The sequence below is a fragment of the Lepidochelys kempii genome, chromosome 1, assembly GCF_965140285.1.
Source record: "Lepidochelys kempii isolate rLepKem1 chromosome 1, rLepKem1.hap1, whole genome shotgun sequence".
NCBI classification, from domain to species: Eukaryota; Metazoa; Chordata; order Testudines; family Cheloniidae; genus Lepidochelys; species Lepidochelys kempii.
Window position 1 is genome coordinate 110,624,561 of NC_136380.1, and position 72,089 is coordinate 110,696,649.

Below are 72,089 nucleotides of genomic sequence, written 5' to 3' on the forward strand. Positions count from 1 at the left end.
CTTTTCTCTTGTTGGGATTTTCTCTGTAACTTCTTTTAGGGTGGAAATGAATTTGCATGACACAAAGCCATGTATGCATAATCCCCAAGAAGGATGACAATAATGAGTCACATGCAAAAACTCAAGAAAAACTTTAGTGGAAACTGTTTTTAAAACAGTTCTGTGGACCGATCAATACTAAAATAAAAACAGTGTCAAAAATTCCCCTTTCTTTTGATGTTACTGGTTTATTCCCTCTTCACTGTGGATATTTGTTCAGAGTATCCGTAGCACTGAAGAGCAGTACCAATAGCTGAACACAGTTTCTGACCATCAATTTCTGTTTTGTATTGGAAAATAAGATTGTTTGTTCTAAATGAGGATGGGATTTTGCTCCTCTAGGGCAGTGTACTGGAAGTATAACAAATGTGAGGACTGGGATTATTGTTAGAAATTATTTTACTGAGAATCCCTCCTCTAACACAGTCAATTTACACAACACTTTCTAAACACGGATCAGACCCATCCCCTGTCCCACACTGCTCACAGTCTAGCTAGTGTTCCAACAAGGCTTGTGATAATCTGTTGCAATTTCTTCCCTATCTCATTCTGTCACCCTGCAGATGGGCTCCTGGCTCTCTGCCCCGGCTTGTTGTAACCCAGAATAGACTAGCTGAACCTAGGGCTCTCAGTACGTTCTCCCGGGAACACTCACAACCCTCCTTCCATCTGACTACTTCATCAGCCTCCTAGCTCCTTTTCAAATCCTTCTCTCTTTACTGGTAAATTTTTACAATCCAAGAGGAGGGGTCCTCTCTGCTGGACCCCAAAACAATTCAACATCACATCAGCATATAATACACGTTATGCACAAACAGAGTGATGTAAGGGACCATCAGAAAGGCTTTAAGACAGGGGTCTCAAACTCAAATGACCACGAGGGCCACATGAGGACTAGTACATTGGCCCGAGGGCTGCATTACTGACACCCCCCCACCGCCCTCGGCTCCACCTTCACTCCACCCCTTTCTTTGAGGCCCCGTCCCTGCCCCACCTCTTCCCACCCCTTCTTTGTCTCCATTCCAACCCCTTTCCTGAAATCCCCACCCCAACTGCACCCCCTCCCTGCCCCCAGGGGATGCAGGAGGGGTGAGGGATGCAGCAGAGGGTCAGGGTGCAGGGTGCGGCAGGGGGCTCAGAGCAGGGGGTCAGGGTGCGGAGTGTGGCAGGGGGTTCAGGGCAGGGGGTTGGGGTGCAGGGTGCAACAGGGGTCTCAGGGCAGGGGGTTTGGGTGCAGGAGGGGGTGGGATGTGGCAGGGGCTCAGGACAGGAGGTTCAGCTGCAGGAAGGGTTCAGGGGGGCGGGCTCTGGCCTGGTGCACACCAGGGGCAGGGCAGGCTCCCTGCCCACCCACTCTGCCCCTGCACCACTCCAGGAAGCAGCCGGAACCTGAGGGGGGGGCACAGGGGTCTGTGTGTTGCTGTGGCTTCCAGGCACCATCCCCAGCAGTTCCCATTGGCCGGAAACGGGGAACCGCGGCCAATGGGAGCTTCGGGGGAGGTACCTGGAGGAGCAGCCAGGGCAACACACAGACCCCTGGGCCCCCACCACCCTCTCCCAGGTCCTGGCCACTTCCCAGAGCGGTGCGGGGGCAGGGCAGGCAGGGAGCCTGCCCTGCCCCCGGTGCGCACCGGGCCAGAGCCACTCTAGGTAAGCACGCAGGGAGGCTGCGGGGAGCTGGTGGGCCACAGGAAATAGCACTGAGGGCCATGTGTTTGAGACCCCTGCTCTAAGAGCTGCTGGCTATGGGCTAGCAGGAAGCAGCATAATATGGAAAAGTTTCTTTCTACAAAAGAAAAATGGAAAAGCTTCCATTTTGTAATTCATGATAATGAGAGATCAGTTCACTGGGTCTCCCAATGCTCCAATGGGTCAGGAGAAATGATAGAGAGAAAACCTTTCGATTCCCTGTGGTTAACATCATATTGCCCCTCGTAACACTCCCATTCCTCTGTTGGTCTCCGACTACAATTTTACCACCAGCATGGAGATTAGTATAGAAACCTGAACACTCAAACTGGGTTACAAGCTATCAGACTTCAGAAGGTTCTTCAGCACATTCTCCAAAATGAATAGTGTCTCTCCCTAAAGGACCTTTAGAGGTGAATCTTGATGAACCATTGGTGAAAATGGTTTTTGAATGGTGTAGCATCCTGGACACATCAGGGAATTGCATTCTGGGAGCTCGACAAGCAAAGTGTAATCATTACTAGAGTCTTTAAGGACACAAACTCCATAATTAAAGTGGAGATCAAGGAAGTTCAGTTGAGTCTGAAGGAAACAATTGTGGCTTTGGAGATTTTCAAAACACTTGTCTATAGAATTATAAAACTGAGGATAATAATTGTTACAAAGTGTTTTTGTGTATAGTTCTCAAATATCTAATTCTCTCATATATGGAAAGTTTCAGCAAACAAAATAATGATGCCTTGTTTTAAAACAAATCATTGTCTAAAAGTGCCGAAGAATGAGAGCTGATGGAACAGTAGGAAAAAATGTACCCTAAATACAGCAAATTAGTAACCAAATTTTCAGTTTACTATGTTCTGTGGCATGTTTATTTGCAAACATTCTTGTGTTCAAAATTTTGTTTGTAAAATATTCACACATAAAATAAGAAATTTGACCCATGATTTAAATTTGTTTAATGATTAACTTGTTTTGGGCAGAAGTAGAGGTAGTATATTGGGCAACTAAAGTAAAGTCCATACTTCTTCCCAGAGAGCCATTATAGCAACAGGTCTTCCACCTCTGACTCTTTTCAGAGTAGCAGCCGTGTTAGTCTGTAGTCGCAAAAAGAAAAGGAGTACTTGTGGCACCTTAGAGACTAACAAATAAAACCCCTGACTCTCTACTCCATCTCAATCAACATCTATGAGAAGCTGATGGAGGAGACTATGAGGTAATATGGCCTCAAATGGCACCAATATTTAGTTGACCCACAGCTCTACATCTCCTTTATACTTGAAAGACAAAGAGCACCCTCCCCAGTCCACTCCACTGGCTGGAAGACATTGGCACCTGGATACAGGGCAGTTTGCTGAAGTTGAATTCAGACAAAGCAGAGGACCAAAATCCTAAAATGAAAAGGCTCCATAGGGATCACAATATTGCAGCCTGCCTACTTAGCGACATAGGCCACCAAGTACATACTGCATGCCTCTTACAGCCTCCTGCCTGAACACAGAGTCAAATGCAAAGTCATTTACTTGATTCTCATATTCAAAGCTCCACAGGGGACTGCCCCAGAATACCTAAAAGCCTGCCTCTTTTTCTACAACGGAGATCTCCCTATGTCCCTTGTGAATGACAGAAACAACAGCTTTGGGAGCATGGGACATAAATTTCTCTCAGCTGCTGGCCCAGGAGTATGGACCTTGCTTCTGTAAGAGATTAGAATGAAAATCAACCTCACCACATTTGGAACAAAATGCAAAGGTCACTTGTTGACTTAGCAAATAAAACTGAGGATGGAAGGGAAAGAATCAGAGATAATCTCTGTTCACTTTTAAGGCATGTGGAGATTCCAGTGATAAATACCCAGGCAAACAGAGACCGGGCTCTACAGATGGATGTTGCGCATCTGAATGGAACAAAACATGGTAATGACCCTACATACAAGTTTCAATGAAGGGCCATTAGATTGAAGATGGCACATTGTGTGAACATGTCATGTATTTGGAGGAGAAATATGAGTCACTCCAAATCTGGTTTGAGCAGGTGATGTAAGGAATTGGCTGGGAAAATGATGTCGTTTTGGAGAGACAAAGGCCCTGCTTTGTGAAAAGCACTGAGTCACCTCTTAGGAGAAAGACAGAAAAACTGGATAAAGCTACACTGAATGAGAATTGTGAGCATGGCTGAGCAAGAGACAGACTTGTTTAAGGGGAAAAACACGTACATAGACCCAGGGCTTCATCGTACAGAGGCTTTTAAGATAGTATCCTGTAATACTTTGCAACTGAAAGTCTGCCTGGCAATACTTTTACAAAGGGGGCCAGTCCCTCCAACAGCAGCTTCCCCAAAAGCAAACATCTCTATGAAATTTCACAGTTCATCCCAGAGTAGAGCTTTTTTTTGGAAGTTTGGTGGGGGAAAAATCATACATGGAGTTTTAAAAATAAGAAGCTTGATTCTCCACTGCACAAAACCAGTTTCATGCCAGTCTAGCACCATTGATTTCAAGGTGTTGCACTGTTGTAGAATTGGTGTGATGCAATAGGAAGTCAGCCCCATCGCCTTCCCAAAGTTTCTCTGTCCTGCTTGGCAATATTACAAGTTACTCAATGCCGGGGTTACTGGGTGAAATTCTATGGCTGGAGTTATACAGGTGGTCAGACTAGATGACCTAAGGGTCCCTGCTGGCCTTAAAAATCAATGAATATTAATTGGCCATTATACCTCATATACCTGCATTTAATTAACATAATTTACTTTGTGGACTTTTATGGTGAAGTTAATCACTGCCACACATTCATGAGAGAGAAAAAGCCTGATGAGGCTGAGTGGGAATAAGTGTACTGGATCAAAGGTGAAGGAACAAACAGGACACTCCAAAATGTTACTGTAACTAACACCCTTGCAAGATATTGAGGGCACCAGATACCGATGTTAGAAGTGGATTTGGAAATCCTACTTTCTGGGCTAGAGAGCCCTGGAAGATATACTAGAGAACTTCACTCTTTAGCACAGTGCTAGATGTATGTATCAGAGTCCTACAGTGCAGTTCTGATATCTCCTTTGGAAGCTGCTTTACCTGGTAAGCTGCAAGTGTTGATGTGGCAGGCAGCAGAACAAAAGTAGAACAGAAGTAGAATATTAATGGAGCGTGGGGATGGAGGAATTGAATCATTCACGTTAAAGAATACCACAAGAAAACACTATTCCAGCATCAGCTACATCAGATATGTGCTTAATTTTCACTCTTATTAATTAGTCAGGCTCTATAGTCCCAAATCCCTGCTTCTCTTTCGTAACATTTCAGATGGCCCTCAAAAGAGCATTCTCCCTGACATGGCTTAGCTTTGCCTTGGCGAATGCAACTTTTATGTCTTCTGTGAAAAAGCTGTAAGTGAGAAAAGAATGTGGTCCTTGATGTACATATTTGTTTCACACTTCACTTTTCAAAAGGAAATACATGAGATATTCTTGTTTACAAGTTCATCCCACTCAATGAGATTAAATGCACTCTGAGTTCTGAGGTAAATTTGGCCCAGATTTGTAAAGATATTTAGGCATTGCTGTGCTCAGCTTTGCAACACCTAACAGATTCTATCAACTGCTGATGAAATTTAGACTCCTACCTGCCTACATCCATTTGAGAATGAGATTTTTTACTCTCCTAAATCAGTTAGGCGTTATGACACTGAACGCAGCAATGCTTAAATAGCTTTAAAAATCTGGGCCAATGAGTATTTTCTTTGAGATTCCACAAATGACATTTTAAACCTTTTGGAATAACTTGGCCAAAGTTCAGGATGAAAGTTATACACAAAGTTATTAATAATTAAGAACCCCACTAAATTTTTTTTTAAAGAAAAGGGAAAAAAACAACCCTTTTCATAGTGTCTGTTCATTATACAAAATAAATCCAGAGTGAAGGGAAGGGGGCAAGAAGATGGCACACTGCCTGATAAGTGTACCCTTAAATCTATAATTAAAACCAAAGGCAAGCTCCAGATATAGCCCCGATTCAGTTATATAAAATCTTACAAAAGCTTCACACTGTTTTCTAGTTTTTGCTTTATTATTGTTCCCTCTCCTTGGAGTTCATTTGAGGTCAGTAACGGATGAGCTCTTGTAATCAGGTTTTATGGCAAGATAGAATCTAACAGTGCCCTTCTTGTAAAGATATGCAAGTGTGCACCCAAAGGGGAAAAATAAGTACAGGCTCAACTTAAAAGAGAAGAAGTTAACAGTCACTTTGGAGCCCAGCTCAGATCTTCCCCAGCCCCAGAAATGACTTGCCAGCTAGTTAGAAGTTATTTTTAACAGTATCCTATGGTTCCATAAAATCCCGTCGCTGCCACTCAGAAAAATATGATAAAATTACATAGCCAAGACATTAAGCTAGATATAGTAGCAATAATTTAGACCACAATGAAACAAAGGAGTAAACTGGTACCATAAAGCCTGTAGCAACTATACATTTCCACACACGTACGAAAAGCAAAGTATAGGATTATATGAAAACAGCTGAATTTCACATGGTTGCTGCTTATACCTAAAAACAGAAAACAAGATTTGTTTAGTTAATAACTCTAGCAAATTTATTAACCCCTTAACTATTGTGCCCTGCTACAGTCTATGCAGCATTGGAAGACAGTGGTGTTCCATTGAAGCACTGACATTACTTTGAAATTAAGCAGTTTAACATATACAAAAGCAATAAAATTACATGTCAACACATATAAACAACAAGCAATATTATGCAGACCGCCAAACAGAGCTGAGGTACCAGATTTAGGAAGGCTGAGAAAGGTAAGCAGACTGAAAGTGCAAGAAGCAAGAGAAAGAATTGCCCCTTTCATCTGTGGTCCCTCTAAGATTAGGTTACTATATGTTGGGACAGCAGGATTGGACAACCCTTGACCCAGTCAACCAGCACCTTGTACCAGGCGCTCAGATCCCACTGTGATAGGCAACCTCATTGAAACTTACACAGACCAACCAGTGATTGCTGGGTAAAGCATCTGAAACATCAGAACCAGACAATCACAGATCTAATTATTCAAGTGAATATTTAGATTGATTAGTGTTTTAAATGTAGAGCTGATCAGAAAATGGGAAATCTTTTCCAAAAAAGTTTCACAGCAAAATCATCCCTTTTTTCCCCTGTCCAAATCCCAGTTTCAATTTTTTTGATTAGCTCTGTAGCGGTTTGTAAAATGGGATGCATTTTTTTGCAAAATGCTTTTAAAAACATTTATCCCTCTGTGACCCTAAGGGCATCCTAAGGCCAGTTGGCACACCATTGTCGTGATATCTACCTAAAACATAGCATGTAATGTATCACTGAAAAAATAATAATTCATTGGTCATTAATAGTCTTGTGTGACTTACCACGGTAAACCTACAAATAATTTTATAATATGTGCTGGAAATATGTTCTGAAAATGTATTTGGCAAGCAATGCCTAAGTCATGTCTGTTCCAGACACAGGAACGTGATTCCGCTTGTTTGAATGGTGTCTCTGATGGAAATTAAGCAAGATGTGACCAACGCCAAAGCCAAGCACATTTACATGCAAGGGAAACAAAGCTATTAGGAGGGTAAATGGGGAAAGGTGACCACTTAATAATCTCACTGCGGGGTGGAGCCTGCACCCCCAGGAAGCCTTTCTGCCCCTTGAAGCAGGGTTAATGAACTGTGGGAAGATAAAAGGAGGGAGGAAAAGCCATTCTGACATCCTTCACCTGTGGAGACAAAGGAACCGAGCACTTTGAGTTCGGTGAAGGGTCCTGGCCAGAGAGTCTGGTCAGCCAGGTTGGCAAAAGAGACTTAGTGAGAAACATTTCTTTGAACAAGAGACTCTAGTTTGTTAAATCAGGTTTTAATCTTCAAAGTGTATTTTTACTTTTGTTTGCTTGTTACCCTTTCTAGCTTTACACCTTATACGTGGTATTACTTAAACCAATGACTCCTTGTTTAACAAACTTGTTTTACTTTTACTATAAGTTCAGTGCTTTGATTAAAATAGAGTGATTGTTAACCCTAGTTATGATAAGAAGCTGCAATGTACTGTCTCTTTAAAGGAGTAGCGAATGTAATAACTTCTGTAAGTGTTCAATGAGAAGTCTGGACACCACAGAGCAAGTGGTTTGGGGGAAATCCAGGACAGGGAGGGTTTTGGGGACTCTCTGCAAAAAGGATCTGGGTGGTGGAAGCCAGAGTGTGAGCTACATGTCTGACTGTTGGTTATTGGTGTCTGGGCGGTGAGCCCCAGCAGCATAGCATTTAAGGCACCTAGAATCTCAGGGCAGGTTCTGACACAACCCCTTACTGGTCTGGGTTGAACCCCAAAGTGTCACAACCTCTTTTAATTTAAATTTGAAACATCAATGAAAAGTTTCATTGAAAAAAATAAAAATGTGGCCAGCTCTTTTTACAAAGGCTTGTTTTAGTTACTTACGTTCTATTGTCTCAGTTTCTGACTTTTCAGCAGATAGCTCCTTATTTATAATTATCATAGGAAAAGTACAGTGAAAAATACCATAGCTAGAATTGTTTGTAGATGCAGTTTAATACAATATTTTATTCTCTCACATTTCACATATGATCTCTTTGCAAGACTTTGCAATTAATATCTATCAATTGTAGGCACTAGAGTGGTCACATCAATCCAGTTGTTTTAATTCCCTTAGTTAGATTTTCATAAATTCTAAGGCCAGAAGGGACCGTTTTGATCATCTAGTCTTACCTCCTGTAGAACACCAGCCATAGGACTTCCCCTGAATAATTCCTAGAGCCGATCTTTTAGAAAAACATCCAATCTTGATTTAAAATTTGTCAGCGATGGAGACTCCACCACAACCCTTGGTAAGTTGCTCCAAAGGTTAATTACCCTCATTGTTAAAACCATTAAGGTCTCAGTTGTGCACTGCCCTATGTAGGAGTGAACTGGGAAGAAGAGTGCCCCTTCCTCTTGTGACTCTGCCAGGACTGGTCACAACTGCAGTCCTTGCACTATGGGTAGGGATGAGGTTTCAACCCTGTAATGACAGTAGTAGTAGCTTCGTCAAAGGCTTAGCCACATGCCCTCAGCAGGACGGCCTCTCACCCCTCTTAACTAGCCAGTAGAATTGATGCTACATAAAATGAATGCCTGCTGTACCTCTTCTAAGAGCTTTACACTGGCTGTTCCCCTGGAGGCACCATGACTCTAGAGACTACTGCTGGCAGAGTATGTCTCCTTACTTCATAAAGCCAATAGCTTCAAGGAATTCACTGAAGTTATGCCAGATAGACAAAAGCGCCACTGAGTGGAGAATTTGGCTCATAAAGTTTGGTCAGAATCTGCTCTCAGTTTAGGCTATGCCTGTTGGTTCCATGTTAGCAGACATCACATCAAGAAGAAATTACCTTCTGAAAAGGCAGATGTTGCTCTAGGAAAGGAGGAGCGTGTCACTAGAAGGTGAAGCCTCAAAACATTCATTCATTTGGATGAATCTCCTTCACAGCAGCCTGCTATAATGCTATTCTTGTCTGACAGAAGTCAGCAATTATACAAGTTTCTGTTACCCAGGAAATTTCCAAGAATTCTGTGATTTTACATTTAGCACCAGTCTAGAAATAATTAGCCAATGAGAGTATATATTTAGCTACATTTAATTGTATGGGTTTCCCCTCTATGAAAATGCCAATAAAAATGTCGTTGGTTAATATCAAACTGAACTGGATATTAGTTGCTGGATGGTGCACTCAGAAACAATTAGATCCTGATTTAGGGAAGTAGAGAAAGGTGGAGAATATGCTGCACAGGCACCAGATCATATTCATGGAAAAGGCTACTGGCTTCCTCTGGAGTGTGCCAAAGAATGGCTGATGAGGGCCTTTGTGGGCAGAAAAAGGGGTATATGACCTGAGTATGAAGTGACAATTACAAGTTCCCTTCCCACAAACTCTTCTCTCTAATCTGTTATTCTAGATTTTTAAACAGCCTCCAGCTAAGTATCTAAACATCCTTCCAAACGCCCTTACTGAGATAGAAGCTCATGGAAGAAAGCACAGATCTCCACTTCCTGCTAATCTATTCTGATAAAGGATGGCAGAGACATAGAAGCTTTTTTTGTCCAGTTCTCTTGAAGAGGGACCAAAGGAAGCAAAGATTCAATTATGTACCTCAATGCACCATTGCATCTCCATGATCAGCTCAATCTCACTGAGAGCAATACGGAAAAATCAGACAATGAAGTCTCGGAAGCATTTTCTTTAATTCTGAAAGCTAACCAAGCTTTAGTTCTAAAAGCTAGTCAAATTCTGTGTGGCATTAGAGATGACATAGCCTTCATCACGGATTTGTAACTTGAACATTATTTGATACGCAACGCAGTCTCTCAGCTGCCAAAAACCACCTAATTGTGTCATTCCCAGTGTGGTTCAACCAACCACTTCCCATAATCCAGGATATCCTAACAGACTTTTTATTATATGTACTTCTCTGTGAACTAATTCATGGTGTCCTACCATACCTCCTCCAATCTTTCGTTCATCCACTTTCTTCTAGCTTATATTTCTATTAACAGCACTATCTTGGCACTCCATTCTCTTTTTCATTATATTGTATATCATAAGACAACACGATTGATTTTGAAAACACAATTGGGTATTTATGTATATTACAGACCTTAGCTACAGCATCAGAGTTGAATGTTACTCCATGTCTACCTGGGGTACAGTGAAATAAGTCCCTTACAGTTGACTCCTTTGTGCTATAATGGTCCCTTCCTCTCTAGAGCTGTACAACAACACATCCTTCATGTTCATACCACTTACGTTTTCTCTGCTGATTCCCTAATGCCTGGTATATCCACTTCCAGGACTCTGATGTTAGAGAGACACATTGACATGTGACATACCAAATGGAGTTTAATCTTTCATGCCTGATTTATATATTTGCTAGATACTTTTAATTTATCATTAAATAGTTCGTTTTTGCACAAAAGCTCAAGACTAGAATTCTTTAATTTTTTAAAATTTTGGAATATCAGAAAATCTGGAGAGCAGTATGGATAAATATGGAAAATAAAATACAGAACCCATTCCTGTTTCTCTTCTTTCCTTTTTTTCCCTTCTTTTCTAAATTTTGCATGTTATAGGAAGAGGTCTCCATTGTTTTCAAGGCCTTTTCCCTCCACTCTCCAGATTCAATTTTTGTTTCCAATAAGGAACCTGGCTTACTTTGCAGAATTCCCATCAGAAAGGTTTTACTGTACTTCTGAACTCTCTGCTCCAAAAGCTTAACTTCGTTCATAAGAGACTTGGTTTTCCCAAAGAGATATGGTTCTAGACGTCTTATCTCAGCTGAACCTAGTACAAATAAATTGGTCAAAGTAAATAGGGAACTCCCTCTCTTACATAACCCTTTCTTCAAGTGATGTGAAAGTCTCTCTCTCTCACTGCAGGAAGATCTTCCTGTAATAGATAGCTGGGAACTTTTTCAGAAAGTACTTCCCCAGACTATACTTCAGATGTTCCATTTCCATGGACTTGTATTTAATAACAACTGAGGATGGCTCTGAACAAAATACTTCTGTAACTATCAGCTACCACACTTTCATTAGAGATCTGATTCCTCCCGCTCATTATTTACTTTCCTGAAACATGTCAGACAGAGAAGTGAGATTAAGGCTGCCTCTGCTCTTAGCTCACTTCAATCTCTGAAGCGAGGGCAATGGTAGAGAGAGAGAAATCATCTATGTTCTTCCTGTCACCTTCTCCCCAGGAGGATTGCTGAAGCTGAGGCCTGTCATATTTGGTAGACACAGGAGAAGTTTTTCTCCATGGTCTATGGTGATCCAGTGTTAGTGTTTGTGGCAAAACAGAAAAAACACCCTTTATCATGTATAGATATATTGCAAAAAAAGTGAACATCATTCTGGGATATTTTAACAGGAGTGTGGTAAGCGAGACAGGAGAAGTAATTCTTCTGCTCTACTCTGTGCTGATTAGACCTCAACTGGAATATTGTGTCCAGTTCTGGGCACCACATTTCAGGAAAGATGTGGACAAATTGGAGAAAGTCCAGAGAAGAACAACAAAAATTATTAAAGGTCTAGAAAATATGACCTATGAAGGAAGATTGAAAAAATTGAATATGTTTAGTCTGGAAAAAAGAAGACAGAGGGAACATGATAACAGTTTTCAAGTACTTAAAAGGTTGTTACAAGGAGGAGGGAGAAAAATTGTTCTTCTTAACCTCTGAGGATAGGACAAGAAGCCATGGGCTTAAATTGCAGCAAGAGAGGTTTAAATTGGACATTAGAAAAAACTTCCTAACTGTCAGAGTGGTTAAGTACTGGAATAAATTGCCTAGGGAGGTTGTGGAATCTCCATCATTGGAGATTTTTCAGAGTAGGTTAGACAAACACCTGTCAGGGATGGTCTAGATAATACTTAGTCCTGCCATGAGGGCAGGGGACTGGACTAGAAGAATTCTTGAGGTTCCTTCCAGTTTTATGGTTCTCTATGATAAACACAAAGTCTAAAAACGGGGAATGAAAAGAAGACAAAGCACCATAAGATTAGCAGGTGGATGTTTTCCTCTTTCAGGTAGAGAAGGGACTCCATATTCATCTTAAGAACATACCTGTGTGTGTTTCATACCACGTGTTTCCTCTGCCAGAGATAAGAAACTCCTTCTATGCAGTACTTATTAGATCAAGCAGGTACTAGGAACAAGAGCATATCTCTCTCCTTTGATCATTTTGTCCATGGGGAGAGAATTTATCAACCACCTGAACACTGGAGAGGGAATCACGTGTTTTTTTTGTCAGATCAAATACATGAGGTTGTATGCAGGGGGAAGATGCTGTTTTCCAGAATCCGTTCTAGAGTATTTCATGTCTTAGATCAAAAGGGTATGGCTTTTGTAGCCCCTTGGTCAGTAGGCATACATATATTTTTGACAGTCCCTGCAACTGTTCTCCTGGCTTAGTCCAAATTAAAAAGAATTGTGCCAGGGTCCAGAAAATAATAGCTAGTTAGGCTCCTTTGGGGAAGGCAGGGGTGGGGGGGGGGGAGAAGAGCTCTTCAGATCCACAATCAACAGGCAGCAATTTTCACATTATTCCAGACAGTCTCCCATTCCTCAGCTGACAGCTCCATTTTCAAGTCCTATTTCCATTTCTGCTTAATCTCTGCAGCTGCAGGGTAGACTATAGAATTTAACTGTTTGCATCCGCTAGCCGGTGTTGTTTCTACTGCCAAATTGTTTCAGGAAGTCTTCTAATGAGAAGCATGGGGCCAGTGTCCCAGGGCCATCTGACTTTACTATGCATTGCACAGAGCATGAGAAAGATAGGAAAGACCGGGGGTGACTAATGACTTTTCACTCATAGGAAGTTGATCTTCTGAGATGCACCCACCACACCCTATCTGATGATGCTACGGAGTATTAAGTAGGGACAGGGGGAGACGAACGGGGGAACACCCTGCTAATATAAGGTCAAGGAAAATTGCATCTCAGCCACAAACTGGGGAGCAATTTAATGGTGCACATGTGAGCAATTCTCTTTATGGGCCTTCTAAGTAACACAAATATAACAGATTATGAAAATTACTTGTTCTTACAACCCATGATTTTATTAATTGCAATGATCTCCTATACCCAAAAATATCTACATATGACCATTTAATCAGTTTTCAGTTTTACCCAGGGAATGTAAATTTGGGGGGAAACAGAAAGGAAGGGAGAGCAAATTTCAAAGTTATTAATATTTAGAGTTATTAATGTTATTAGTTATCAATATTTAGAGAGTTATGTAGCATGTTCCAAGTGCTACTAAAATGGTTTTTCTATAGACCAGTGGGAGTTTTTCTATATATTGGAAGGCTGCTAGAAAACTAAAGGAAGATGCTAAGTTTCTGTCACTGAGAATAAATCCCAGTTCCCAATAGTCATAGCATGGATTTTGTTGTGATTCTCTCAATTTTAGCCCTGATAGCTATGCTATACGATGATAGGATATATACCATTACACCAAGCCAATTACCATCTCTGGCTGAATTGCCCTCTCCAGACACAATATAGATTATTCATAGATTCTAGGATTCTTGCCACTCCTCAAGGCAGCTAAATTGTAGGAGAGCTTCCTATTTTCATTCCAGTAAAAATCCTACCACTTGTATTTACAGTCTACAGTAGTGTGTGAAGTGAAACTGATATGGTTTAGGTGTCTGTGGATCTGTCAGTGGAATCTGCTTGGCTAAAGTTAGTTTTCAAAGCATCAGTTCTGAATTACCATATGCAAAGCACTGTAACATGAGAGAACAAAGTGCGTGCATCCTCCTTTAGTAAATTGGCTTGTCTCCTCTGGCCAAGTGCTTCAGCTGCTAGATTAAGGCCAGCTCCACACATGGAAGTTAAACTGACCCAGCTATGTCATTCAGAAGTGTGAAAAATCCCCCCACCCCGTAACAATGTAATTAAGCTGACCTAACCCCTAGTGTAGATAGTGCTACTTCAACAGAAGATTTCTTCCTTCAACCTAGCAACCGCCTCTCTGGGAAATGAATTAACTACAGCAATGGGAGAACCTCTCCCATCCCTGTAATGAGCATCTACAACTGAAGTGCTATAGCAGCACAGCTGCATCTGTGCCACTATAGTGTTTCAAGTGTAGACAAGCCCTACGTTTCCATGCCTGACTATGTGTCAAACAGGAAAAGCCTAAATCAGACATTCAATCAAAGTCAGGGGATATTCAATTGGTGATGATTCAGTCACCAATACAGATACAATGCTCCCTGTGTGACATTGAAAAGAGACTCAAAAGTAGGAACAGGAGGAAAGTAGCAGAGCATCTGCTCACTTTTCCTTTATTTCTTACTCTTAAAGGCCTCTGGCAAACATACTAGTGGAACAAATAAAGAGTATGGGCTAAATTCAGACAAGGTGCAAGTAACTGCAACTTTTCTGTACCCAGTGGAGTTACAACTCACTTCCATCACCTTCTGGAAAAGTCCTGTGGAACTTAAGGATGAAATCATTGGAGATCTACAGAAATTAAGGTAGTGGAGCAATCACTCAAAATATCCATAGGACTTATTCGAGAATTATGCCCTTCCCACTGAATTTTTAAACAGTTTTACCTCTTTTAATAGAGAAATATGATCCCTGCTCGAGAATTCTACAGGTTAGTTTAAAAATTCCACAGGACTCTCACTCAGTTAAATTCTCCACAATGGCCAGGCCCAAATTTGGCTCCATGCTTCTCTGCTGGGAAAGTCACACAGCTGGCAAGTACATACCTTTTCACCTTTCCTACCCCAAAAACTGAAGTATCCCTGGCTAACACTGAAAAGAAAGAGAATCAGAAGTAGGAACAAGAGGAAAGTGGCACCGTATCTGCTCGCTCTTCCTTTGTTTCTTATTCCCGAAGGTCCCTGGCAAGCAGAGAAAGAGAGCACGGACTTGTGGTGGGCTGCTTGCTGACTCACAAACAGGGTGCACTGCAGCAAGAGCTTTTCCAAAATTCAGCAGTTTGGGATTTCAGGGATTTAACGCAAAACTTTTTTCGTCTCCGCTTCTGTGGGTTCACACATGCTGAGTTTTGCTTTGTAGGGTGAACAAACTCAAACCTCCGAACTTAGCCAAGTTTGGGCTTGGGAACAACTGCTATTGATTGTGTTAGGACTGAGATTGGCCCATTGAGTCCCTTCTTGGAACTGGCTGAATTATTCATTACGAACAATTTGTCAGATCTGGCCCTTCTGCCTGTGAATTGTCCTCAGCCTGATCATTAGCTTTACAAATATATTGCTCATAATTGTTTGATAAATAAATAAATTTGATAAATAAATAGCTGTAAAAGATATTTATTTGTGCTGATGAGGTTTTGAAGATTGCTCACAGCAGTGTTTTTAGTATTCAATATGCAGAAATCACTGTTCGAGTTGTGTAATTAGTTACATAAGCCACTCTTTGTGCCTCAGTTTTGCCACCTCCAAAATGGCACTTGCCTACCCCATGGGGTTATTGCAGAAATAAATCGTTTTCTGTAAAGTACTTTCAGATCCTCAGAAAGAAGTCAGAGGGGAGTAGAATGCTATTGTGCTACATGGCTTGAGAAAGGTGACACTGCAAGGAAAATGATCATTGACAAGCAAGTTTCAGATATGGTTTGCAATTCTTTTAAACATCGCTATACCATGGTTTGAGAAATCAACGATGAATATGTCAAAGATCTTCAAGGAGACAAACCATTCATGAGGATGTAAAGTTGGAGGAATTTCAAGTCTTTATGCAGTCAAGATGGGACATATGGTTTTGCTGAAGGGAAGAATTTGGTAGTGCTAAACTACAGGAACAGACGGATCCTGAAGTAATTCTGAATGCTACAAGTGGATTATAAATATCGAGGAGGGAAGGCTTAAATCGAGTCTTTCTGAAAATCTCACCAAATATCAAACATCTTATCCTCATAAGGGTTTCAACTAGGGCTGTCGATTAGTTGCAGTTAACTCATGTGATCAACTCCAAAAAATTAATTGCGATTAATCACAGTTTTAATCACACTGTTAAACAATAGAATACCAATTGAAATGTATGAAATATTTTTGGATGTTTTTCTACATTTTCAAATATATTGATTTCAAATACAATATAAAGTGTACAGTGCTCATTTTGTATTATTTTTATTACAAATATTTGCACTATAAAAATGATAAACAGAAGAAATAGTATTTTTCAGTTAATCTCATACAAGTACTGTAGTGCAATCTCTATTGTGAAAATGCAACTTACAAATGTAGATTTTTTTTTTGTTACATAACTGCACTCAAAAACAAAACATTGTAAACTTTAGAGCCTACAAGTCCACTTGGTCCTACTTCTTGTTCAACCAATCACAAAGACAAACAAGTTTGTTTACATTTATGGGAGATAATGTTGCCCACTTCTTCTTTACAATGTCACAATAAAGTGAGAACATGCATTTGCATGGGACTTTTGTAGCCACATTTCCAAGGTACTTATGTGCCAGATATGCTAAACATTCATATGTCCCTTCATGCTTTGGCCACCATTCCAGAGGACATGCTTCCATACTGATGACACTCATTAAAAAAATAATGGGTTTAATTAAATTTGTGACTGAACCCCTGTGGGGAGAATTGTACGTCCCTGGCTCAGTTTTACCCACTTTCTGCCATATATTTCATGTTATAGGCAGTCTTAGATGATGACTCAGAACACGTTGTTCATTTTAAGAACACTTTCGCTGCAGATTTGGCAAAACACAATGAAGGTACAAATGTGAGATTTCTAAAGCTGGCTACAACACTCGACCCAAGGTTTCAGAGTCTGAAGTGCCTTCCAAAATCTGAGAGGGATGAGGTGGGGAGCATGCTTTCAGTAGTCTTAAAAGAGCAACACTCCAATGTGGAAACCATCAATTCCGAACCACCAAAAGAGAAAATCTTCTGTTGGTGGCATCTGACTCAGAGAATGAAAATGAACATGCATCAGTCTGCACTGCTTTGGATTCTTATCGAGCAGAAGCTGTCATCAGCATGGATGCATGCCCCCTGGAATGCTGGTTGAAGCATGAAGGGACATATGAATCTGTAGGGCATCTCGCATGTAAATATCTTGTGACACCGGCTATAATAATGCCAAGAGAAAGCCTGTAATCAATTTCAGATGACATTGTGAACAAGAAGTGGGCAGCATTATCTCCTGCAAATGTAAACAAACTTGTTTGTTTAAGTGATTGGTTGAATAAGAAATAGGACCGAGTGGACTTGTAGGCTCTAAAGTTTTACATTGTTTTATTTTTGAATGCAGTTATGTTTTTGTACATAATTCTACATTTGCAAGTTCAATTTTCATCATAAAGAGATGCACTACAGTACTTGTATTAGGTGAATTGAAAAATACTATTTATTTTGTTTTTTACAGTGCAAATATTTGTAATAAAAATAAATATAAGGTGAGCACTGTACACTTTGTATTCTGTGTTGTAATTGAAATCAATACATTTGAAACTGTAGAAAACATCCAAAAATATTTAAATAAATGGTATTCTATTATTGTTTAATAGTGCTATTAATCACGTGATTAATCGTGATTAATTTTTTTAATTGCTTGACAGCCCTCGATTCAACATTATGAACTATTACACAACTTGTGAAAGGAGTGCAAAGAACTGTGCAGAGACATTGATCACTAATTCGGTTTTCCTAGGTAAGCATGAATAACTGACATACATTCTAGCACATTCAAAAATAGCTCTCCCAAACTGGCCAAAGAAGATGGGCGGGGATCATTCAATTTAGCAATTTCTGAAATATCCAGTGAAATTTATGTGGGAAATGTCCATTATGTTCATACAACTTTAGAAGAAAGAAAAAGTTTACTAATAATGATAACTTGTAGGAATAAAGCTTAAATCAGAAAGGAATTAAGAGGAACACCCTTACACAGATCAAAAGGCAAAATGAGCTTCCTAATTTACCACCACTGTAGAGAGCGAGTTGTTGGCCCCGTTGTTGTTGGCCCCCTGCAAACCCTTACCTATGTGAGTAGTCTTGTGACTTCAACAGATCTACTCACATGAGAAAAGATCAGCAGATTAAAGTGAGAATCAGTGGGCACAAAGAGACTCAAACTCACCGCATCATAAAACAAACGCATTTTCTTTCTTAATGAGGAAATCCTGTCCCATCTTCCACAGTCATGGAGGCTCTCTTGGCAGTGAAACTGCTCTGGTTTCATTGAACAAGGGAAGGCAGCGGGATTCGGGAAGACATCTGAGTGTGAGGACCCCTTATGGGATACAGACCTCAGCTCCACTGGGTTCTCCTGCTTGGCAGGTGCCAACGGAATGTGGCAGCATAGCCAAGGCAGGCTGAGAAAAGCAGAAATTCAGGGTTATCATTCTTGTTTGATCCCTCCTGTTGTTCTCCCCAGCATGGAATGAGGTTACAAGGGGCTACATCAGCCACCATAGTTCTGCAGCAGCTCACATCTAATGTCACCTTATCCAACTGCATCCCTCTGGCCAGAGGGAGCTGACTACAAGTTCTCAGATACTTGGAAAAACTTAGACTTCAAAATTCACCTAAGGAGGGTTGTTGTTTTGTTTTGTTTTTAATTTAAAAATTTTACCCAAAACCTGCGACTGAGAATCTCAAAAAGGCCCACGGGTTTGTGTACTTTTTTGGTGGGGGACAGGGAGAATAGGACTGAATATTACCCTTACTTGATTTCATTTGTATTCTTATCTAAAAGGTGGACACAAAATCCGACAACAATGTTATGATGTGCTACTTGATACTGAGCTCTGTTAAATATCTAATGTGCTTTGGATATACTTGATATGAACATCCCCAAATAAGGTATTTACCTCACAACATACCTACATCCCTGGGGGAGAGACCTCACATCACTATAAGAAGGCGGTATTTACACAGGCAAACAATTTTCCTGTAGGAATGTACAATATTAAATCTGGAGAAAAGCACACACAAAAGTAGGCAATCACACTCTCCATGTGACTGTACGGTATATCAAAGAATTTCTGCCTGCATATATATGCACATGCAACACTCATACATTTTACTAGCCTCTCAATTCACCACATGACCAATTAGTCCACCTTTAGCAAATGAGCATATTTTCCTTGAATATGCACACAATACATGGGAAAAACTTAATTGCAGGCACTATTGAAAATGCAGCCCTATTTGAATAGCCAAGGAGAATACAATATATTGAATGATAGAGTCTCCCCCATTCCCCTTGAAGCTTTGGGTCCAAATCGGTTTAGGAGATGGATGTAGGTTCAGTGAGTGCAAAGAGTCTTTCCAGGCTCTAATTGCCAGGAGGAGGTTCAGAAGCTTTCCCTCATCACTGTTGTTTGTTTTTTGGTTTTGCTTTAAGTGGAGATTCTCTCGCTTGAAGAAAATATCAAAACAAGTTACCCTAAGGTTCTTTTCATATTTATATATATATATTTTATCCCCCACAAAATGGTAACTGCAGGACTTGATAATGATGTGTGATAGGTTGATGTTGATTTATTTATTCAAGGCTATTATGTGCTGTAATGAAGCATCTTTCTTCTCTCCCTCCCCCTCTCTTGCTAATAGGATTAGAAGGTGGATGCTTCTTCTGTAAGAAGAATTGATGATGGTGCACTCTATTATTGTTCCCATAATACGTTAGGGATGAGGTCTCCTTTAAAGGTGCTATCAATCTAAAATGCTCCAGAATTTTCAACACTTATTTCACCAAACTTAATGTGATATATTATTTTTAATCCCTGAGTAAGGTAATAAAAAAATGCACTTGTTAGTAAAGTAATGTACATGTTATGGCATGAAATAAATTACTATGGCAAAGATTTTAAAAATACCCAAATCTTAGACTGTTAGCAATTTCCAAGGATTAGTCCCCATTATTCTTTGGTCCTGGCTCTGTTTCTCCTTTCACCTTTAAAGGAATCAGTATCACATTTTTTCCTCTGGCTTCCATTAAATAAACTCTCTTTCTACTAGGTTTTCCCTTTTTCCTCTCTCTTTCTAGTAGGTTCTCTCACTCTCTCCCCTCTCTTGCTTTCAGGATCTCATCTTTACTACTTCATGCCCAATCGCTCCCTTTCAGCCTAGTCTCCTTTTCGCTCTATCCACCAACCCCCCCCCCACACACACACACATCCCCGCCCCTTCATCTGTGCCTCGCTTTAAAAAGAAAACTCACAACTGTTCTCCAAGCACATTTTCATTTAACCCTAAACTACACACTGAAGAATAACCTTCTGAGCTTTGACCATGTCTCAGTTTAAGAAGTTTTCTATGTTAACCTGTTTGTTGTCTGGTGTACGATTTAGGATTTTGTTGTTTTATAAACAAAGATTTTATAGAAAACCCAAAGGAAAAAAAACTTACAATTCTGTTTAACGCAAGTTATAGCAAAATGTTTGTGACATTAAATGGGCTCCTAAAATTGCACCCAATTTTACTGATCATAATGAGTTTTACTAACTGCTATATCAGAGCAAATGTGAAAGTTAGATTGTTCACTTGCAATAGAAATGCTATGATACAAGTCTTCAGTACTTAGCTTTCAGACACTTTTTTCCCCCTCACTGCTTACCTAATGTCACACACAAACTCCCTCCCCTCTCTCCTTACATGCATATTCAATGGACCATATGCTTGATCTCAAATATCTCCAGGCATTATAGATCCTATTCACCAAGAAGTGGCTTGTACACACATGAGGTGGGGAAGGGGGGGGCTCAAAGAGTATTCAAGAGTTTTCTGAGAAAGTAATCCAAGTACACAGTGACCTGTATGTACTAGGACACAGTCCACTTTAAAACTAGCCCACACATTTCTGCAGAAAACACACACGGGCATTGGGAAATTCTCATTATTTCACCATAAAGGGGCCTGTAGAGAGATCTCATGAGGGATTTAAGCAGGAGCTTATTGACAAATTTAAAAAAGAGACCAATTCCTTGGCATCCAAGGAAGAGTCAAAAGAAAGCAGTTTGCAGGGTGACAAGGCAGCCCATCATCAGCCCAAAATACATGACAAAGGCAGCAGCAGCTCCAAAGCCAACACACCAACTGCCTTCAGAATCTGCCACGGGGCCAGATGCTGTGTTGGGAATTGCTCCCTGACAGCATGGCATATGGGCTCTGCATGGCCAGCTGAAGAGAGATAGATGGCCTGGAACAATCAGGAGTGGGTGGGTAGAGGTGACACATCAGCCCACCGCTATATTTTTGTTGTTGGTTAGTTATATTATGTGCAAACATGTCATTGGCTTTACGATTATTAAAAATCTTGTGCTAAACACTTCCCTGGTATAACTCTATTGACTTCAAAGAAGTTCAAGCAGGAATTAATTTGCCCCCTTGTCTTTTAAATAAATTCAAATATTTTTTCATGATCAACATGTAGGATCAATGTAGAACTGAATTCAGATACATTTATTGTCACTGTACAATGTTGCTTGTTTCTTAAAGCTGCAGTAATCTGTTCACACTCTGACGAACAAGTCTCTGCAACTTCACAATTTATTTAAGCCCTGCACCAGGAAAGCACTTAAACATATGTACAACTTTAAATGGGACTATTCCCATACTTAAAGTCATTTGAACTTTTTGTGCACTTAAAGTTACACATGTACTTAAGTGTCTTCAGAAAGCTGGCAGACTACACGGCATTGGCTCTTCTTCCTTGTTTCCGATGTTTCCTTGGACATCCAGGTTCTTCACTGTAAAAAGCCTGGATTTCCTTAAAAGAAGTTGGTGTCAAAAGAGGCAATAAGGCTGCCTCAACTAAAATCTGCTGCTACCCAGGAGAAGGAGAAGAAGGAGATGGGGCCACCAGTAGGAGCTGACAATGGTCCTGACAGTGGGAGAAGATGATGAGGCATGAAGGCAGCATGTACAGAGAAGGGAACCAGATTGCAAGAAAGCATGTGGAAAGAAGAAAGGAATCAGACAGCAGGGAAGCATGGGCATGGGAGTAGTGGGAGGGAGAGGAACAGGAATATAAATAGCACTGCAGAATGTTTGAGTGCATTTTTCGTAGATTTAAAATTGCACAGTAATTTTGTTTAAAAATAAGTATGTTCTTGAGACGGGTGTTTGAAAGCCCTAGCAGGGCTCATTTTTGTTCCACTGATAAACCTTTGTTTAAATACTGTCAATGTATCTCTGCAATGACTTTCATGAAGGAAGTGTCCTATTCCTTACTCATTTTTTACATCCCATAATTTTATGGAATAACGGCTGCTTTGTGCTATTGTGCAACTTATTCTCCTGCCTAGAATTCATTGGGAAGGTTTTGAAACTTGCTGGAGGCATCAAACAATGTGCCAGTGCGCAAAATGAAGGAGGGGAAGCCAAGAACTGCCTTAGTCAAGTGCTATATACTAAGTCTTTCCTCTAGTACCTGTGAAATTCTTGAAAATATTGTATAGAAATCTAAACCTCCTGAAGAAGAGTGTTGACTTGCAGAAGCAAGAAAGCAGCAACTTAGCATATCACTGCATAAGACAAGAGGTACTTTTGGTGAAAGGTACAACAGTCCCAACAATTGAAGAAAAGCCTAACTTTTACCCACTCTCCTCTCCACACAGGCCCCCAAGACTTAGAGAGTGTCTACACTCCCAGGTTTGATTGTATCATGGCAGGCATACCTACACTAGCTTTCACCTGTTGCATGGGTGACAATAGTAGTGTAGACATGGCAGCATGAGCTTGAGCACGGACCAGCCACCCCAATACAAGTCCTCTGGGGACCCTGGGTATGTATTTGGGTTGCTATTGTTACCTGTGCTAGCTAACTTAAAGCTATCTTGCGTACACCTACCTGTGCTATAATCGCACCTTCACTTGCAGTGTAGATATACTCAAAGTCTTCTTGGTAACTCATATAACACCCTCCTTCTCCCAGGATCTTGAGACACTGGGAGACCATTCACTCACACAAACTATTCCTAATAATGTTCATACAAAATATAATGTTCAATTCAATACTATCTGTGCATTCAACTAGAACTGATCATGAACGTGCTGTCCCTTTCCCGCCCAGCCAGCTCCAGATTCAGTGTTTAAATATGACACTTGTAAATCCCAAGAAAGGGTTTTCTTCCATAACAGTTTCAGGGGGCTAGCAAGAACAAATGAAGAGGAGAGAAAGGTAAACAGAAAAATAAAGTAGAGAGAGCAGGCTATATTTTACAGCCTCTATATGTGGTTCAACAACCTAAAAGACCTGCACAGATGGAGTGTAATTTTAGCTGTTCCTTCATTTATGTCTTATCCCAATTTCCCACCCTTGGTTGTAGCACATCTAATTAGACAATAAGCTCTTCAGGGCAGGTACCATCTCTTCCTGCTCTACGTGACTGATCCTACCGACAGATCTATGTGGGCAAACTCATAGGTGGCGGGTAGCTACAACTAGAGGGGGCTCAGCCCCCACCCTCACAAGCTGTGAGCCACTCTGCTACCTGCACACATGTGAAACCCAGTTCAGCAGGCAAAGCCTCACCTCCAGTGATGCCAGGGCCTGCCTGGCACTGAGCCGTCTGCCTGGCACTGAGCTATCTGTCTACCCAGCAGCAAGACAAGCCAGGAGAGTCCCCACAGCCCAGTGGCAAGGGGAGTCCACGGGGCCCCGGTATGGTGCTGTGGGCAGCGTCTGTTCTAAGTGTGGCCAGCGCCCAGCAAGCCAACTCCATCCTTGGTGCAGCAGCGGTGCCTCCCAGTGCCACAGAGCAGAGCTGGGGCCGGTGACAGAGAGGGAGGGAGAGAGGGAGGGAGCGAGTGAGACACCACCGCTTATCCCCCCATACTCCTTCTGCTGCCCCCCACACCCAAGTCCATCCACCCTACAGATGAGCCCCCAGCTCCTGGCTGAACCAACCCCACCTCTCCCTTCTTCAATTGCTCCTGTCCCCTTAGGCTCACACAGGAACTCCCCACAGGCTCCTCACCCCTGGCATCAGCATCCCATCTTCCCTATGGAGTGTTATGCAGAGCTGGTCACTTTTTCCCCTCCTCTCCCTGTGTTCTTGGAATGGTCAGATGGCTGCCTCCTCTCCTTCAGAGGAGCCCAACATAGCAAATCTGTGAGCAGCAAGAGCCAATAGGCCAGAGCAGGGCGAGGTGGGCCCAACTCCCTGGGACAGAAGCTGCTGCTGTGCGGTGAATGCAGGGTGGACTCACTCTCCAAACCACCCTCCCAGGGCTTCCCCTCTGCATTGGGCCAGGATGAAGACAACAGTCCTCAGAGACACACACACACACACGAGTGGGGCCTCACAGTTTTACTCAGCTCCTCCAAAGAATATTTTCATCAGCTGTTTATGGGCAAACTCTTGAAGTCAGCGGGACTATGGTCCACCAGCCTGAACCAAGGTCTATGCTTGTTCCAGTCCTGACTGGAGTCTTTGGATTCTACTACCATAATAAAACAATACCATAATACATTTAATCAACAAAACTTATGTATTTATTATGACCAGTGCAAAGAAAATCCCACCCTTCCTCTGTAGCATCACAGCACAGTGATGGAGGTCATCCTCCTTTAGTTACATACTCATGGCATAAAAAAATCGTGCTAAAGTATCCAATGCATTACTAAAAGCTGTAGTGGTTATTCTTTCTCTGTAAGAGTAAATCTTCGGTTATGTTTTCCTTCTAAGAGTAAGTCCTTGTTACAGGGTATTTAAAATGGATTAGCCTTATCTTAAAATATGAGATCTAAAGATAACTTCTTGAGTGCGCAACAGCAGTGTGAGATATAGCAGGCCTACTGTAATAAGAACCTGGCATGTAGTTGTCTGGCATGAAATATCAGGATTTGCAGCATGTACAGCATGAAAATAACAACACTTTGCAATAATATGGAGGCAAATGTTTCAGAAGAGCTCAGATCTCAGTCAGGCACGGAAATAAGGGCAGATTTTCAGAAGCGCTCACTACCCAGTGTGCTGAGCTCTTTTGTAATACTGGGTCATAGTGTCTTTCACCCAAGGTTTTCAAACTGCTTTATGAAAGTTGGAAGATAAAGTTTATTTATCTGCATTTCACAGACAAGAAAACTGAGGCAGAGAGAGATTAAATGGGAAATTTTCCAGAAGTATCTTTTATAGGTGTAAATTATGCCCACAGCATCTGCACCTTCAGCTTTTGAGTACAGAATTGAATTGTGGACATAAATATGAGGACTTGCACCTCTAACCATCCAACTGTCGACCCACATCAGGGAGTTAGAAACACAAGTCTCACATTTGTACCTTCGTTTCATCTGGGAGGCACAACATGCGGGCTCAAATCATACTCAATAAAAGAGAAGCAGGGTCTCTGGCCAGCTGACTGTACACCTCTGCATGATGCACCCAAGATCAGTGAGTCAGCAGCAGCTCGGGGAGACAATCTTGTTGGCCTGCCTTTGCTACCAACCCATCCTTCCCCCCTGACAGCTGAGTGTTTCGGATGGACATTGCTATCACTCAGGTTATGAGCATTTCTATTATAAAATCACTCTCTTTAGGCAGTAAGCCATAAAAAGCTTTTCTACTGGCTGAAACTTGGCATATAGCTTAAGTTATGGAGCAGAAGTTACACAGAATTTGAAAGAGTAAATTGTTCAGCCGTTGTAGGAGGATGGTTGGTTTGTTGGTTTTTTTAGGGGGGTGTGGTGGCCAAGGGGAGATTAAAAAAAGAACTGTTTTTTCCCCTTGTAAGTATCAGGCCCATTAGATTATAATTTAGAAATTGTGTTCATGACTCGTGGCACACACTTTTTTAAAAAAATTAAAATATCGTGATGATTTTTAGCACATTAACTTAGTGTTTGAGAGCAGCAGCTGGACTGACAACATACAAAGGAGCCGTTTCAGTTTTACAGTTCAAGAATTCACAAACTTAGAAACTTGTACATGATCGATTACAAACCAGACCCAAATTAAGAGCTAGTGTAACTGTATTGTCTTCAACAGATTTACATCAGGAATGAATTTGTTCCACTGAGTCCAAAGGAGTCATTGGGTTATCAGGTAAAAATACACATCTACATAATTAATACACAATTAAAGCTTTGTTCTGAACTCATAGCACCCCGCTTTGTTCCTACCACCCAGAGTTTTTTCTTTTCAGCACAAGTTTTTTTAAAAATCAGACAATTAACTTTTACTGTGGCCTTCAAGTTCTTGTTAGTTTGTGCCACAGCTTTAACAGATAATTATACTTGGATAAAGCTTAAGGCTTATATGCTGAGTGACTACCATTGAAGAGAAAGCAGCACTGAAACTGATGCTGCTGCTAACAACACACAAAACTTGCACCCCTGTATAGGAAAATGAATACTTGCAAAAATCACCCGTGTGGCTTGTCACACAAGGAATGTCGGATTAAGCCCAGTATACTGACTATGGAACCAGTCCTGTAGTACTTACTCAGGCAACGTTGGCGGACACTGACTTCATGAGGAGTTTTACCAGTGAAAGGACTGCCTGTTTGCAAGCAGGGTTTGGCCCAAAGGGCTGAGCAGACATGGACCTAGATCCTGCTCCATTTGACGTCAATGGGAGTTTTACCATTTACCCTTATGAAAACAGAATCAGGTCTCAAATCTCACTTTGAGCTCTGTCAATAGAAGTTTAGCAGCTGACTTCAACAACAGCAAGGCCAAGCCCCTAACCGGTGATCTGCACTTCTGGGAGAGGTGGCAAAGGGGCCAGTCCTCCCTGTGTGGATTATTCCTACGTAGGGGCCAGACAACTAAGTGAGCTTTCACTCACAGCATTTCCGCCTCCTCACTCTTCCCTCAGCGGGGTGGCACATTTGTCCCCCTCGTAGAAGTGGCAAGGGAATTACCCCTGAACTCACAGATGCCCAATGAGCTATGCAGATTTCAGAGAGCCCCCTGACTTCACACAACCACCAACCTCCATCCTAGGCCCTTGGTAGCATTGCTTCAATGGACCCATGGGGCCATTGTACTTTGTGGCAGCTCCTGTTCATGGAGCCCATTTCAGGGTGGGTGGGGGGTGGGAAGGGTTGCATAAAATGGAGAGGGAAACCTGCCTGACAGCCTACATTTAGCTGGGGTTGGCCCACAGGGTGGGTGGGGACCAGTGCTCAAAACAGTTGCACACCCCCCAGAATATCCACAGAGGTAGTGGAGAGGACACTGGTGGAGAGGGCACTGATGGAAAGGCTCCACTTTCCAAGGTCCACTGGGTTCTCTTATTCTTCTCCCTGGAAGCAGAAGGTGGCCTGCAGGGTACGTTTTGTATGGCGACCTTGATAAGCTGATTTTGACATTATAGTTTGTTTTTCCCAGAGAGTGGATAAAATTTTGAGCACAAACTCTACTGAAAAAAAAAAAAATCAAACCCCAGAAGAATCTGAACAAAAATATCCTAGGTCCCTCCCTACGTTACTACTGCACACTGGTAACTACAGCTTCCCCAGCCAAGCGGAACAATACTCCGGATTTCCAAACATGTATGCTTGAAAATTTATCCAAAATTTCCAGTGCTGTATTTTAACTTTGCTTTGTACTGAATTATTAGGTTTTGATTTCTTTAAAAGCAGATTCTGTTTATTTCTCTTCTTTTACAAATGTCATTTTCCCGCCCAGAATTCATGGTGAAGATCAATTTTAACTGGCTTAAAATAACTGCATATAAATCTGTGGAAAAGCTCATATTTGAGGTGATTGCCCTATCAACAAAATAATCAAGTGGAATTACCTCTGGAGACACTGTCCATCCCCAGCTGCAATGTATGTCTAATTATTTCAGAGCATTCATTCAGTATATTTGGAACAGACAACAATTAAGTGTAATTGTGAGGGGGGGAAACAATTCTACTTTATGAATATTTTTAAAAATAAATAATTGCATAGTTACATTCAATTTCACACCATAAGTGCTATAAATATATATTTAGTGTCCCACTGTCGTTAATGCATATTTAATTAGCTGACGTGTAACATCAGTATTTTATAAAGTTATTAGTCAACATTTATTCTGTCTCCCCATGGTGATCTAGCACAGAAATACAAAACATTCTATGACACAATGATGAGCCATTTAAAACACTCCTATCCTTCTCATTGTACATCCCTCGTACTGAAATCTTATTCTTTTTTCTTTTGCTCTTCCCTTTCCCACCCCCATTCTTTCTTCCCCTAACAATGTGCTCTATCGAAATACCTAGCAGATTTCTGAATTAGTTGTATTTATCATGTCTCCTCCTAAAATACATATCCTCTCAGCTAAGGGAAAGGAAAAGTGGAAAGCAAAAGTCTATTTTTAGCAGGTGGTTATAATTATACAAACTTTAAAAGGGCTTATTTTTCTCTCTCGCTCTTTTTTTTTCTTCCCCCGGGTTGTGCTCCCTTCAATCTTGTCAGCTGTAAAATGGGTCTCTTTTTAACCTATAATGGATCTGTGAGATTAAAGGTGAAGTCATGAATTAGTAGTAGTGACAGCCCAGCACGATGGCCCTGGCAGCAGGGGGTCTTCTTTTGTATTTGTCCACTCTGACCTCCAGTGCCACTCTATGTCTGTGGGAACCGGACAAGAAGAATGTAGGGGTGGAGTTAAAAAGCACAGAAGTGGCAGATCCTGCCACTGGCCAGAGGAGAGTTGACATTCTTTTGCTGGAAATATTCTGACATCATCCCAGTCATACCTCCTCGGCAGTCCATTCATTAACTCTTTTATGCTTTCCAAATGAAAAACAATCGATTCTGTTATAGGATAAGGAGAGAAAGAAAAAGTCTCCCCAGACAGCTTTTTTAAGCTACTACTTACTTGTTGCAGTGTAGTTTTTAATATCTGAAGGTCACTGGTTTTCTAGAGCCAAGTCTATGTTTCTTGAGACTCTAATTTGAATGACAACTATAACCAGAAACATAGATGATAATACACTAAGATTAAAAAGTTTACCAACACATTGCTAAAAAGCAACACAACATGATAGTTTCAATTTGCTGACCATTTGGGGGAGGGGAGGATTGGGTTCCCGCAGGGAGAGGTGTGGGGAGGGGTTGTGGTTAGGAATATGTTGAAAGGTTATAGCAAAGCATTTAGCCATCATATATGATACATCTCCAGTTTCCTGCCAGAAGAGCTACTATGGGGCAGCGTTCTCCCCTACAGGAATAAACCATGGAGGGAAACAGAAATCATCATTCATCTTGAGAAATGTTTTTGGATTCAGCGGTTGGGGAAGAGGGGGAAAGGAGATGGTTGAGGGGTTCAGGGTTCACGTTTTCAGGGGACAACTTTTGTGCTCATTTACACAACGATACCTCAGTGGGGCACATGGGCGCACACACAGAGAGACAGGACCTAGTGAGCCCTGCCAGACAAAATAATCCAAAAGAACGTACAGTGGCCAAATTAAAAAAATTAATTAAGAAATCAACAACACCTCAAAACGATTTGTTTAGACATTTTCTAAACAAATTATTTCAACTTTTTGTCCAAGATGATGTTTTGTTTCCAAATTTAGCCAGATTTGTTTAACAACAAAACTTAAGTGATTAAAAAAAAATCTGAAAACACAATAATGCAAAACAAAAAATAACCCCTCTCCCCAAAACAGGGAAAAAAATATCATTTGTGGTCAATTAAAACATTTCATTTGACACACATACAAAAAAACTGGGGGGTTGTTTTCTTCATTTTGTCAAGAAAAACAAATTTTTCAGTTTGACCCAAAATTTCTTTTTTATTTTATGTTTGTTCCCTAAACCAAAAGAAACCAGCTACTGTATTTGCTGAGCACAACTCGTCATTCCCTGAGGAGTCTATTTTGTTCCACTGGAAAATGGATGCTTTGATTTTGGATTATTCTGGGGGGAGGAGCCTCCTCGAGCTTCATGGGTCCCCCCCAGCTAGTCACTCCTAGGGCTCGTGGGGTGTGGGGACACAGGTCTCCACTCCTGCACACCTCAGAGCTTCAGAAGGGCTATAGGAAGTTAGAGAGCGGGGGGAAACACCCACTGATCTCCCCTAGGCCTCCTGTTCTCATCCACTACCCCTTTCCCTGCAGACCTCCTGAGATATTTAGGAAGGGAGCCCTGCTCCTGCAGCCCTTTGGAGTGGGGAAGGGGAACTGTGACCGAAGGGAGTTGCTGGAGTACTTGGGGGGGGGCATTTTTCCTTCTCCTGTGGACCACCTGAGGTCTGCAGGACAGGAGAACACCAGCAATCGTTAGGAGATTCATTGCCCTCCACCCCCCAAACCCACTCAAGGCTGTTAGTCTGACAATCCAGTTTTATTTCATCAGGAGTCCTGTGGCCCAACTTTGTCTTGTTTGGTTTCTGAGATTCAAATTTCACTCATTTGGAGATGAGGAGCCTACTAAGAGTATATATGTGGGGTGGGGTAGGATGGGGGGCTCCAAGGAGCCTATTAATGCCAGCATTGGGGTACTTTGGGTGCGTCTACACTGGACATTAACCCTGGGCTCAGACACAGGTTTGAGCTCCAGTCCCCCTTCCATCCACATACAATCAGTCTGACTCAGGTCAGCAAGCACTCAGGACCTGGGTCGTAGGACCCTGCTACGGGGGGAGGAGTGAATCAGAGCCCAAGTCCCACTGTGACTGTGGTCCAAGCCCTGTCATTGTGCAGCTCAAGCTGCAGACTAAAGTCAGAAGGTCTGCATAGTGCAGTATGGATGTGCCAGCATGGCTGAGAGACCTGGGTCCAGCAAATGTAAATCCAGGTATACAGTGCAGTGTGGACACTCAAGTGCAGGCTTGGAAACACCACATCCACAAGTCCAGGTCCCACAGACCCATGTTTAAAATGCAGTGTAGACATACTCATTGGGGCCCTGATGATCACTTTAAGGTTCACTAGGGAGGAAAGGGGGCAGGAGCCTCAGACAAAGTTCATTCCAACCACTGCCAGGTGCTAGAAAATGTAACTTCACCTGAGCAATGGCTTCATTGTGGGATTTTAAAGTTTACTCCAGAATGAAGGTCCCCTTTCAATGATCGCTCAGGCTCTTTCTCCCCCCCCCCCCCACACACACCATAAGTTACAGCATGTTTGCAGTAATTTCACAGGAACGCTGCAACTCAAATAGCTTCAAAAAGCAGCTACCATTTTTCAGCCAACAATTAGCTCTAGCCACAAAGCAGAGTACTTCAGAGAAGCTGGCATATTCCTCAAAGACAGGGAGCGATGTGTATAAATAGTATGGATTGGAATAGATTTCTGAATAAATCAGGTGATAGTCTTAACACTGACGGGTTTCAGCCCAGTTACTCATTTATACTTTCCACAGGTCTGACGTACATTTTCCCAGAGCGGCCTCCATCCAGATCTGGCCCTTGTTATGATGTAAACCATACTGCTGACTCTGACGACAAAGAGGAAAGTAGATTGAAGATGTACCTACATGGAAAGAGAAGAATGTGGGATTCACAGTGCTAAGTGTCGCTTAGCAACATAACATGTGAGGAATATATAAGAACCTCATGAGTCCTGGATCAAAAATGGACACTCCCGAGTTTTCATGTTTCATTCCTCCCTGCTCAACACCATTCCTGGCCAGGAGTTCCTGTCAAACTTTCAAATGCTCTTCTTTCTCCTAATCTTGGCAAATGGCATCTCAGGACCTCAGAAAGAAAATATTACCACATCTTTTACCATTGCTGCCCTATTTTAAGGGTGGTCAAAGATGATTGTGACAATATGTGAAAGCAGTCTGGTATGGAAGGGGTTACCAGGTTCCTGCCTATCACATGGTTGATCTGGCCAGGGTTATAAAAAGAAAGGAAGCAGGAGAAAAGGAGGCTACCACAGGGGATAGGGAATGTCCTTTCCCATCCCAGCTGGCCGAAGCTGGAAAGGGTTCAGGTGGTTACTACCCAGTAGTATTAATTGATTTGTTATGGTCTCGAGTTTGTGGTTTTAGAGATAAATCAAGCCCTGAAGAAAGGGATGCAAGAGCCCTTAGCTGGAACTTCATTTTTTCCATCTCCAGCTGGTGAGTCTTTGCACCCGCTTGCACTGACATCATGATTTTTGAGCCAGTCTCATTTTTAGAGAGGCATGACTCATGGTTTTTGAATGCTTGGTGCTGGCAATACTGGGCCCATTGTAGCACTCGATTCCAAGATGAAATACTGCTCAATATCTGTATCAGAAGATGAAGAGCTATAGGCAGCCGGCTGCTGTAAGGAGCAATAAAAGTACAAGAGAGGTGCAATATTCACATACAGCAATGCCCTCTCAACAGAACAGAATTAGCTCATTTGTGTTTCTAGCAACCAAGGACAATATAATCAATGAGGGATTTTATGGCTTTATTGCATAAATTCCAAGCTGGATACTTTGACAATACACACTAATAAGAGGGAGGACAAGTCTTAATTACTGGATTTTGCTAGTTAGAGAGTAAACAATTCAATTAAAAATCCAGATTATTGCATGACAACTGCAGTTCATTTATTTAACAAGTATTGGGTTTTATTTATGGTACCTCACAGTGGGGTATATTATAAAAAATAAGTCTTGGTAATTTAACACTTCACCAACCACTCTCAGCAGGAAGTAGGTGGGGAGAAATGGCTACTTTTGGGGTATGAATTACAGATGTATAAATTAGTTAAACAAGAACTAGCCAGGTTAGTGCAGAGTGACAGGTATTTTTAATATCTTTAAAAATATTGTGCTTTATTCACCACTGAATTATTCCACTTTTACACTGGTTTACGTCCAATTAAATCAGTGGAGTTACACTGATAAAAATGGTGTGGCACAGTAGCGTGTCAGGTCCATTAAGTGTATCTTAGTAGGAAGACTACTTGCAGATGCACTGTTTATGTCTGACTGGAGTTTCACGAAGCAAGGGGGGGGTGAGGTAATATTTTTTACAGGACCAACTTCTGTTGGGGAACGAGACAAGATTTGAGCAAACCGGAGCTCTTCTTCAGGAGGTTCATGACACACGTAAGTTGGCTTGTGCTATTAAGAACATCCTTGTATTAGCATGAACTAATTTGCATGTTGCTCTGCAAGTGACCACAGAAGAAAAACTGATCTTCAGAATTAATCTGTGAAATCAGAATAATCATCTAATAATCATCTAAGCGTGAGGCTTAGTGTAACTGTGGTCAGAAATGTTACTATATAAAAACCATCACCTTCTAAATCAATAGATCAACTCTCTATATGCTTAAATGTGTACTTGTTTAGTGGCTACAAGTTAAGGGTTTTGTTTTGTTTTGTTTTTTAAATACAGTATAGCAATTAACCACCTGTACAATTAGGAAAAAACAGAATCCAACTCATTCTACCCTCACGTGTCAACATTTTTCACTATGGCTCAGGCCACCATCCTCTTGTGGGGAATCTACAGGCAGGACGCCCAGGAGGGCAGAAATACCCCAAGGGTGAAAGCCTGGCCCTATTAAAGGAAATGGGAGTTTTGTCAGTGACTTAACTGAGGCCAGGGTTTAACCCCATGAGTTTGACCTCTTGGAATTTTGAGGAATTATCCCCTCAAGGGCAGGGTATGAGTGGCTACAGAATTTGGAGAGGTGACACCCTCCCCCTTCAGGGATTTTTTTTTTGACAGGGGGAGGGGAAATTACACCCTCGATCCACAAAGGCATGAGCAATCCACAGGGAGATCTGTCCACCTGCCCCCACTACTCCACTCCCTTACCCTCAGCAGCCTGGCTTTCCCAGGAACCATGCTGTTTTGGGCTGATGCTCCCGTGGCTGCTCATCAGCATCTGAAGAGGAGACCCAGAGGGAGGTAATACACTCCCAAGCTGTATGAACCCTGAACTGCATTTCCATGTAAAAATCCCACCGGTCTGGAGTCTCAATAGCCCTCAGTGTTAGTCCCTCAAGTCTCCATGGGACAGTGCTACTGCAACAGTCTAACTCCCCGCTCTCCCCAGGCCTCTCTCCCTGCTCCTGTAGGGCCCTGTTCCCTTACAACTTCAGGGGAACAGCTCTCCTAATAAGCTGGCCTCCAGAGATGGAGATGATGCAGCTATGCTGTTCTTTTCATATGCTCGGGGGATATCTGTCCAAGCAGGGTCTCCTCTGTGGTGGGAGACTGTTACTAGTGTTGAGGCATGAGCCAGAAGGAACACAGCTTGACTTTCAGCGCCCAGCTTGAGGTTGCAATGCTGGCCGCTACACATTAAATACATTGAAAACGGAGTCCACTTACTCAGGCAGTGACTGGAAAAGAAAGCCGTGTTTTCAGAGAAGCAGCATGCATTCATTCCTCAGTGTTCGTACAGTGCCATGAGCTCTTTGGATGGAGGGGCTAGAGAATTATGAGGGCCTCCCCTCTACCTCTTCCTCAAATGCATGTTATGGGCACAACTATGAATCTATATTACATGCGCATGTGAGGGGGACACCTTGTGCTCCCCGCATGGGCTACTCAAGTCATATGTTGCAGGGTGAGGAGAACGCATGTGTGTATTAGAGCAGCCTCCTTGGGACAACTACTGTCTCTCCCATGCAGGTGGGTTGTGGGGAAGAGGGTGGTGCTTTAATCCTTTTCCCAGAGCACCTGAGCTTGTGGGGAAGGAGGAGGGGAAGTGATTTGTTACAGGTATAGGGCTGCTTTCACCCTCCCCCATTCATCATCCCTCAGAAGAAGGGGCAAATACCAGGGACCATCCTGTGCCCCTCTAAATCACAATATGGCCCTTGGTCTGTCCTTCAGCCACAATCCAGCCCTACACACTAACCACTAGTTGTTTTTTTTTAAGAAAAGAAAGTCATTCAGAACTCCCAGCTCTTCTCCACAGACACTTTAATATCCATCCAGAGTCCTTGACATTCAAGAACATCCAGTTCTGAAAATGAACTAACCACCAAAAGAATAAAAAGCTAAAATGTAACCATTACATCCACGCTCCCGTCTTATATTGTTTACTTAAAACCTAACACTGAAATATTTTGTTTTCCAGTATCACCAATTGAGAAATTGAGGCATGACACTGAAATATTGAGCTTTCAGAATATTAGCAACTTATCTCAAGCACTGCTAATGACAACCAAAAATGTCTCCACCAGAAATTTACAAGAAAAAAAAATACATTTTGCTTTCAGTCCTATCTGAGGCTCTTTTATTGTTGTTTCAGAGTCAATTCCAGTTATCTCTTAAACTGTATTGTGCGAAAAGTATAAAGAAATTTTTATTTCCATTATATTTTTATTTTAATCACCTAAAAAATCATTGTTATGGAAATGAGAAAGACAAAAAGAATCCCCAGGGACTGAGAAACTTCAATGATTTGCATCATTAGCATTGAAAAGAACTTGCCTGGAAATGGCCTCTTCACATTTTCTTTTATTTACATTTCCAGACAAAAATAAAATTAATTTCAACAGGGAGGATTTTCCTAGATTCAGATCCCATTTTATTAGTGTAATTAAAGTATAAATATGGCTTTGCTGTTCGTTGATGGACTAGATTCCTCTTTGTTACACTGAAATGTTTTTGAATTTTCACCTCATTTGTACAGGGCTTGCCATAGGGGAAACTCTTGGTAATCAGCAATTGTATTAGCATTCATAATTAGCACTGGTAACTGTGAAGACACTTGTCAAACAATTACCTTTTTCAGTAAAGGAATGAGGAAAAAGTGACATTAATTTAACTAAACTCTGCAGTTTTCATTTAACAAGACTGTCCAAGCATGAGGCAAAAAATGAAAAACAGATAATACTAAATCTATATTTAAATGCAGACAAACTTCTATGACAAAGTAGTTCTTTCAAGCACAAATCAAAATTTTAAACAGTTTACCTTCTTTATGTCTTCTAAAGAGTTTTATGTAACAAACTTTCAGTGTCATCACTAATAGCGGTTCATGCCAAGGATTACTTTCTTAAAACTGCTACTCAAGCCTTGTGATTTGCAGTACACTTCTTATTACAGGATACATTATGCAGAAACCCTCTGCTATGTGATGGGACATGGCAACCCTGCTGTGAGAATGCCTATCAGCGCTTCTTTTAAGGCCCTTTCTCAATTGTCAGCAAAGTATTTTTTAAGGTTAAAAGGTGTAAAATTATTCTGAAATGCTTTTCTGACCTGTCGCCTATCACTGCAAAAAGCTATCGTTCTTTTTTTTCTAAAAAAATTTTTTTAAATGCAGTAATATTATAAGAATAAGTCTAGTAAGAGGAAATAGTTTTTCATGTTTTTCATTACATTTTTGTAAATGTTGGTATGGATATATTAGGATTGTTTTATTTCTAATTTTCTTCCTTTTGATACTCCCTTCCCAGAGCTGTGCAATCAACAAAAGATCTTCTCATTTTTATTTTGTCAATTGTTCAAATGAGTTTCTAGACCAGCATTTATGATGTAAAAATCAAATGCACCAGGATCATGAAGTATAAATTCAATGTAGAGGGGTATAAAGCTCATATGATCTGTCATTCTTTAAGTGGTACCTGTACTTTGATTAAAACAACACTGAATATCAACAGAAGAAGGCTTCTTTTCTCTAGCCTTGTGTCTGGCTTTCACGGTTTTGCAAGCTGCTTAACTCTAGATTTCCCAGGCTACATAAATCATTTAAGGTCAATGATCCTATGATTTTAAATCCTATGAACAAGAGTTTACCATCTCCCATTGTCTATAGCTTAGATTTTTCCAATTGTAGCTAACTGTTTTTATTCCAGTGTAATGGTAGAAGGTTTTCAAAATCACTTTATACTAAGTTTCATGGAGTGTTTTATAACAGTGTATAATCAAACCTATATGGGACAACTCAGCCTTGTACTAAAGATAGCAACAGTGTGTAACAAAAGTGTGCATCAAACGCTCAGGGCCCAATTGTCCCCTCATATGTACGATATATGCACACAATAGTGTGAGCTGCAACCGGAGCTGGGAACAGCAAGGCAAAATAGATTGGGGGTGGGGGTGCAGAGAGCAGGGAGAAAGCAGAGCTGCTGTGCCGTCCTTATGCATCAAGAAGGGTGGACGGCACTGCACAAGTGAGGCGCATATGCCAAGTGCTGCAACAGACAAGAGGATGTGGCCAAGAGAAAACGCAGACAGTCAAAACACAGCACTGTGTTCTGTGTGCCCCTCACCAGTGGGAGTCAGGAAAAGGCACAAGGAGATCCTGCATGAACTCTGCTTTTTCTGTAGCTCTAACTATCTCCTGTGGTCTTGAAAGTGAGATTTTGCTCCTAACTGATCAAATGCTATGTGTGATAAAACACTACAGTGCTCCGCAATTTGATCTCTGACTTTATCATCGCTGGATAAGTTCTTCATATTCACAAATTTATGCTAGGCTCTTCGGCTTAGTTATACAACTTTCAATTGACAAACCTTCTCTTGCCCCCTGTCTTCCCCCGCCCCCCAAAAGCGATTGAATTGTGCATCTTGATGCAAGGCCTCTACAGGGTATATTTTATTCTTACTGAAAATATTCAGAGATTTTCATTCAAACTGTATTCCAGCGTCCTCCAAACCTGCAAACACGCCCTATACTTCTGGCCACACACAGTGGAGTATCAGCAGTACTTAATTTGCACCAGAGCTTGCCAGGGTTGAGTCCCAGCACCTCTAGGCTTGGCAGTTCCTAGCCCTGGCACCTCTGGGCTTGCCATGTCAGTTATGAAAGTAAATAAATTGCTTGAGCCCTGGCACCTCTTTCATTACAAATTAAGCAGTGAGTATCAGGTTCTTTTTTGTGTATTGTATAACTCCAGTTTCAGCAACAAAATTATCTTTTCCACAGGTTTCCCATCCTGGGACAAAATGGTACGAGTCTGAAACTACAAAGGGTTCCCATAGCAGGTACATTAACCTGATTCTCCATTCCTCCTTGCCAGACTACAGTGTTTAATATCAGGATCTGACTCAGGCGCACACTCCCTCAAGCCTTGTCTGTGCAAGGGAACGTTGTTAAAAGCTTTCCCACCTACTTTTGCTGGCACTAGCAACAGAGGGACATTTTCAGCAGATTTCCCTAGTATAGACATAGCTTTATATTCTGGTTCTGATTGGTTTGATCACTCCCTGTTTTCTAACAAAGGGTCTGTCTACACTGCAAAGAAAAGCCTATGGCTGCCCCAAGCCAGCTAACTTGGGCTCACGGGACTCAGGCTGTGGGGCTCTTTCATTTCTGTGTAGACATCCAGGCCTCGGCTGGAGCCACAGCTCTGGAACCCTCCCCCCTAGATATATCCTAGTAGCATGAAATTCATCAGCAGGTAGCACCAATCTGTTTGCTACAGAATCAGTGCTAAAGTATGAGGGGAATTATTAAACTAGGAAACTGTGGAGACACAAGGAAGAGGAGACATGATCACTGTGAGACAAAATAGGGCTAGACTAGGCAACTCAGTGTGCGGGGGGTAAGGAAGCCTAGGGCCAGTGTGCCCCTGAGGCAGCCCCATTTCTGTATCAGAAGGCACAATCTGTCCCAGAGTCCCTTGGCACATGGGGGAGAGGTGCATACTCTGTGTTTGCTCCAGCATATAACCCCTGGTCCTCAGGCTACTAAGCAGGGACAGGGCCATGACCTTGCCTCATCTTCCCCCCACTCCCTTAGGGCAATTTGCTCCCAGGAGGGAGGAAAGGGCAAGCCCAAGTATTGCTTCTGCACCTGGCTCTTGAGTGGGCCATGCAAGGGGTAAGAGCGGGAGGCTTCATATAGAAGGGCTGATCCCCATCTGACCCCTGTGAGTATTCTATGAGGTATGTCTAAATGTCTGGAGGTTCTTGGTCTCCTAACAAGCAAGTGTGCACCCACGCACACCCCGCCTCCATCACATCGCAAAGGCTGTGTTTTCTGACTAACAGGTAAGAGTAGCTAAGGACTAAGTGATACTGTTAGCTAGCACACAGGTTGCTCATGGATGATTGACGGTGCTAATGTGCTTTATACACATCAATATTAACATTACTTTGTTTCAGCTATTTGTAAAGATTTTTAAGTATTTGAAGCATAAGGTGAGGTCACTGTCATCCACCGGCCACAGAAATCCACTTCCCTATCTGTGTGAGAAAAGTGCCAGATCACAGCTAATTGCACAAGAAGCGGTCAGTGTCTCAGTAAGATGAACTTACAAATCAGGGTAAGACTTAAAAATTGTATACCTGCTTTCTGAAATAGTTAAGAAAATAAATCTCAGACTGAAGAGTTTGACTTTATTTACTATCAGACCTACCCCAGGCCCTTTCCACCTGCTATCCCAACAAGCCATGTTCTCCTTATTCAAATACCTCTGAAAAACCTGCTTCTCCAACAATGGCCCTGAAGAGTTGATAAAAACCAAACACTACATTATCTCCAAGTCTGAATTTTAAATGATAGACCCAGAGAAGACACACAGAGAAATCCATCCACTCCTATTTATTATTTTTAATTGCACCTAGAAGAGTGCTAGGCACTTGCCAAAACAAGAGAACAACCTGTTCCTTGCCCCTAAAAGCTTATAAACTTAGAGCCTGATCCTGCCAATAATTATCCAATGCTTAACTTTATTTACGTGAGTCCCATTGACTATTCATGGGTGTTACTTTAAGCATGCATATAAATTTTTGCAGCATTGTAGCTCAATATTAGACATGATATCCAGGGGTATGAAAGACTGTAAGGAGGTGTGAAGAATGGAGGTACTGGATTATTCTACTTGATGTTACCAGATTCTGCAAGGCTGGGCTCTTAGGATTTTCAAAGACACTCAGCACTAGCCTAACTCTGACTTCAGTGGGTGCAACAAGAACAGTTAGGTCAATGTTGAGCAATGTGGAAAATCCCACTCTCAGTCTGTAAACAGAATTGGTTCTGTTATTACCAGGGAGACAAGGTGGGGTGAGGGAATATCTGCTATCGGACCAACTTCTGTTGGTGAAAGAGACAAGCTCTCGAGCTCTACAGAGCTTTTCTTCAGGCCTGGGAAAGGTACTATTACAACTAATAACACAATGGAGAAGAATTAAACAGTCTTTGGGCACCAATGCTTTCTGTTAATTTTACTCCAATCCATGACTAAGGATTTCAGAGCATTAAAATAAATAAATAAATTAAAATAAAATGCAACCCTCCCCCTCCCCCACAAACACCACACCAACTCAAAAATCAATTCTGTATCCTGTGTGGATGCTTCAGGTCTCTCATGGTCATTGTTTCTTAAACAAGGTTAGGGGGAGCTGTGCTATTCCATGAAAACCAGAAAATGAAACTGGCTTATGGAGCTGATCCTACACCAGTGGAGTAAGTTGGAATTTTGCTGTTGATTCCAATGCTTCAGGCTCAGGCTTGATAAATGCAGTTATCTTGTATTACAGTAGCATTCAGAACCCCCCAGTCAGGACTTGGAGTCCGTATTCTAAGACAGCACCTGCCCTGAAGAGCTTACAATCTAAGGCACCTATGCAGGATCACGCTTCCTCAAAGGAGCGTGATGTGACTAGAGAAGAAAAATGGACAGGGGCAGACAAGTGAAGAGAAGGGTGATAGTAACAGGAATGAACACACTTACATGTATTAGCCAAGTGTACAATTCAGAGCCATGTTTTTTTGTTTTGTTGTGTTGTGTTTTAAGAAAGACCAAATGGCCAAGAGATAAATTGAATTAACTGGTCTGTTTTAATTGATGGAACTGCAAGAAATGCAGATATTAAACAGCACAAATTTCCAAAAGTTAATATTTTTTAATTTTCAGCTTTCATGAGCTAAGAAATCAGATGTTAAAATGTATTAGTTTTAACCAGACATTATCCATTTAACTGTGGGATGTCTGTTTAATTCAACAACATTGTCACCATTTGTACAAGAGAATACTTTTTCCAAATGATTATACAAGCATTGACTAATTGGACTACTTTCTCGATTCCCTCTTTCCTTCCTGCTTAGCCTGCCTATTCTCACAGATTTTAATGCATCTCTAAAGAATGTCACTGCGTTGAATGAAGACATAATAGCAGAAATGTTCCATAAAAAAAGCAATGACTTTGTTGCTGATGCTCACAAAGTTGACATAACACAGAGGAAGGAGAAAATTGTGTTTGATTTTACAGCCTAGATGACAATTGACACATATAATGCCCAGAAATCAGATGAGGTAACAACAGCACCCCCTTCTGAGATCAAGTACTGAGCTTTTACATATTACCTTCACATAAGAGAAAAGTCATGACTCTTTTCATTGTGGCCCCTTAACTTCCCATATCCAGTTCCCTACCTGCAAGGAGCATGTTAATTTTTTTATCCATTCTGCTAAACTACAGGATGTACTCAGTATTTACGCAATGTCTGGTTGCTTCACTGCTGTGCACTGGTCAACACAAGAAAGGTTTAGACGGGAGGCAGCATCATGGCCCATATAATTCCAGTCAGTAAACTGGAGCTACGTTTTCTACAAATAGTCCTTATCTGTGGAACATTTCATCTGGCTCACCTCTAAGTTCGGGAGTGAAACAAATAGTCCTTGTAAAGGAAATGTAAACATTTGGATTCCAGAGGGTTGGTTTTGGCTTTCACAAATCAATCAGAGGGAGGTGCAAGGGACTGTGATGCCATGGGAGCTCTAAGGAGGAACTCAGTGCTCCTGGGGAGGAGGCACTGCAAAGGCATCACCATCTCCTTGGAAAAGGGACAGCATTCACCATCCCTTCCCCCGTTCTCTCTGCAGCCAAACCGCTCCAACGGCTGGTGCAGAAAAGGGAGAGGACGCTGGCCCCAACCTCACCCTGCTCCTCCTCAGGTGGTTAGTGCTGGCTGCAGCACCAGCAGGGAGCTAGATCTGTGATCACTAATGGGCTTATGCCCAATGCCCAGGCTGCATGATGAGGGAGACGGGAAAGCTCTTCATGCCATGCCCTTCGCTTGTGTACCTATACAGGCTGGCTCTATAGTCAATTATTTTGTAATTGCTTTCCCAGGCACTAAGACAAAACGTATTCAGGGAGTGTACAACGTCCTTCCATTTCATGCCCCGTATCTCCTTTCCCAGTGTTAAATTGCTCAGAGAAGCATTTAATCTAAGCAGTAATGAGAGCAATTTTACCCAGACGCAACATATTGCGGGCTAAATTCACTGCTGGCATAATATGGGTTCAACTTCTCTTTTAACTCAGCAAAAGGGCAATTGTGCGATGACTAGGTCATATCAGATCTAGACTGTAGTGACATATACGAACTAATAGTAAAATCATATTTGTCAGAGCTCAGCTAACTAGTCCTGTACCTAAACAAGTCACACCAAATAACAGCAAACACAAAATCACTACAGACGACTCAAGAAATATACCTAGAGACAAGAGTTATAAGGGAAAAGAAATCAGAGAGCCCACCCTTAAAAAAAACCAGTTTAAAATTTTATTGTGTTTCTGAACACACATGATGGGGAAAAACAGCAATTTACATTAACACTGCCACAAAAGACTTCCATGTGGTTCTCAACAGAGCAGCAAAGCAATCCCACAACACAAGCAGAAAAAACAAGATTTGTTTCTCTTTGAATAGCAAAGAAAGAAAAATGGTTTGATACAATCTGCCATTCACTAAAAAAAGTGAGGGAACTCCAACTTAAAAAGCTCAAACTCACAACATTAAGCTATGCACAGTTTGCTACAGTTCTGTACCCCAGCAAGGAGAGTCAGAGCACATGAAGGAAATGTTAGCACTAACTAAAGGTGTAACAGAAGCCATCCCAGTATAGCAAACCTGAAAATAACTTAAGCCAAACAAACAGAAAAACAAAGCCTAGCAATATAGAAGGGGAAAAATCTGGGAAGACGTATATAAAGGAATCCACTCTGGAAATTTGACCCAACAACAGGATAGTATCATTAGAGACGCATCATACTTCAAAATACCATTAAAACTACTAAACACCAATGAAGAGCCCTGTAACAATGCTACAGTTGAAGGAAAGGCTTCAGAAACCCAAGCCCATGAAATCACATGGTACAGACAATGTAGAAAACAAAATGATGAAACAGCACTGAATGCACAAGTCATCCTGGACTGAAACTTAAATTATTACAAAATTGAATATCTGGGAAAACATTAAATCCATGTGCCAGTCTATCAAATGCACCACTTCAAAAAAACAACCAACCAAACCCCCACACAAAACAAACTCATGCCTTCAAGCAACAGAGGTGAGTCAGACAGGGATGTAACCTCAGCTTGACCCTACTCAACATTTACATCAGTGTCTTACTAGTCCTGCTGAAACAATCCCCAAGAGCAAGACTCCCACTGAACTCCTTAGAGATAAAAGTGTCCATTGCATGCTGTTCATTCTATCATTTATGCAAGATGATCTCCAAAAAAACACCCACCTTCTAGAAACTTAGTGCAGTATAGGGGCCCGACGGGAGAACCTGGGGGGAGGGGAGAAATCATGATATTTCAGAAAAAGCTCCCAATCAAACCATGTAAAAATCTTACTCTAGAGATTGAGCACACTCTAGATGACATGCATTTCCTGTGAGAGACATCAGGGAGCTTCAGCCTGGCTCTAAAAGCATTACAAGAAAACACTGTGCTATAGAAAACCTCACAATAAAGTTATTTGACAATATTACACTACATGTGAATGAAGCCTAGAGCCCAACTTGAACCAATTCCACTGCCCTGGGATAAATCCCCAGTTAAAACCCTCCATCTACAATTTGGCAAACAAGTCCTCCACATGCACAGAAACTCCAGCAACAGCAGATGCAGAGTACAACTAGGCCGAGTCCACATGTCGATCAACATACAGAAAACATTCAGCCTCCAGGGCCATCTTAACCAAAGCAGCACATTGCTCCCTTTACCACCAAACACTAGAGGGCCAAAAAATAAAGCAAAGTAAAAAATATGATCCACTTCTAGTTACCATTGCTCACCACACTTACCAATGCTAACTTCCTGATCAATGGAATAACCAGCCCATTCAAAACCAAAGAGTGATAAAGTTGCTAGACCAGTGCCTAAACCATGAAAATACACATTGCTGGGAAGAACAAATCAAACCCAGAAACCATCTAAACTGCTATTGATCCCTGCACAGAACTATCACCTCGCTAGCAGACTACCTCAGTCTGATGCTACCGATGAAGTGAGCTGTAGCTCACAAAAGCTTATGCTCAAATAAATTTGTTAGTCTCTAAGATGCCACAAGTCCTCCTTTCCCTTTTGCCTCAGCACAGTGAAGTGTGCAAAACTAATGAAGACTCTTGCCATTAACAGAGTCAGTGACCACAAACTAGAGGTGGGAACTGGCAGAATCAAAGCACAATCTCAACCCAGAGCACAGAGACCATGCAGGCAGTGTGGCAGATGAGAGATCGACAGTGACACTTTCTAATCTACTGTCAAACACCAGGAAGTGCAAGAAAGACATTCCTCATAATCTGAAGAAATCACAAGAGATTTACTCAAAAAGCAGTGAGGAAAAGCTGTGGCTGACTCTGCTGGGGGGAAAAAAAAGAGAGAGAGAGAGAGCGTGAGCATGCATAGTATGGCATTGCATCGCACAGCAACCTGCCAGTGGATCAGGAATGCACAGTAACTATAAATGGACACAGGGGATCAAGCCCCAAACATGGCATTTAACCCTGTCGTGGGTGGACACACTGAACTCTGGCCAGATACTTGAAGGGTCAGTCCCTTTCTTACACTTTGGCAACACATAGTTTTTGTCTTTCCAAAAAAGTCTCATTGACTCGAAATGAAATGAACTGGTTCAGCGGATACCAGTGATGAAGAATACCACCTGTATGGAGTGGCACGTTACCCAGAATCAAGAGGGGCATAGGGGTTCTGGACTCTCTTTCTGACCCTCTGATGTGCTGCCACACCAAGCTTCAGCGGCCTAGCTGGATCCAGCACCTCTGAATAATCAGCGAGAATAAATGCAGCATGGAGTCCAGGTGCAAGACTTCTTCATCCAATGAAGTTGTTCAGCGAAGCCCCTCGGCTCAGCACAATGGCACATCATCAAGATAGAGAAGAAAACCAATGAGGAACAAGCAGCCGCAATACTGACAGGAGGTAACCGGGGCCAGGAGGTAACCTTATAGAATGGGATAAGGAGAGTGGAAAGCCGATGAGAGAAGAGAAGAAAGACAGGAAGTAAAATTAAGAATATGAATATTTTAATAATGTCTGTCTATGAAACAAGAAAAGGAGTACTTGTGGCACCTTAGAGACTAACAAATTTATTTGAGCATAAGCTTTCGTGAGCTACAGCTCACTTCACATGCGCAGGCATCCGATGAAGTGAGCTGTAGCTCACAAAAGCTTACGCTCAAATAAATTTGTTAGTCTCTAAGGTGCCACAGATACTCCTGTTCTTCTTGCGGATACGGACTAACGCGGCTGCTACTCTGAAACCTGTCCATGAAACAAATGTAATACATTTCTGTGCTTATATTTTTCCTGAAAAAGATGAGGACATGTGCACTTGTGTTAACATTCATTTGGATATTTGTGGTCCCCCACCAGATTTTTTAAAAAGATGGATTCAGCCATTACAAAATGTAAGCATTTTGTAACATTTATAGAGTTTAAAAATCAAGTTTAATTTTTTTGGATGAGAAAGTTCATCATGTGCAACAACATAATATAACCCAACACATCATAATAAATGGGACAGTTACATTCAAGTTTGACAGGAAGACTGAAGCACGTTTCAGTTACTGTGGAGTGCCTGCACAAATTCTACATTCTCTACACATACTGAAAACAGCCACATTATAAATAAATATTTGAAATGCAGATAGAATGTTGACGCATGCAGTGTAAGTGGGCTAATTATTGTCTCTCCAAAACTCATCCTCTTTGTTAGAGAATATCGCACATCTTGAATAGACAGAAGAAAGCATTACAATCAAGGGAGAATATCAGGAGTATGAAGATGACATTGTAAACTTTGTGGAAATGCCAGAAGATCGTGAACCAGTGATCAGAATATTATGACTTAGAAAAATTTGGCTCAAGAAAGAGCTGCTAAAATAATCTTCCTGGCCCATCATTCTGACCATATAATTCCCCTTTGAAATTAACCGCTGGCTACCCCTCTTCCACTCTCTCAAGCTCAAGTTTTTTGTCTTAACCTTTATGGCCCTTAATCACGTGTCCCCATCCTACTTAACCAGTATTGTCTTACCACATTGCCCTCTCCCCCATCATGCCAGGAGGCCAGCCTTGAACACCTTCCTCTCCCTTCCTCCCACAAGTTTCTACTCTTTCTTCCACATCAACCTTTGCTATGGAATACCCTCTCTGAAATGATCAGTAAGACTACATCCCTCTTCTCCTTCAAATAATTTCTTAAGACCTTTTTCTGCTGCAATACTGACATGAAATTAACCAGTATTTAATGGTTTGGCTCAGGGGCAGTTGTGGAAATCCAATATTCATTTATTTAATTAATAAACTTAAAAAAAAGAAGAAAGAAAATGAAATAGATACATAAATATGTATAGCTGATAGTCTCCATTTTCCTCCCCACTCCAATCCTCCTTACATTTCTCACTTCTTAGGTCATTGCATTCAGCCTCAGAATACCCCCAAAGGTATGTAAGGCTTATTTCAACCAACACTTGGTTGGAAACTAATGAATAGCATACTGTAATACTGCACAATAGATTAGAGTCTTTAATGGCCACACATGGACAGGGTCTCAGTTATGCATCTCGTCTAAAAAATGAGATCCCCAACAGCACAATGCCCAGGAGCACCATAGCGATTCAGAGAGAAGAGTGACACCTAGTGAATCACAAATACTTCTTCATTCAACCCTGAGGTGTTTCTTGAAGATCTGCCATCCAAGGATGAAAGTAGCCTGAACAGGCCTTAACACAGTTGTCAACTTTCACACGGTAAATAAGCACCCTGACTTTCACAATAAGCCAAACATCAAGCTAATCCCATTTCAAAACAAGGCCAAAACAAGCCATTTCCTAAGAACCCCAACACCCTATGTGACTAGATCCCCCTGGCGTGCAGTCTGGGACTGTGGTGGGCCTGCTGTGCACCCCAACTCTCTCTATCTCCCTCCTTGCCCCTACTTGCCCCACCTTGCCAGGAGCTGATCAAAAAAAAAAAAAAAAGAAGCAACAAGCTACAAGCCAAACAAGCAACAAGCCAAAAACTAGCCAATAAGCAACTCACAAGCCAATTAAACCAAAAATCCCAATTTCTGTGTTTTTTCCATGGGTTTGGCATGTCTGCCTAACAAGCCCAGTCAGAAGAGGTCACAACAAAAGGCAGGATGACTGCAAGCCACTTAAAAGCCTTCAACCTAGGAACTTCGACAATCAAACAAATTAGTATTCTTTGCCTCCATAATAAACCAGTCGGCTAGAATCCAGAGTGATTCCACAGACTCCAGTGAAGTTATTCTGGATTTGCACTGGTGTAACAGAATGATCTAGTAGCATTGACCTAAAACATTCTGTTTCAACATATTTCCCATCAGAGCATGCACAAAATTCAGCCTGTCCTGTCTCACAGGACACGACAGTCACTCTCCAGCACAAATTTTCCTAGTCAAAACTCCCTTTGTCTGCCCTTCTGCAGATGCCTTCATCATTTCTGTACTAGCTCCCTTAGTCAAGTATCAAAGAGGTAGGAGGGGGAAGGGTTGTCTGTCCATTCTTATAAAGTCTCAGAGTTAATACCATTGCCTTCCTCCTTCAGGCCAAGAACATTACCTGTGCAGTGGACATGTTCTCCTCTTTACTGGCCTTGGTAGCAAGACTCTCGAGGACTCTCCTGAATATGCATCTCTCGCACAAGGCAGCAGCCACTTTGTTATCAGTCCAGCCAGCACCCTTTGGTTGATCAGTGAAGTTTTGTCACTGCATATGTGATAAGAATAAAAACATTTAAGCAATCAGTTAATCTAACAAATATGTTAAATATTACGAGACAATAAGATCGAATGCCCACTGCTTTCATTTACACTGGACATAAATCTCAGCAAAAATTGCCCAGATGCAATCAGTGTCGAACATGAGAAGTGTCTGGCACATTTGAGCTCTGCTACCCTGAAGATAAGACTTGAAAAAAGGACAGACTGCCTATCAATACCTTCACAGAGCACACCCTTTTGAGCTTTCTAAATGCATTACATTCTCACCACAATACTTTTGTTCCCCCCAGAGCTGTCTTTAAACACATATTCTCAGTTGTAACTTAAGACTTTTAAAAGGCATCTTTTGGTAACTCCCCCCAACCCCCAAATTATTAGTAAGCTATGTAATTGTAGGTAACATTTACTAATGTTAGTCAAAAGTCACTATAAATACACTGCTACTTATAAAACGTTTTAACATTTATAAAGCATTTACAGTAAACTTGCCATCAACTAGTATTCCTAAAAATCAAGTCTGACAAATATATTATGGAGGGGCTGGTAGCAACTCCAGAGGAGGTTGTATTAGGATTTACAATTAAACCAGGACTACACACCCCTCTGTTTCACACTATAATGCCCGAATATTGTCTTCAAATTGGGCACAATAACTTTTTGGGGCTAACTGAATTTCCACAAAATTTAAAACTTCCGTAACTTTTAGAGAAAATGTGCTTGGTTTTTAAAATTACGTCCATTCCTTCCCCCCAGCCCCTCAATTGTTTTTGGTTTTTTGGTTTTTTTTTGCTTCCCAGAAAACCACCATCCCCACAACTTTTAGTAATATGTGTGTGTCACACACACACTTTGGACATAGACCACCTGAACTTGTAAAATTAAATCAGTAGTTATTTTTCTTATTCAGGACAAGCTAATTAAGTTATGCCAATTCACCAGTGGTATTATTAGTTCATAATATGACTAAATGCAGTCTTGGAGCAGAGGGTGGCCTAACCTCTTACATTTTCTCAAAGGGCCGCAAATTGTCTGTTCAATTTTATTCACAGCTTAATCCTGTCTAGATAGTGGCCAAAGTCACTTTTACCTCCAGGGTTGCATGTCCTCATCTCCCCAGGGAGACTATGAGGCTTTGGGTAAAACCATAGACAATGATGCAGACTGGCTGACATGTAAATAGAATACAATTTGGGGTGAGGTCTAAGTACCACTTTGTCTTTGTGGAATATGATATAAAGCCACCAATTCTGATATCTTAATAGCCAACACCTCAGCCAGGAACAATTAGATCATCAGGAAAGGAGAGAGAGCAATCTGCTAAGGGCTCCAAAAGCTCTTCTATGACTTTGGTTAACACCACATGCAAATTCCAAAGAAGTGCAGTCTCCCAGATGTGATCGTTCATGTTTATATGACCCTTTAAAAATTATTTCACCAGGTGATGATGAAATAGTAATCCTTTTCACAGGGACATGCTTGGCAGGAATAGCCAGTAAGTAAGCCAACTGAAAGCCTGGACAAATGCATTCATGCAGAGCTGGGAACAAAATCTAGTGGAGAAATTCTGTGTTGAACTTCCCAGACCTGTCTTGTGGGCCCCCGGCAGAGGTAGTCACAAAGATGCTTCTGGAAAACCAATCACAAGCCCTGACATAGGTGGCAGCTGTGGTGCATCAGGGCAGGATCGCACCACTGCTGAGATTCCAGCCAGGGCTGGGCCCACAAGACAGGCCTGGGAGACTGCTGTAACTTTGACAGCTAGGGGGCCCACTCCAGCCCCCAGAGCAGCCCAGAGTAGGAGGCACAAGAGATGGCTTTAATCCACCATAGCCTCCTCCTCCCACTGGCCTGAGAGTTTTGTTTTGAACTTCTAAGGGGCCCAATGCAGAATCTCTCCACTAGGTTTCCTTCCCAGCTGTGCATGAATGGATTAGTGCAAGCTCTGAATTATCTGCGACAGGCGTAAATCACAGCGAGGTACACACCTCCTTCATCCCCCACCCCCTCCCCAAAGCAAGGTATGAAAGTTGCACAACAGGAGGAAAGGCTCCTGGCGTGATCCCCACTTTCACTTCAGTGCAAAGGCCTATCACACTATGGCCCTACAATCCTTATGGAATATTTGTCTCACCTCAGTTGGAGGATACCATGAACCAATCCAGTAAAACAGTTCTCATAGCATGGACCATTGTATGCTAAATTATAGTGGTCTGAATGTTTAGCTAATAGAAGAATCCTACTGGCTGAACATCCTTAAGTGTTTTCTAATATATTTAATAGCAGTGAAAGTGCCTGTAGTTAGGCCCTCTTTAAAGTCCTGGTAGCCCCTTTTTGTAACTGAAAAAGTATCACTGAATATAGCAATTACTTGTGTTTTTCTGAAACGAAAGGCGATAGAAATAGAGGTGCTGTCTTGCTTAAAGAACACAATCATTTCAGTTATATCACACACTGTCTTACTTTTAGAACTATCAGATGGCGATAGTCTATTACTACCGTTACATGCTCACAAGGTGTTTGGAGCTGCACAAGACAAAATGGAGGCAACCCATGTTCCAGGGAGTTTACAATCCGAGGCCTTTAGCTGTGCAAATACTAGCCTGTGCACTTTTAATGCATGTGAGTTAATCCCAGTGACCACAGTAAGACTAGTACATAAAGTTAAGCAGGTGTATGTTTTCATCTCCTTTTTAGATCCTGATACTGCAGACTCCAGAATGACCTGAGAAGTCTAGAGGAAGAATTAAGAATGCAGGGTGAGGTGGAGGGATTGTGAATTTTTTCCTTTGTTTGCTCACTCGTGTTTTCACATGGATATCTGAAGTACGTTGTCAGGTATTTCTTGCACTGCTAGGAGTTTAGCTCATTGTAGTAATCAGGTCCCATTAGAATTTAGAAAATTGTTCCGCTGTCTGTGTGCAAACTGAAAGCACCAGGGCACCTGTGCTCATTAGCACAAATTTTCCTCCTGTCTCTGCTCCACCCATGACCCGCATCGCTCTCCAGGCACTGAGACTGGAGCAGTTCTCAGGCACAGGAATTAGGGAAAATGGGTCTATGCATCCTGTAACGCTATGCTCCTGTAAGGCAGGATTAGTGATCTGATTGTCCCAGCACTCAGTATGGAAGCAATGACAGTGCAAAATAGACAAGCCTCTAAGTTATGAGGCAGACATAAGTCTGCAATAGAGGCAATAGAATTGCCTGGTAGAGGATTCCATCTCTCTTGAACCCCACAGGACTCTGCCCCTATGCATTTAACTTGGGCAGCCTAAGGACTGTAGGGACCAGAATTTGGCCTATTTTGCATATGGACCTAAGGATATAGATCTGAAAAGACCTTCAACTTGCCCTCTGTATGCAAGTATTCTCACCCCTAGGGGGCCCCCTCCTGCCTGGACATGGCATTACAGGGAACTGTCTCCAGTGTTCCCCTACCCAGCTCTCCCTCAGACCTGCAACAACCTCTCTCTTTCTAATTCCCCCTCTGGGTGCTCTGGGGTTTGCCCTTTGACCAAGTCCCATAGAAGTCTGAACCCCTTCTGGGGTAGCACAAGTCCAAATAAAAGTTCAGACAAGTCTTCAAACTCTTAGCCCTTCCACCCCACTTCAGCTTCTCTGTAGTTTCCTTGTTCACCCTACCTGGAGCATTCACTGCTCCCGTAACATACGACTCCTGTTGTACCTGGATCTGGATAAAATAAAAACTAGCCTGAATCTTTTAGGTGCTTCTCTGCCTTTTAACATTTGCCTATCACAAGTCAGAACATGCTGGACAAAATGGCACACAGCACCACACCACAACTCAAGATAAATCCCTTGGGAATTTGTGCATGGAGAAGTGTGGATTAAACATGTGAGGTTGTGTGCATATGTGATTGTGTATGCACACACATGCAAGTTTCTGTGGGGAGACCAGAACACGAAAGTTCACACAACAATTAAATAAACAGAAAGCAGAGTGTCTGGGAAGATTCCAAATGCCATGACTTAATTACCCTGCAGCCACATTTCAGATTATTCTGTTTATTAGTTACATGTTAAAATGCAAATCACATACTGTAGTTTTAACAAAACAAAAAACTATTTTTGACATAAAGATCTACCAAAATAAATTTTTCCCCCCAAATTAACTTGTCTGAAACATCCTCTGCTCCAGTATTAGTTCCTTCTTCTCTACATTGCAGTTCTTTTGGTAAAATGCCAAAGCCTGTCAATTAACAGTAAGCCTATCCCGTATAAACAGAAGCAGAGACTGTGATCATGTTCAGCTAAGATCAAGGATTAGTAAATCAGCATGGCACCAGATTGCAGACACTATTTAAACCCCACAGGCCTACAAGCCCATGTAGCTATATTATATTCTGGCTGGATGTGGAGAACAGAATCTCAGGGTTACAGAGGAGCTCACTTTTTACCTTCCCTGTACAGTCAATTACAAGTCAACTTAAAATGTGCACTGATTTTATCGTGTTGGTCTGATCAAATGCCAGCTAGCAAACATCAACATCCTACCCCTATAATGTCTTATCAGGGACTTTCTATCAAATTAAACATATTTCATTACACCCCCAATCAATTATAGAAGACTGGATTTATTTATTTATTTGCAGGCAAACCAAATATTGCACTGGGGTTGGCACAGAGGATTCATTTCAAAGCTTGATGGAACGTAATTGTATCTTTATATTCTCCATCACACGTTGTTGCTTTGGAGCCAGCCATTTGTAGCAGAATCACGGTCTGAACATTAAGAGACATTTTTAACCTGCATAATAAAACAGCGCTTGAGTCTAGTGCTTCATTTTAAGGCCAAATAAGGACACACCATACAGTACACATCCCGTCTTCCTCAGAATAATCATTTCTGCCCCCAGTATTCTTGCAAAAGGAACAGATTTCTTTCATCCCAGATCAAGTGACAAGGGAGGGAGTTGAGATGTTTACTGCCAGGTAGAATACAAAGTCAAAGAGGTCCAGAGGGACCCTCACTCCACAACGTGAGTGTGAGACTGAAAAACAAATGATATTATCAGAAAAGGATCACAGAAAGCAAGCTTCACTCGAATAAAAACAGCCTTTATTAACCTCTCTTTGAAATAATCTGAAAGCAAAGTCAACGAACAATGGGCAGGGGTGACCTGTACCCCTATTAGCTCCCCTCCCACCGCACCCCCACCCATACAATACAAGCATCTTCAGCTGGAACAAAGTATAGCATACTGCTAGTGTTAGGACAATGCTACCTCTGTAACTAGAGAGGGTATAAAAAAAAAACGAGGAGTCCTTGTGGCACCTTAGCCTTTAAGAATAAGCTTTACTTTAGTGCTACCTCCCCACAGAGCCAGAGTTTTCTGTATCTGTGAAGGGCAAGACTCGGAATAATACAGAAAGAAAACAAGTTATCAAATGGTCATCTCTGCATCCAGTAACTTTCTCTTGCTCACATCAATGATACATGTAGTACAAAGAGTGAATGAGGCCAATAACCAAGGGATCCTCCAAATATGGTGAGATGGCATCTCTGGAACCTGAACTTCCAATTTAAAAAAAAAAAGTATTGTAATTTTGTTTAAAATGCATGTTTAAAAACAGGGTCAGGTCATCCTTAGACACATCTAATTCCCCCACATGGGGAATTATTAGTTAAATTGGATAAGATGGGCATCAATAGGAAAATTGAAAGGTGGATAGGGAATTGGTTAAAGGGGAGACTACAACGGGTCCTACTGAAAGGTGAACTGTCAAGTTGGAGGGAGGTTACCAGTGGAGTTCCTCAAGGATCAGTTTTGGGACCAATCTTATTTAATCTTTTTATTACTGACCTGGGCACAAAAAGTGGGAGTGTGCTAATAAAGTTTGCAGATGATACAAAGCTGGGAGGTATTGCTAATTTAGAGAAGGACAGGGATACCCTACAGGAGGATCTGGATGACCTTGTAAACTGGAGTAATAGGAATAGGATGAAATTTAATAGTGAGAAGTGTAAGGTCATGCATTTAGGGATTAATAACAAGAATTTTAGTTATAAGCTAGGGACGCATCAACTAGAAGTAACGGAGGAGGAAAAGGACCTTGGAGTATTGGTTGATCATAGGTTGACTATGAGCTGCCAATGTGATATGGCTGTGAAAAAAGCTAATGTCGTCTTGGGATGCATCAGGAGAGGTATTTCCAGTAGGGATAAGGAGGTTTTAGTACCGTTATATAAGGCACTGGTGAGACCTCACCTGGAATACTGTGTGCAGTTCTGGTCTCCCATGTTTAAGAAGGATGAATTCAAACTGGAACAGGTACAGAGAAGGGCTACTAGGATGATCCGAGGAATGGAAAACTTGTCTTATGAAAGGAGACTTAGGGAGCTTGGCTTGTTTAGCCTAACTAAAAGAAGGTTGAGGGGAGATATGATTGCTCTCTATAAATATATCAGAGGGATAAATACCAGAGAGGGAGAGGAATTATTTAAACTCAATACCAATGTGGACACAAGAACAAATGGATATAAACTGGCCACTAGGAAATTTAGATTAGAAATTAGACGAAGGTTTCTAACCATCAGAGGAGTGAAGTTTTGGAATAGCCTTCCGAGGGAAGTAGTGGGGGCAAAAGATCTATCTTGCTTTAAGATTAAACTTGATAAGTTTATGGAGGAGATGGTATGATGGGATAACATGGTTTTGGTAATTAAATATTCATGGTAAATAGGCCCAATGGCCTGTGATGGGTTTTTAGATGGGGTAAGATCCAAGTTACCCGGGAAAGAATTTTCTGTAGTATCTGGCTGATGAATCTTGCCCATATGCTCAGGGTTTAGCGGATCGCCATATTTGGGGTCGGGAAGGAATTTTCCTCCAGGGCAGATTGGAAGGCCCTGGAGGTTTTTCGCCTTCCTCTGTAGCATGGGGCACGGGTCACTTGCTGGAGGATTCTCTGCTCCTTGAGGTCTTCAAACTACAGTTTGACGACTTCAATAGCACAGATATAGGTGTGAGGTCTTTTTTAGGAGTGGTGGGTGAAATTCTGTGGCCTGCATTGTGCAGGAGGTCAGACTAGATGATCATAATGGTCCCTTCTGACCTAAATATCTATGAATCTATGAATCTACATCTGTCTCTTTGTGACTTATCAGCATGTTGACCCTTTCCTGAGTGGTAAGAGATCTGGGGGGGCTTGAATGTCAACTCCCTGTTTAGAGCAGAATGACGGGTTTCAGAGTAACAGCCGTGGTAGTCTGTATTCGCAAAAAGAAAAGGAGTACTTGTGGCACCTTAGAGACTAACCAATTTATTTGAGCATAAGCTTTCGTGAGCTACAGCTCACTTCAAAAGCTTATGCTCAAATAAATTGGTTAGTCTCTAAGGTGCCACAAGTACTCCTTTTCTGTTTAGAGCAGAAATCAGTGACAAGATCAGGATATTTTCTTAGCATACTTTACATACAAAATATATATTTCCTTGCACAAAGGCAGCTCCCTTTTGCAGAAACCTCAGGTAAGAAACCACTGCCTATCCCCAAAATAGCCATCTTTGGCCTCGGTCTCTTAAGGATCTCACACCAAAGTAAACAATAGCTTAATAAAAGTCCTCCTCTTCACACCCCAGTTCATGAGCTCTCCACCTAGGAAACCCCTCTAGCTAAAAGCTCCTCCCCAAAGATCACATGGTCTTCAAAGGAGAGCTGAGCATCAACCCCTTCTTTTGCACAGCTGTTCTGCAGTACAAAGGAACCTCCAAGCTCTAACTGCTAGTCAGAAGAAAGTGATTTAAACCACATGGTCTCTTTAATGAGAACCTGGGTGCTTATACATCAGTGACCCCTTGATGGGCAAGCAATTAGAATCTTTCTGCACAACAGCAGTTCTGCAAAGACACCATCCTAACGTTAGAACTGAATCCATTCGGAGCTATGCAGACTCCTGTTTGCCTTGAAATCTTAACTTTAAGCCCCTGCTTAAATCCCAAAAGTCAAAAGACATGTTCTTAAGGCGAATAGGCATGTTGAATCAGGGCCTCAAGTACTATAGTCTCTCTAAGAATTGTGCCCCATATCTGTCACTAAATTCAAGTCACTTGAGCAGAAGCTTTCTTAAAAATCACCAATTATTGGATACTCAGGACCCTGAATGCTTAACTGGGGACAAACTCATCCCCAGTCATTGAAGTCAATGGAGTTATGTTAAATATGACTTTGATCCAGCATGCACACATTGTTTTACACTCAGACAAGTAACCAGGCAAAACTAGACATTCGTATTTGCTATAAAGTTAGAAACTGAAAAAATAGTTTCTCATTTTGTCTTTTATTCTATGCAATTGCTTAGATGGACATATATTGGCTCACATAATGTCTGACAGGCTCTGAAGAGCTAAGTAAGAAATCGCAAGTTAACAATGCTGCAGTAATTCTACGTGTACCAGTAAGAATGATCTCTCAGAAAATGTTTCTTGTACCAAATGAATGCAGCTCCTCATTGATTTAACTTGTTACTGCAATTTGCTTCTGACTGTGTCCCCTCGTGTGAGGAAACTCCTAGAGCAGTGCTGTATCAGGTCTATCCGGACTAGGAAAGCAATGGTCATTATTTGAGGTCTGAAAAGAGGGAGGAGGGATGAAGAGAATGGAGGGCTGTGGGGAAAATGCAATGAAACCTGATATAGATTTCCCAGCTCCCTTTGAAGCTAACATTTAAATGCAAAGAACTTCTCCATGCCCCTGAAGTCCCAGACTGTTATATTAGATATATATTTTCCTATTTTACCAATACAGAAAGACTTTCAACTTCTGACTCATTTATATACCCACTCTGGAAGGCCTAGAATAAATTTAAAAATTTTTAAGTATACAATCCAAAGCCAAATGTATTTGTAGCAGGAATTTATCATATTTGTTAATCTATTACAAGCTGAAATATCATATAATCAGTAGAAAGAAAAGGAGTATTTGTGGCACCTTAGAGACTAACAAATTTATTTGAGCATAAGCTTTCGTGAGCTACAGCTCACTTCATCGGAAGCATTCAGTATCACTATCAACTAATGAACAACATTTGTGTCAAGTTTCAAATCTTCAGAAGTGTATTATTATAGTTTCATAGAACGGGGTATTAGTCAAACAAACTTCCCTCCCCCTCCTGTTTCAGATTTTTTTTTAAATTCTCCATACTCATATGGAAAGATTGTAATAAATTTGTCCAGACATACATTGTAGTGATTGGCTATGGACACTCAGATTCATTGGAACCAAAGGTTTTCATAGAAACTTATGGGTTTTGACAAAAATGTTTATCAGGACGGTTTCTCAGGTCCAGGATAGAATTTCTGATTAAAACCAGAGACAGGTACCCCAGAATAGCCTATAGCCTGGGGCGTCAGTTAGTCAAATGGGAGGTTGGAGTGCCGGCCTGATTCACCCAAACCACTGGGTTATTGGCTATTTTCTTTTCCTCTTTTGGGAAGTCTCATTTTCATCCCAACAAGGAATGAAAAATTTTAAAACCTCAAAATATTTCACAAGAGAATTTGTATTTTCCACCCTGCCCAATATGGCACTTTTTTCATCACTCAAATGGTTCACTTGAAAGATATAATGATGTAGAGTACTAAGAATGGGGTGGTTTTTTTCCTGGTATAGTGTAGCGATCGGTCTGGAACTAGGGTTTTTTTAAGGATGCCTTTAAAAAGAACTAGGTTCTCAGTGAGTTACTGCTGGTGTTTTCTTTGATAGGGATGAAGAAATGGCCTTATTCATTCATAAATACCCAGCAAACAGCTCACCAGGTTTGTCTTAAAGAAACATCAAAAGCGACACTGAAGAACTATAATCTTTAAGTGACTCATAGGAGGATGTAAAATAAAGTGGGTGTTTGATGGTTGTGTCTCTACACCCCTTCTGCCCTTTGCCATGTAAGTTACTTTACCCAACCAATGCCAAAGTGGTGCAAGATGCATGTTGAGTGTAAGCAGCCAAGTAGTAAAATACCATTTACTGTATCATAGCAGTGAATTTGGCCCAGAGACTCTTCTCTCTGTATGAGAGATTTGAATTTGAACTAATGCAAATTGTGATTAATATCATTTTATACTTTCCCCAAGCTTCTGCACACAAAAATATGAAAAGGAAAAGGGTCTTTTTATAATACAAACACATGTGGGCAATGGTGAATAAGTGTTACTTATATACTAATATCACAAAAGCATCTTTTTCATCCAACCTAACATGCAGTGGTTCCCACAAATAGTACAGTTTGTCCAGGTTTATTAAAAAAAAAGTGAAAATGTACAGAATATCACATTGACCAAAGGTACATGGGAAAGATGTGTTTCTATCATCAGCTTCTTTCCTTTTTCTCTCTGCACTGTTAAATACAGTGAGGTATAAAAATGTACTATAACCATAATTCAACAACAAAATAAATATCTTCACTTGTGCACACTGCTTTTATTTTGTATGGTTCAACCATGTCTCATGTGCACATGCATGCATGCCATGTAACTGGGTTTTAGCATACAGAATAATGTAATTACTCATTCTTGAATAGAAGGATAATTACTGTCACAGAAACCCACATAACTTACAGATTTTTTTGTTCTTTTTAAAATGATAAATACAGTATTTTCTGTTTTGTAGCAGGATGCATCCTTTTCCTTCAGATTCCCCACTGCCCCTCCCACCCCACCCTATTGAATTACAGATGTTTTGAATGAACAACGAGGGGTATCACTTCGCACAAGGGAAAAAAACAAGATTATTTGGAATTTATAAAAATAAAAGTAATCTTGTGTCTCTAGAGACAGCGAGGTGAGTCACCATTTGTTAAAGTGGGTTCTCATCAGTTATGTATCACATCAAATTACTGATACAAACACATCTGGTAGAAATGGGAAAAATAAAGACGTGGCAAAAAAGAAAAAATTAACCAGCTGCAGATAGACACTTAAAACAAGATGTTCATATTAATAATTATTAAAGAGCACCAATAATTCAAGGGTATCATTGTCCCAGTCATTTAGATGCCACAATGATGAGCAGTGGTTCCCAAACTTGTTCCGCCGCTTGTGCGGGGAAAGCCCCTGGTGGGCCAGGCTTGTTTGTTTACCTGCCGCATCCGCAGGTTCGGCCGATCGCGGCTTCCAGTGGCCAATGGGAGCTGCTGGAAGTGGCGGCCAGTATGTCCCTCGGCCCGCACCGCTTCCAGCAGCTCCCATTGGCCTGGAGCAGTGAACCGTGGCCACTGGGAGCTGCGATCAGCTGAACCTGTGGACGCGGCAGGTAAACAAACAGGCCCGGCCCACCAGGGGCTTTCCCTGCACTAGTGGCGGAATAAGTTTGGGAAACACTGAGCAAGACAGATACTAGAATAGGCAGTGGGAAAATGGGCCCATGGCTTTGCAATTCACTCCTTAGTGAAAAGTAGCACATATCTGTTGGAGCCCCCGAGAATGCTGCAAGGCTGATCTCCCACCACCACCACTGGCAATTGATAATGGGGATAACTGTAATTGTGGGAGTGGGGAATTGTTCAAAGAAAGAAGGTGGATTTCCAGAGGTTTCTCTTAGATTGCTGCAGTCAGAATATATTTTTAAGTAATGTCAAGGGCTCCTGGAGTGCCCTTTTTATATTTTTGTAAGTCTAAATAATTAAATATAAATGCTGATTAATTATAGGATACTAAGCCAAAAATATAGATTTTAGAAATAAGGTTATGATATATCCTAACAAAATATTGATGAATCTCTCTTCTTTGATGGTGATTGGGATACTTAGCCCTGGTCTACACTAGGACTTTAGGTCGAATTTTGCAGTGTTAAATCAATGTAAACCTGCACCCATCCACACAATGAAGCCCTTTTTTTCAACTTAAAGGGCTCTTAAGATAGATTTCCTTACTCCACCCCGACAAGTGGTTAGCACTTAAATCGGTCTTGCCGGGTCGAATTTGGGGTACTGTGGACACAATTCAATGGTATTGGCCTCTGGAAGATATCCCAGAGTGCTCCATTGTGACCGCTCTGGACAGCACTCTCAACTCAGATGCACTGGCCAGGTAGACAGGAAAAGAACCGCGAACTTTTGAATCTCATTTCCTGTTTGGCCAGCGTGGCAAGGTGCAGGTGACCATGCAGAGCTCATCAGCAGAGGTGACCATGCAGAGCTCATCAGCAGAGGTGACCGTGATGGAGTCCCAGAATCGCAAAAGAGCTCCAGCATGGACTGAAGGGGAGGTACGGGATCTGATTGCTGTATGGGGAGAGGAATCCATGCTATCAGAACTCCGTTCCAGTTTTCGAAATGCCAAAACCTTTGTCAAAATCTCCCAGGGCATGAAGGACAGAGGCCATAACAGGGACCCGAAGCAGTGCCGCGTGAAACTTAAGGAGCTGAGGCAAGCCTACCAGAAAACCAGAGAGGTGAATGGCCGCTCCGGGTCAGAGCCCCAAACATGCCACTTCTATGATGAGCTGCATGCCATTTTAGGGGGTTCAGCCACCACTACCCCAGCCGTGTTGTTTGACTCCTTCAATGGAGATGGAGGCAACATGGAAGCAGGTTTTGGGGACGAAGAAGATGATGATGATGATGATGAGGTTGTAGATAGCTCACAGCAAGCAAGCGGAGAAACCGGTTTTCCCGACAGCCAGGAACTGTTTCTCACCCTGGACTTGGAGCCAGTACCCCCCAAACCCACCCAAGGCTACCTCCTGGACCTGGCAGGCGGAGAAGGGACCTCCGGTGAGTGTACATTTTAAAATACTATACATGGTTTAAAAGCAAGCGTGTGAAAGGATTAATTTGCCCTGGCATTTGCGGCTCTCCTGGATGTACTCCCAAAGCCTTTGCAAAAGGTTTCTGGGGAGGGCAGCCTTATTGCATCCTCCACGGTAGGACGCTTTACCACTCCAAGCCAGTAACACGTACTCGGGAATCATTGTACAACAAAGCATTGCAGTGTATGTTTGCTGGCGTTCAAACAACATCCGTTCTTTATCGCTCTGTGTTATCCTCAGGAGAGTGAGATATCATTCATGGTCACCTGGTTGAAATAGGGTGCTTTTCTTCAGGGGACACTCAGAGGTGCCCGTTCCTGCTGGGCTGTTTGCCTGTGGCTGAACAGAAATGTTCCCCGCTGTTAGCCACGGGGAGGGTTGAGGGGGTAGCCACGCGGTGGGAGGAGGCAAAATGCGACCTTGTAACGAAAGCACATGTGCTATGTATGTAATGTTAACAGCAAGGTTTACCCTGAAAGTGTGTAGCCACTGTTTTATAAAATGTGTCTTTTTAAATACCGCTGTCCCTTTTTTTTCTCCACCAGCTGCATGCGTTTCAATGATCACAGGATCTTCTCCTTCCCAGAGGCTAGTGAAGATTAGAAAGAAAAAAAACGCACTCATGATGAAATGTTCTTTGAGCTCATGCTGTCCTCCCACACTGACAGAGCACAGACGAATGCGTGGAGGCAAATAATGTCAGAGTGCAGGAAAGCACAAAATGACCGGGAGGAGAGGTGGCAGGCTGAAGAGAGTAAGTGGTGGGCTGAAGACAGGGCTGAAGCTCAAATGTGGTGACAGTGTGATGAGAGGAGGCAGGATTCAATGCTGAGGCTGCTGGAGGATAAACCAGTATGCTCCAGTGTATGGTTGAGCTGCAGCAAAGGCAGCTGGAGCACAGACTGCCACTACAGCCCCTGTGTAACCAACCGCCCTCCTCCCCAAGTTCCATAGCCTCCACACCCAGACGCCCAAGAACGCGGTGGGGGGGCCTCCGGCCAACCAGCCACTCCACCACAGAGGATTGCCCAAAAAACAGAAGGCTGGCATTCAATAAATTTTAAAGTTGTAAACTTTTAAAGTGCTGTGTGGCATTTTCCTTCCCTCCTCCACCACCCCTCCTGGGCTACCTTGGTAGTCATCCCCCTATTTGTGTGATGAATGAATAAAGAATGCATGAATGTGAAGCAACAATGACTTTATTGCCTCCGCAAGCAGTGATCGAAGGGAGGAGAGGAGAGTGGTTAGCTTACAGGGAAGTAGAGTGAACCAAGGGGCAGGGGGTTTCATCAAGGAGAAACAAAGAGAACTTTCACACCGTAGCCTGGCCAGTCATGAAACTGGTTTTCAAAGCTTCTCCGATGCATACCGCGCCCTCCTGTGCTCTTCTAACCGCCCTGGTGTCTGGCTGCGCGTAACCAGCAGCCAGGCGATTTGCCTCAACCTCCCACCCTGCCATAAACGTCTCCCCCTTACTCTCACAGATATTGTGGATCACACAGCAAGCAGTAATAACAGTGGGAATATTGGTTTCGCTGAGGTCTAAGCAAGTCAGTAAACTGCGCCAGCGTGCCTTTAAACGTCCAAATGCACATTCTACCACCATTCTGCACTTGCTCAGCCTGTAGTTGAACAGCTCCTGACTACTGTCCAGGCTGCCTGTGTACGGCTTCATGAGCCATGGCATTAAGGGGTAGGCTGGGTCCCCAAGGATAACTATAGGCATTTCAACATCCCCAACAGTTATTTTCTGGTCTGGGAATAAACTCCCTTCCTGCAGCTTTTGAAACAGACCAGAGTTCCTGAAGATGCGAGCGTCATGTACCTTTCCCGGCCATCCCACATTGATGTTGGTGAAACGTCCCTTGTGATCCACCAGAGCTTGCAGCACTATTGAAAAGTACCCCTTGCGGTTTATGTACTCGCCGGCTTCGTGCTCCGGTGCCAAGATAGGGATATGGGTTCCGTCTATGTCCCCACCACAGTTAGGGAATCCCATTGCAGCAAAGCCATCCACTATGACCTGCACATTTCCCAGGGTCACTACCCTTGATATCAGCAGATCTTTGATTGCGTGGGCTATTTGCATCGCAGCAGCCCCCACAGTAGATATGCCCACTCCAAATTGATTCCCAACTGACCGGTAGCTGTCTGGCGTTGCAAGCTTCCACAGGGCTATCACCACTCACTGCTCTCATCTTGGTATTCATGCGCTTCAGGGCGGGGGAAAGCAAGTCACAAAGTTCCATGAAAGTGCCCTTACGCATGCGAAAGTTTCGCAGCCACTGGGAATCGTCCCAGACCTGCAACACTATGCGGTCCCACCAGTCTGTGCTTGTTTCCTGAGCCCAGAATCGGCGTTCCACAGCATGAACCTGACCCATTAGCACCATGATGCATGCATTGGCAGGGCCCATGCTTTCAGAGAAATCTGTGTCCATGTCCTGATCACTCATGTGACCGCGCTGACGTCGCCTCCTCGCCCGGTATCGCTCTGCCAGGTTCTGGTGCTGCATATACTGCTGGATAATGCATGTGGTGTTTAATGTGCTCCTAATTGCCAAAGTGAGCTGAGCAGCCTCCATGCTTGCCTTGGTATGGCGTCCGCACAGAAAAAGGGCGCAGAACGATTGTCTGCCATTGCTCTGACAGAGGGAGGGGTGACTGATGACATGGCTTACAGGGTTGGCTTACAGGGAATTAAAATCAACAAAGGGGGTGGCTTTACACCAATGAGTATTTCAGGCAGGACTTCACGGAGGGTTCCAATAAGAAATGGTGCACCTAAGTAATTGTTCTTATTGGAACAAGCAGGTTGGTCTGGCCTCTGATTGATACATGGCTAGATTTACCTCGCTGCACCTTCTCTGTGAGTGACTGCAGTGTGACCTAGAGGAATGAGTCCCTAAACGGCGGAGGGGAGAAAGCAAATGAGTACAAAACAAATCTGGTCTATTTCTTGGTTTGATCCACTCCATCTATCTTTTACATCTTTGGCTGGCAGCAGATGGTGCAGAAGGTCTGCAAGCCATCCACATCTCATGGCTGCTCGGCAGAAGATGGTACAATAGGACTGCTAGCCATCCTCATCTCTTGCCTGCCTGGCAGAAGATGATACAGTAGGACTGCTAGCAATCCGTATCGCCTGCCTGCTCACCATAAGATGGTTCAATAGGACTGACTGCAGGACTAAAGAGAATGACCTGGTCAAGTCACTCCAAATTTAGTCCCTGCACCCATGTCTGACCAGGCGCTCCTGGCCGATGTGGCCAGGAGCACCTCAGACATGACGATGATGGCTACCAGTCGCACTGTACCGTCTGCTGCCACAAGGCAATGGGTTGATGCTGCTGTGTAGCAATGCAGTACCACATCTGCCAGCACCCAGGAGACATACGGTGACAGTTACCTGAGCAGGCTCCATGCTTGCCGTGGTATGGCGTCTGCACAGGTAACTCAAGAAAAAAGGCGCGAAACGATTGTCTGCTGCTGCTTTCACGGAGGGAGGGAGGGAGGGAACGGGGGCCTGACGATATGTACCCAGAACCACCCGTGACAATGTTTTAGCCCCATCAGGCATTGGGATCTCAACCCAGAATTCCAATGGGCAGCGGAGACTGCGGGAACTGTGGGATAGCTACCCACAGTGCAACACTCCGGAAGTCGACGCTTGCCTCGGTACTGAGAAAGCACTCCGCCGAGTTAATGCACTTAATGCACTTAGAGCATTTTCTGTGGGGACACACACACTTGAATACATAAAACGGGGGATTTCTAAAAAAGCGACTTCTATAAATTCGACCTAATTTCGTAGTGTAGACATACCCTTAGATTCCCTTTAAAGACCCCATTGGAGACCTATATCGACAAATTAATCTTTGTCCATATGGTTCTTAAAAAATTAAGAAATCTCTGTCCTCCTATCATTAAACAGCAACAAATATGCCCACAGCCACTAAAAGAGAAGAGCATGGAAGTCAAATTCTGCTCTGTCCACTGGCATAAATCTGAAGTAACTAAATCAGCTTCAGTGAAGTTATCCTGGATTCACACTGGTGAAGCAGAACAATTTATATTAAAGTAGCATTCTGGGGGATCCCATTCCAGGACTTGATTTAAAAAAATAAAAAAGATCAGTACACACTGCTTTACAATCAACCATAAATAGTAGACTGTCAGTTCGACACTCAAATTGAGATTCTGCCTGTTTGAAATAACTTCCTTAACAACCAAAAATTGCACAAGATGATTCATATTGGCTAGGCATGGCCAAACCACATACATTCAAAATGCAAGCTCTTCTCATGAGCCTCAAAAACAGAATTTTTCAGTAAATCTTGCATTTACGGAGTTCTCTTCCATATTGACCATATTCCCCTTCGACTTAGCACATCGTCACGGATAGGAAGTCACAATCACCATATTCTTTCTTGAGCTAGCTCTTGAAAGCTTATGCTTAAATAAATTTGTTAGTCTCTAAGGTGCCACAAGTCCTCCTTTTCTTTTTGCGGATACAGATTAACATGGCTGCTACTCTGAAACCTGTCATATTCTTTCTGTAGATTTTTGTGGTCCTCTAGCCCACCAGCTCCAGTTTCAACCCTCCCAGTACCATACCCCAAGTCAGTTTTGAGAGCTGTGTCAGACCACATTGGTCTTAATTAAAAAAAAAGAAAAAGTGTGTTTATTGTACCACTTCATCAGCTAATAAACTGCCTTTTTCAATTGGTTTTGTAAATCAAGAATGTTAGAAATTCACTTTGTTATTAAAAACTGAGAATTTTTGTTTGGGCTGTTGCCAACTTCTGTACCATTTAGAGCCAAATCTTTGTGGGGAAAGAGTGGCGGTGGGGGAGAGGAAAGAGAGAGAGTAGAAAGCCCTTAATAAAAGAGATGCTTCAGCAAGAAAAATGTCAGCACAGGGACAGAATTCTCAGCTCCAATGGGCCAGGTGGTTCTGTATGTGGGCCAGAGCTGATAGAAACAATTTTTGTCCTGCAAGAAATTTTGCTATTTCAATATTTGTTTTGTTCTCAAATCAAATCATGGTGATAAGCGGGATGCCAGAGGCCTACTTCCACAATCCCGCTGTCTCATGGGGGAGTGGGCATCAGAGGCGCCACAGTCTCTAGAGAAGCGCTGCCCTTCCCTTTCCAGAGGGAAGGCTGCTGTAGCATGTGCTAACCTCATCATGTGTTTTGCTGATAGCTGGAATTGGTCTCCAATTCAAAATTCAGTTTTTCCCCTGCTCTAATTATCCCTTCAATTTAGCTCCTGATATTTTAAAATTATGTTCTAATTCTCCTTCTTTAACCAGATGGTTTATATTTTAAAATCCTTGATTATACTAATTTTCACATCCCTACTTAAACATTGTTAGCATCTGTTGACCTATCCCCGCATTAAAACTGTGATGAATTTTGACTGCAGTCACTCCAGCTGTTCACTAAATATTTTCCACATTTCTACAGTGGATTTTTCCATTACACATGGGATTCTAACACCGGATTCTCAAAACCTTTTCTGCTAATTCCTACTATTATTTACCCTTACAGAATTATAGAACTGTAGGTTTGGAAGAGATATCAAGAGGTCATACAGTCTACCCCTCCCATCCTTCCCGGAGGCAGGATTAAGTACACCTAGACAAACATTTGTCAGGGATGGTCTAACTTATTCTTTAAAAACCTGCAAGGACAGGGATCCCACCACTTCCCTCGGTAACCTGTTCTAGTGCTTAACTACCTTTACAGTTAGGAAGTTGTTCTAATATTTCACCCAAATCTCCCTTATTGCAAACTAAGCAGATTATTTTTTGTCCTACTGTTGGTGGAATGGAGAACAATTGCTCACCATCCTCTTTATAACAGTCCCTTTACATATTTGAAGGCTTATGCCTCCAGTAGATTGGCGCTGTCTCAGGGCACCACCTTGTGGCACGGAGTGGCCCTGCAGGCACCCTGCCTCATTTTCCTTTAAGTCCCCAGAAATATTTTACTCACAGCACAAGTATTTAAAATCATATTCTTCTATCTCATAGGGTCTAATTCATTAAGCACCATTTGGCTCCCCAAAGAGCCCCTTAAGTTCAGGGTTTCACAGCTCACCTTCTACAGACTGTGGCTTTAAGTTCTAGCCTCTCAGGCCCATATCTTGCCCCTCAACTCAAGGGTCTCACAGTCCTCTGACCGGAACTGTGTGCTACTTGATTTATTTTCCTCAGGAGCTGGGTTCAGCAGCTCCCTTTCAGGGGCACTGCCTCTGACTGGGCTTGGAACCTCCTTCTGAGTCATCCATCTAGTCACCTGAACACAACCTTAATCCTTCACAGGTAGGTCTAAGAACCCCAGACAGCTGTCTTTGCTGACTGGGAGAGAAGGGAGCTCTGGACATGCTGCAAGGCTTCTGCTCCAGTGCCCTTAAAGAAACAATAGTGTGGGATGGCCCTGTACTTTCCCTCTGCCAGACACCAACTGCTTCCCAAGACCCAGTGACTGCTTTGGTTATTCCAGACACCTGGAACTGAGTAACTGGCCTCTCTCACTACCTTAGAAGGCCAGTACCCATTACATTCCCCCTCCCCACCATCTTCGCTTGACTAAACGTGTATTTGACATCTAAAAATATTGTCATCACTAGGTCCTAGGAACTGCTGAATTTCAACTTTGTTTACTGACACTTCATTATTTTCTTAGGAGTAGATCCAGAGCAGACTATGATCTTACAGTCAATTCAACAAATTATAGTGGAATCCTGAATTACTTCTCAAAACATTTGTCATCACTTCACTTTTGCTCCTCTTGTTCAAAGAGGAGTCATTAAAATTCCCGGATCAATGTTTTGGCCTCCTTACGAGCAGTGTGGCAGGCTTGTTTGTTTGTTTTGTATTTTTAAATCTGTAGAGCATTTCCTGATGTATTTTCTCCAGCTGCTACGGAGGACCACTGCAGCAGTCAATATGAGTAATGAAGGAATCATGATGTCCATTTTCCCTAAATTTTATACAACAAAGACATGTTGCTATGAAAAAAATACCTAGATCAGTCTTCATCAATATCATCTGCCCCTTACCTACTTTATTATGTACATATACAAATAATGCTTTATTTATTTATTATGTACAAATAATGCTTACTTCTTACTCAGGCAAAAAGGCCCATAGATTTAATCTGAGCTTTGCTTACATAAAAATTGAATTGAAGATCCCAGATCCAGTTTTAAATCTCAATCATTTTTCCAAATTAATCACTTTCCTCTTATTTGTAGCATATTAATTCTTCCCATAAGCACACAGAATTCAAAACCAGCAGTCTTAAACGCTCACAGCAGAATGCGTGTGGCAGCTTGTTTTAATTGACACTTCCTTGCATTCTATTTTTGCTATGAGATACAGTGTTGCCATAATGATATTAAGGGGAAAAAAATAACTTGAAGAGTTAGGGACAAAGACTTGTTTAATAACAGCTCATGATTTAACATGTACAGAGTTATCAGATATTGGGATTCACTCTGAGACCTTTTCCACTCAGCTAGGGTTACCATATTTCAGGTTCCCAAAAAGAGGACACTGTAGGGTGGGGTGGGAGGGAAAGATCTGGAAGAAGGGGTACAGTTGGGGGAGCTGGAGGGATACCTGCGGCAGGGGTACTGACAGGAGGTGGGGAGTAGCATTGCTCCCTGTCAGTGGTAGGGTGGCTGGCGCAAGCCCAGGACACAGCAACAGCTGTCAGTCAGTGCCTTCCTGTGGGACCTCCTCGCCAGGAAAGAGGACCTGGGAAAGAGGGCCTGGGTGGACAGGATCCAGCAGCTGTGACTGCAGAGGAATGGACCAATCAGCTGCCAATTCAGGGGAGGGACCAACCAGGAAGTGGACCAATCAGAGCTCTGAGTTGCAGCATCTGCTCTGAAAAAACCCCACAGACATTTCCTTTTATTTGAAAAATCCACCTGGACAGAGGCTCTGAAAAGGAGGCAATGTCCAGGAAAACCCAGACATGTGGTAACTCTACATTCGGCTTATCCAAAACACCTTGCCCAATTCTGGGAGAACAGGTCATCCACGTCTCTGGGATCCAAAAGCTCAGTTCAACTCCAGCTTATTAGTCAGGCTACTTTGTTAGGCAAGTAACAGCTTTATGCACCCACAATGGCTGGGCCCAGATGCAGGAGGTTTATGTACAGGGTGATAACAGGTCCAAATCATATCACACAATACATAGTTTGTATATCTTTTTTCCCTACCAACTAACATCTGCACTTCTTGAATCTAATTAGGCTGAACATCATACAGATTGTGGAAGGACCAATAGTTTTGCAGTTTGTGCAAGGACAACTTCTTAGGTCTTCACCTTCTCTATATTTCAAGTATATCCGTTCAGGACGTTCCCACGTATCTCAACTAGCCCAAAAACACCATCTCCAGCACACAGCCTATTGCACCCTTGTTTACAGCTTAAGCTTGCACTCAAATCAAGCTTTATGCAAGTTTACTCATGACCAGCAAGATCTAGGCCTACAACACAGTGCTATATAAAACTTCAGAAATATTGGGGCTGATCCAGCACCTGGGAAAGTAGTAGCAAAATGGGACAAGGAGAATTGCCCATCCTGAAGTCAATGGGAATTTTGCCACTGACGCCAAAAGAGAAAGGTAGACCACAGAACAGATACTCAACCTGAGTCAGAAGGAAGAGGGAGTAAACTCTGCATCCTGCACATGAGTTGATCTTCATGGGCTCAGTGAAACTCCCACTGACTCCATGTGCTTATACCTTCCCGGTCTCTAGCTCCCTCATGCTTCTCTCATGAGATTAGGAAGAAAAGAGGGCACATGTGGACACGAGAGCATGTGACTTGGGAGAAGTGGTCTTACACCAAATGCTAGGCTGCACAAAAAGGAGCTGCTACCATTTTGATAGTATATTATATCCAAAACAAGACCATTAAGGTTGCCAAATCAAGGACCAGAATGAAAGTTGTCTATGCAAATTTAATTCAGCCCTCTTATGCATATGTACTGATACACTCTTTAATGGCATGATAACATGCTATCTTTTCCCACATGACCCCGGCCTCACTCAGTGCATTGAATGGGGAGCTGTTTAATTTTTTCCCCCACCCATATATTTTAAGACCAGAAGAAATCATCATTATCATCTAGTCACCCGTCCTGCATACCACAGGCCCAAGAACCTCTGTTATCTCCCCATGAAGCCCATAACTTCTGTCTGAGCTAGAGCAAATCCTTTTGAAAAACAACCAGTCTTAATTTAGAGACTTCAAGTGATGGAGAATCCACTACATCCTTCAGCTTCCAACCATTGGATCTCATTAAGCCTTTTTCTGTTACATTAAAGACCTATATTATTATCCCCATTTTACAGGTGGGGTACTGTAGCAGAGAGATTAAGGTCAAAATTAACAAGAGTGCCAACTGATTACAAGTGCCATATTTGAGAAGCTTTGGGCCTGATTTTTCAGAGTAATTAACACTTTATATGTTCAGACCTCAGTCACAGTTGTGGGTGCCCAAGACTTCTGCAAATTAGACCTCAGGTGTCACGTTTGGTATCCCAAAAATGAAGACCAAAAAGTGGTCACCAGTGAAAGTTTTGCTTTATGCGACTTGTCCAGCATCACACAGGAACTCTGTGGCAGAGTCAGGCATTGGAATCCAGGGTGGGGTCCTACAGCATGAGACAGGAGTCCTGTGTAAAAGGCTAGTACATAATCGTGCAATATATCATAATACATATATACAACGGGGCAAATTAAGGTGGCATAAGCAACATTCCAGGCCTTTCCTAATTTTTGAGTGGTTAATTTTTCAATTTTAATATTCTTTAAGTGTTAGAGGGGCTATGTAATTTCCTAATTTTTAAAAAAAATGGAAATAAAATTCTGCCATATCAAACTATATTAACCCCATACTTGGATAATCAGCGGGGTTCAGATATTTAGATCCATAACACAGTCCCCTATCATGTGAACTAGTGGAGGTAAATGGAGCATTAAGAGGTTATCTTCAATGTGGCCCTGTTTCTAGAGGGGGATGAGGCTTTGCCAGTGGGTTTCACAGATATGTACTGACTAAGGAAAAATGGGTTAAATTCCAGGTTTTGTACAGTAGTATGCTTTAGGAGTCATAGAGCCTTCTGTCCTCACCCCCTTCTGCTCCTATTCCCCACCCCCATCTCCTATCCTTTTTCCCCTCTAGCTCCAGCTATCCTCCTTGATCCTACCCCCATTGCCATCTGCTCAACCCCCAGACGTCTGCCCCAATCTCATCTACTCTCATCCTTCCCAGATCTTCCCCTCCCAACTTCTCATCTTCTTCTTCCTGTCCTTGTCCCTTAACTCCCATTCTGCTCCTAGCCCCAAATCCTGCCCATATTCTCCCCACCACTCCCTGCTCCTCTCTCTTCTTGTGCCTGCCCCTCTCCCTTCATTCTGGAGACAGTACCTGGTCTTATTCTATTACTAGGACTGTACAATAATTTTAGAAACTGTAGAGCTGTAGACCTTTGAATAAGGCATAAAATAAAGAAAGCTTCCGATTCATGGTCATTAAAATTTCAGCTTTATTTTACTTTATAGTTTCTGCATATTCATACTTTAGATGTTGGCACATTAACTAGAACGTTCTTCAGTGCAAACATTTTTAAGTGAGTGCTGGTCTGTAACATTTTCACACTGCTGTAGAATAAGTGCTTTCTGGAGGAAGTTCATCTTACTGGTTCAAATGGAGTGGCATTGTCTGCAAATTCTCATTTTGAAATTATTGCACTTTTTTTTGTTATGCTACAAGATGTGAAGTCCACAATATTTACGTTTCTGATTGTCAGTCTTTCCTTCATACTTCATGTATGAGTGAAGACAAATAGACAACTTATTTTGTTGAATCAATAGAGGCATATTATCACAGCAAGATTGTAAAATACAGGTATTGTACACCTGAATTATAGAGTACAAAAATGAAACTGCCATGTACTGTGTGTCACAGCAGGTAACTAATATCAACAAAATACCAAAAACTATGTTCAAATAACATTGTATGGGTCTGACTTCAATCCACAAAAGCAAGGCAATTCAAAGTTAAGGCTTAAGCTCTATCTTTAACCCACTCTGCTGAGCTTTGGAATTGCAATATAACTAAGGCTGAATTCTAATCTCCAGTGTATATCGGTACATGTTGCTGGGCATCTTCAAAGTCTGCTGTTGTATTTGCA